This window comes from Aethalodelphis obliquidens, unplaced genomic scaffold (assembly GCF_003676395.1).
Source record: "Aethalodelphis obliquidens isolate GAN/ISIS:26980383/991018 unplaced genomic scaffold, ASM367639v1 scaffold10, whole genome shotgun sequence".
NCBI classification, from domain to species: domain Eukaryota; kingdom Metazoa; phylum Chordata; class Mammalia; order Artiodactyla; family Delphinidae; genus Aethalodelphis; species Aethalodelphis obliquidens.
Window position 1 is genome coordinate 12,760,051 of NW_020837954.1, and position 72,089 is coordinate 12,832,139.

A 72,089-nucleotide genomic window follows, 5' to 3' on the forward strand; every position below is an offset into this window, starting at 1 on the left:
AAAAAGGAATTGTAATGTGCTTCCCATGTTTATGGGCAGAAACTCATTAGCTCTCTCTCTCCAATACTGTGTTACGCTTCTCAACTGGAATACATATGTCTTTCTCTTGAAGCAACTTGAAGCCAAAACATGAAATTTTGAGATCTTTACAGTAAAGAATAATTATATTATGGCGATGATTCAAGTTATGAAAAGATTCATTCTAGGGTTTTTTAAATTAGTGACTTTCTCTAAACGTTTTAAAGCAATTTATTTTGAAAACATTTTGTACTTTTTAGAAATACATATATTGTATGGAGCAACATTTCCCAAATCTTGGTCTTCTGTGTACCACATTTTTTGCCTTATCTGCACATCAAATGTTCATTATTTACTTTACGGTTCTCTTTAAAAGGACGTTAAATTAAATTACATTAGTTATTGTTTTTTATCTTAAGACTCATCCTAAGAAACAATATTCATGTTTAATATATTGATCATTAATTTTTCTGATACAAAATAAAGTTATAGCCTTTGAAATAAATATCTTTATGCACATACCCTCAAAGACCAGTGGTAAATATATCCTAGTTTGGGGATATTGGCATCAAGAAGTTATTACAATATCTCTTTGATAGTTGATTGTATATGTCAACTTGACTGGGCTAAGGGATGCCCAGATTACTAGTAAAACACTATTTCTGAGTATATCTGTGAGAGTGTTTAGGCAAAGTAAAGAAGATCTCGCTTACCAAGGCAGGTAGGCGTCATCCAATCCACTGGGGACCCAAATAGAACAAAAAGATGGAGGAAAGGTAAATTCTCTTTCTTTTCTTGAGCTGGGACAACCGTCTTCTCCTGCTCTCAGACGTTAGACATCAGAGCTCCCAGTTCTAGGCTTTCAGACTAGGACTTATACTAGCAGCCCCCTGCTTCTCAGGTTTTTGGCCTCGGACTGAGTTATACCACCAGCTTTCCTGCTTCTCCAGGGTGGACAGAGATGAAGCTATGAGCAAGTCCTCTCAAGGAATATATTTTTATATAATTTTGATTTTTGAACTATATGACTATACTGTCTACTCAAAATGAATAAAATCCAGCCAGAGATTAAGGGAAAAATAAGAAGATTGTCTCTTTGAGGGGGATGGGGGACAGGAGGCAGGAGGACTTGCAGGTGGCGCAGTATCAGTCGTTTCATCACAAGGTGAGGGAATTATCAGACAGCTAATTTGATGGACAGGATGTGGCCACTTAGGGTCTGGAGGTCAACCTCAAAATTTGATGAGAACCTATTTGGTATCTTACCAGATGCTGACCCTTGTTCCCAGCCAGGCATTTGAGACTAGAGAAGACATTTAGCACCTGGGATACAGTCTACTGATCTGCAGCTCTGGGATGCATAGAACCTGGGGCCTGGCTAAAGCAGAGCATCTGTAGCTGGGCCCAGAGAACAGTTCTATATTAAGTGGCCATGACCTGTGGCTTTCCCTGCTAATTCAACAGCCCCTGGGGGACCTGCTACTACTAATGTGTCTTATGTACTAATGCATTTATAGGCATAACGGGATTGGAAAATACGACTCATATATCTGTAGGTATATGGGTTATGGATACACTCAATTCTTGATTATCCACAGGTGGAACTGTCCGGCTGGCAAGGACGGGCTCAGGCAGAAGGCTGGGGCTGGGTACAGAAAATTTGGATATGTGCACACAAAGGACAAAAAGTGAGCATACAGAGAAAGGAGAGAGGAAGAGTGCCAAAAACAATAGGAAGTGTTCTGCCTCTCTTTTCACTAACCTGGATATGGAGAGGTCAATCAGAGGCCATGAAATTTTAGGGCTCAGAATGACATTAGAAATAAGTTTGTAGAACTGCTTCAATTTACAAACAAGAAAACTGAATATAAAGCCTCTGGGTGGTAGGTGGAGGGAGGTGCATATACTCACACAGACATAACATGCATGTGTTATCTACACACACAAAGATACACCTTGGAATTCTTTTGTACTTCTCGGGCTTAATTTAATTCAGTTTCCTTTAAAATATTATTATTAGCTCATTCTCACTGCTAAAATGAGTCACGAACATCAGGCATCTATGTCCATTTATTATTTTGAAGCAACCACTGTGAAAATGATTTCATTTACCTCCAGAATTTGCCCGAAAAAAAAAAAATCCAATGATGACTGAAACCAGTAATGACTATTTTCTGTTTTCTTTTCCCTAAGTAATTGACCATTAATTATAATATCAATAGGCAGTGGGTAAGGAAAGCAGACCCACGTTAGGGCTATATTTCATTTGTAGCTGTTTTGTATATATCATAAATCTCTAATATTGGGCTATTGTCACCCATGATGAATTATTGTAAGCATGTCAGCACATGGTGGAAGTCAAGTACATTCAAATACTACTCAGTCAGAATTGAATTTGGCATGATAGTCTCATAAAAGGGGGCTCAATTGAGAGTTTCCACTTGCCTGCTCTAAACTTGTCACTTGTAGGTGCTAAAGAGCTTGTTGTGTTGGTTTAATTAGTCAACAAATCGGTCCTTACTTGATTGCGTGGTCGTATCACATATGTTAACACTTCAGTGTTTGATGGAGATATTAACAAGTGACAAGAGTCTCTTGGTCTGTGGACTTTAAAGAAGAGAAGCTCTTCTATATTATTTCATTTGGCCCTGCCAATATTTATTAGATCATGCAGCCCGCAGGCTGCCAGTTAAAGAAAGACAACACAAACATTTTTCAGGGTTATGCTCATCTGTATCCCAAAGAAGGGTCACTGAACAATCGATGGGAGAAGAGCATAAGTAAGATAAGTGTTTTCTTCCACCGCTTAGAAATTCATTATTTGATACAGTTTGCTGCAGACCTCCTTTGAGCTTTTTTCACTTAAAGGTAATTTATGACAAGAACAGAGAGGTTCTTGAAAATGCTATAGCAACTGAAGCTGAATGATACCATGCTGGTGCAAGACGCCGAGTCACCAGAGGCGGGTAAAAAGGATGTTTGCATTTGTATGAAAAACTGTATTAGTAAACATTCATCCATGGTGGATAAAATTCTCATATTAATGGTCAATAAGACATTCAAGGAAAAAGATTCAATAACCAAAATGATTATTCCAAGGAGTGGGGGAAGGAGATAAAAATTTGGTACCCTGAAAGTTTGCAAAAGACCCGTCTATTCACTTTTTCTATAGCAGAACAAACAAAGGGCCGTGCTTGCTTTGAAGGACAGGCTTCATTTGTTCTGTCACCATTCCGTTATGGCTTTTATCTGTGCACTAGCAAGAATCAGGTCTCCATGCCATGTGCAGGAATGATGTAAAGCCTATGAACCAGAGCCATCAGATAGTTCATTTTGGTTGGACATTGCTTTGAAAAAACATTTAAATAACCAGTAACAATTCAAAAATTCCCAGCAGTGACTTAACCAGTGGATATGGCAGGATGTAAAATTATGAGTGAAGGGTTTTCTTTCAAGACTCTCTAGTGGGGACTTCTATATCTAATTGATTTTTATCTTTCTTAGGAAACTGAAAACCCCCAAAATCCTTGTCTCTTTGCCTAACAAAGGATAAAAGTTGCCATTTCTCTTCTTAGAAGAGCTCACATTGATTTATTCAGTATCTAATTATGTGGTGGTCACCATCTTGTTGGTCAGAGACCAACCCTTGTCTCTTCCTTAGCTGCCACTGCCAGCTGAAGCCCTGTGGGCCCGGCCTAAGTATTCACCTACCGGCCAGCTGACAATGGTCTTGAAGTTATGGCAAAGCAAGCAGGGGGCGGTGCACATGAAGAGTTGCAAATTCCGAGAGCATAAATAGCCATGGGTTAAGGAAGATTTAATCTAAATAATTAAAAATACTCTTCAGGTAGTTATAACATCTTCCTTCCCGAGGCCACTCCAGTTTTAGCCAAGTCCTGGGACTGAAGCAGCTGCAGCGTCCATCACAAAGCCTTTGCCACTCTAAGGTCAGCGGAGAGAGTTGAAGAGGAGGAACTACTCTTTCTTGTTTACTTTCACCTCAGCTTTTGCTTAGCCTAAGCACCAAACGAAATCACCTTCGGAAGATGATCCAACCTCATAACTTCCTCATCCCATCCCCCACCATCATAAATGCTTTTCATTAAGAGTTACAAATCAACTCCCAGAACCAGCCAATCAGGTTTGGCTGGGAAGCAGGCCTTCAATGAATGCTCGTTGATTAATTGATTGACTGACTAGAGTAAATTATGAGTGTTAGTCTATCCAACAGAAACAAAAAATAATTTGACTGAATGACAGTGTTAATAGTGCAAGGTTAAAGGGGGCAAGATGGGGTGTCCTGTGGGGTAGCACAAATTTACCTTCAGAATGTGAAAGCTTTGACAGGCTATTTTCTTTTGAGGAGTAGGAGATGGGAAATGGGTTGGTTGGCTTGCAAAAGATATGGGTGCTCTCAGGGCAAGAATTTTCCTGCCTGAACTCTGAAGAAAAAAAAAAAGAAGAAAGCCAAAGGATGCAGAGAATGAAAAGCCATTCGATGTGAGGTGAAGAGGGAGGATAGGAGGAGGGGAGGGGGCTAAAAGCTGTTATAAGGGAAGCAAAGGAAGGATGAAGGGAAGCAGGAACATGTGTGACTTAATTTAAGGCTCAAACTCCCAGAGCTTTCAAGTTTTCGCTACTACCACAATGCTATAAAGAACATCCTTTGGAAAATTATTGGGAGGAATGGAAATACAAGGACCTTCCTTCCTACTTTTTTTTAATTCTGTAATGTTGGAATTTCATATAATCAAAATGGATTGATTTTATAGTCAGAAAAAAATAATTCAGAAACATAAAATGAAAAAACAATTCTTGGAGCTGTGACTATTTTCAAAGAGAAGAAAATATCAGCCTATGAGGTTTAGTGATTTAATAACAAGTTACGACTCTTAAGTTTTTTTCAGTCCATTTAAGAATATTTACCTCAGCTTCCAGAAATGGTTTGATCTCCTTAAGCATATCTACTTTCCAAAAAGTTGTCATCTTATTTTTCAGTTCTCAGAGATTGTTGCTTGCAGTCCCAGTCGTATAAAACCATTTTTTCCTGTACTGGTAGAAAAACCTTATTTCAATTATTTTTCCAGTCCCATACTTCTACAGGACGGGAAACTTTTTAAAAGTGAAATGGGCTGACAGAATGCAGATCCATGTCGCCTGGGGCCAGGGATGAAGGGTGGGGACCTCCTGCAAAAGGGAACCTGGGAACTTATTGGAGTGATAGAAATGCTCTATATCTTTTTTTGGAGGGGGACCTTCGTTGCGGTGCGCGGGCTTCTGTAGTTGCGGCGCATGGGCTCAGTAGTTGTGGCTCGCGGGCTCTAGAGCACAGGCTCAGTAGTTGTGGCGCATGGGCTCAGTTGCTCCGCAGCATGTGGGATCGAACTCGTGTCCCCTGCATTGGCAGGAGGATTCTTAACCATTGCACCACCAGGGAAGTCCCGAAATGTTCTATATCTTGATTGAGGTGGTGGTTACACGACTGTATACATTTGTCAAAATTCATCGAATGTACATTTTAAATGGGTGAATTTTATTGTATGTAAGACATACCTCAATAAAGCTATTTTTAAAATAGCTTTACAAATAAAGTGAACTAGTACTTTTTTATGTGATCATTTACAAGAATATTCCAAATTCTTGGAAGGTTTCAGGAGGTTTCTCTTTTCAAAAGTCCTAGAACTAGTATCAAGTTTTAAGTTGAAAAGCTAAAAAGACTTTACATATTTAAATGTCATTTTTCTCTACTTTAGGCTAGCATAAAAAGAAGAAATACATTTTGTAACCACAAATTCTTATTCAGTAATTCTTGTGGTTCTTTTCTCTTTTAATTGCCCTTGGGGGGAGGTATTGTCATTTTGGTATTGATATTTTGATTAAGACACCACCCATTCATTAAAAGTTTCTGTCATATAAAGGAATTCAATTTTTTTTTTTTTTGATTGGTGCTAGACTCACAGACAGACAGAAGTAAACTGCCCTTCTTCCATTTGATAGCCAGACGCTGCCAGTTGTAGCCAGGGCAGTCATGCTGTTAAATTAGGTCTAATGAAGGAGTAATTGCTTTAGATATAGTGAACCATTTCAAAGAAAACAAGGATTCTAATTGATTTGCAATTTGTTTGGCACATTGCATTGTCTGCCGCTATTGATTAGTCTTCTGGATTTCACACTGCATGTGTTTCCCTTTATTAAGGGAATAACAGGTTGCTGATTACTTTCTTTCTGGGTTTAATGTAGCGGTTAATGTCTACTTTGTTCTTGTGTCATGTCACAGGCTAGGAAGGAATAATAGGCAAGTGGGTGGCCCTTTGCTAAGCAACTTCCCTGCTGCGCTGAGCTGTGTGCTCCGAGACAGGCTGAAAAGCAGATCAAGAGAAAGGGTTAGAATAGCAGGACTCACAAGTTAGGGCCTGAGTCAGGCTAGACCCAGCTCGAAACTTGGCTTTCCCCTTCCAGTCAAAGCATAGCATGGGACGAAGCAGCTGGTGGTAGATTTGTTCTTGTATCATTCGATTATCTGTAGACAGGAGATGAATCTATGCCCATCGTTTTCTTTAATAGGTATGTATACTAAATGGACGCAGAAGAAGAATATTTGAGGTTGAGACCTTTGAGTCCGTTTAACCCTTTGGAGAGTGACATTTAGTTGGCACCTGGGAAGCAACTTGTTGCCGAAGTGTCGATATGATCATCAAAATGGCTCTTATGTTTATACCAACTGCAGGGGAGGGAGAAAAAGTTCTCAGGGCTGCAGTCATTTCATTGCCCTCAAAGCACAGCGGGAATTATTAGCTTACCCTGGCGTGCCCCTTTGTTTTCCTAGGGCTTTGCTCCTCCAGCAGATACTCATTTAAGGCGAATCCACTGCTTTCTGAAACGTGTTTAGCAGTGGTGCACAGAACAGGCTCTCACTTAGCGGATCTAATCCTTTCACAGCTCAGCTTGTTAATGTAGCAAACTGCTGAAAATGGGAAATGGATTCTTTAATGAGACTGGTTCCTTCGTGGCTTTATTCTCCCAGTTCAACCCTCAGGCATTCATTCGTGTCCCCCCACCCCGCCCCGCTGCCCCTCCAAGCCACGATCAGGCACCCCCGCTTCCCACCCAGCAAGCCACCCATTTTCCAGCACGCACTCCCCCATCTCTAGGCCCCTCGCCTCCTCCAGAGCCCTCGGACGGAAGCTCACAAATAACAAAGAGGTGTGGGCAGCAAAGGCTCCCTTTTCTCTGCATTGGTTCCCTCTTTCCTAAGCCGGAGCCCTTCTTTTCCTGAGCTCGCAAGCTCACCAACAAGGAGGTAGAGAGGAGTTGTATTCAAGGGAGCAAATGCCCAGGGATTGCATCTAAATGTAACAAATAAATGCAATTTTGCTCTCCTACCCAACATATTTCTATATTTAACATTTTTATGGACTATAGTTTTTGTGCCATATTGGCTTTTATAGTGATCCTAATTACAACGCGTTTGAAAATGGAGCCAAGAGGTGAAGGCAAACTTAGGTTCTGATCTTAATTCTTTTTCTTTCACCATTTACAATCCCCTGGAAGACTTGGTACTTCTCCTACAGAAATCGCACTCCCTTGAAAACATTCTAAGCAGGTAAAATTCAGGTTAAGAGGAATATTAAAAGCAACTTGGAATTCATAACAGGGCGGTCTTCAGTTGGTAGTATGCACTTGGAAGAGAAAATGAGGAGAGTTTGGCCCATTTTGCTTTGGAGACAATGGATTTGGGAAAGTAAATTATATCTACATGAGCTCAGATCTTCCTTTAGTCCAAATTCATAACTTTTTCTTTTGTGTGTGCCCTCTGGCAGTCTGATGAAGTCTGTGGACCTCTTCTCAGAATGTCTTTATTTTTTTGTTGTTGTTGTTTTTTTTTTTTTGGTTTTGTTTTTGTTTTTTGCGGTACGCGGGCCTCTCACTGTTGTGGCCTCTCCCGTTGCGAAGCACAGGTTCCGGACGCGCAGGCTCAGCGTCCATGGCTCACGGGCCCAGCCACTCCGCAGCATGTGGGATCCTCCCGGACCGGGGCACGAACCCGTGTCCCCTGCATCGGCAGGCGGACTCTCAACCACTGCGCCACCAGGGAAGCCCTCAGAATGTCTTTAAATGCATAAAAGAAAATACTCAGGATGACAAAGAAAACCAACTATACTGAAATAAAGTTATCAAAACATTTAAAAAGCAAATTTATATATACGCAATTTTATGATGATTTATTGTTAGTGAATTTAATACTTTAAATAATAAGATCTATGGACAAATCTGGCAGCTCCTGCAGTTTTGAAGTCTTACAGAGTAATTAAATTTTGACTATCCGTAATAACCTTAATGTGTCATTAAAGACAAAGAACCCTGTGATCTTCCTTGGCGGCACAATCCCAGGTACTGACAGTCATTGTTTTGATTGCCTGCAGCCCTGAAAGGGGTTATAAACATAAAGATGTATTTTTTCCCATCCAAATTCATGGACCCCTATAGGACCCCTGCTTCCTGCAGTAGTGGCCTCCCCAGTGCCCCATCAGGTGCCCAGCAGCCTGGCACTGCAGCCCTAAGCAGGGGAAAGAGAGGAGGAATGGGCCCAGTTGGTGGTGCCCGGATCTGACCCCGCCACACATAGGACCACACTGAACTTCGTGGAGCACAGATGTCCTCCATGCCTTCCTCAATTCTGGCTCCTCCCCATGGCCCATCTACAAAACTCATGTCTGTATCGGTCAAGGCCATACACCTGGGACACATGGAAAGCGGAGAGCCTGGCAAAAGCAAAGCAGAACAAGCATGCAAATGCTCTTTGCGTTATACGAGGCTGATTATAGACAGATACGTTTATGAGACGTACTATTCAAGAAATAAAATCTGGGGATTGGTAAACTGTGAAAGCTACGAAGTCAAGATATTATCGAGGAGAACGTAGCTCACAGTTAGTTAACTAGGGTTGCCAGATTTAGCAAACGAAAATACAAATATTACGTAGAACGAATTTAGACTAAAAACTTATTTCTTGTTTATCTGAAATTCAGATTTAGCTGGTTCTGTATTTTAGCTGGAAATCCTGAATCAAGGTCTTGTCTAAGGCAAATAAATCCAAATGTAGATTATAATTAAGTCATGGGAAAGAACTTCTGCTTTGACTGGCCAAGTAATTTGAACTAAACTCAGATGTGGCAAGTTTGGGGTGATTTGTTTTCAAATCAAAGAGGATTTTCAGGATTGAAAGGGGAGTAAAGAGAAGAGAAGGAAGGAATTCCGTGGCGGTCCAGTGGTTAGGACTTAACCCTTTCACTGCCGGGGCCTGGGTGGGGGAACTAAGATCTCTCGAGCTGAGCGGTGCAGCCAAAAGTAATTTAAAAAAAAAATAAAAGAGAAGAGAAGAAGTTAAGAGGTGACAGGGAGGAGTGGGATGAGTAGAAGGCAGGAGGCAGTGCAGAGTTATCCTGGCTGAGAATCCAGGGCCAGTGGGCTTCTGGCAGGACCTTACTCAGGGACTTCTTCCCCTCTCTGTTCTGACTCCTTTGAAATGGATGAAGCCAACACTGCTTGGGCTCGGGCCTCATCCTCATAAGGCATAAACGAACCAAAGCTCAGGGAGGTCAAGCAGCTTGCTGACAGCTGTGGCTCAAATCCAGGGCTGACACACCAAAGACCTCATGCTTGCCACCAGAGCCCACCACCTCTAGCCATTAATACCCCAGGATTTGCTTCTCCCTGCTCCTTCCATCGCCACCTCTCCTGTTTCCTACAGAGGACTGAAACTGTCAGGGCCAGTAGGTTTGTGTTGTATGTCAAAAACCATGAAAGCCCCACTCTCTGGGGGCCTTTCCATTGTCCAAGCAAGAACAGTTAAATGAACCAGCTAGAAAGCGCACTTCCTGAGAAGGAAAAGACAAGCTCAGTCTAGTTCCTTATTAACAACAGCAACGGCAGCAACAGCAAGCAGAGCCCCAGCATGACAGCATATCCCAGCCTTTCCTTTCCTCCCCGGTCATGGGAATTTAGACTTGGAGTTTTTAAATTGAGGAGGGCACATTCAGACCCCAATAGCTGCCTGGGGACCCAAGTGCTCTGAAATGACTCATCTCTCCCAGGCCGGTCCTACATCCCGGAAATGTCTGGGGTGCCACATTCTAGAGGCCCGAGATAAAGAGCCTTTAAACGACAAGGTGTAACTTTATTAATTCTTTTTATGCTGCAGAGCGCAAGGGCAAAGGCAGCCACAGGCAAACTTCAGACACTCTCTTTGGAAGTCCAGACTTGCTATAAATCACCTGAGATGGGGATGCCATGTCAGCCCAGCCAGGGCCCTGCCACTCTCTCCAGGCAGCATGACTGTGTTTAAAGCTGCTCCGCTTCCCTAAGTCTCAACCATCACCCCCTTGAAACCCAGGATCCCACTATCCCATGTCGATATTCAGATATCCCCCCCTTTCGTAAAGGCGTTTTCTCGTGCTTTATCAAAGTGGTATCAATAGATCATTTATATTTTGAACTCTGCTAAAAAGAGGATTATACCAGGACATTTGATTTTAGTTGAGAAAATATAGAAATGACTCCCATGTATGAAAAGCAGTGCTTTCAAATGAAAGAAAATAGTTCACTTCTCTCTGTCGCAGCAGTAGCACTGCTAAGTACTTCTAAATTGCTCCACTTTGCTATTGTCTGAGGTCCTTGATAAACATTCTGCATTTTAAGCTTTATCTATTTCTCATCATTAAAAAGCTCATTAGTTAGTCAGCGTACTGGTATTTTCTTTACAGTTCATAAATTCAGATTATAACCTTGTGGCCTATACATGGTGCCACTCATTAGATCATCCAAAACACCAGTGTGGAGACATTTAATGGGTAAAATTTTAAATTAGATTTCTACATTTAGAAGTCGCAATAAAATACCCAGACTGCCTAAAGTTTTTAATGAGAAACATAAAATTAATAGCATTTTATTGTATGACAGGACTCTGCTTCTCACTGAGCTATTGCAGTGATTAGGTTAGATAGCCTGCAATCAACGCTGCCCATATAGTACTTAAATTAGGACATATGGACTTAGTGCACCCAAGCGTCAATTTTTGATGCCAAGTTCTTCTTTTCCTGATCTAACATAAGTACCATTTCCTGTTTCCACAGTGGTAAAGTTTTGCAGGGATGTCCCTTCTGATATGGCTTTATTGTGAAGTGAATGCATCTTCCTTTGAACCCGGGATCCTGAACACTATTTGGACAGTCTATACACTAGAAACAGCCCACTAGTCACAGACTGACAAGTCATGGGTCAGATAAGAAACCAATGACCTCCACGCCCTGGTAACCTCAAGATGTGGAGAGCCTTCCTAAGGATACGGCACAATGCTGGATATCTTGATCTGAGAGCAGTAATTGGGAGGAAGAGAAGAAAGTGCCAAAGTGTGTTGGAAAAGTGGAATCCATACACAAGACATTGTTCTGTCATCCCGGCTTCAACAAAGGAGCAAATGCAATCTTACCAAACTCTGTTCTAAACGGAAGCACAGGAAACTAAGCGCCAATAAAAACTGGGAACGACACCAAATGAAAAAGAACCAAGAGCAAGCATTTCCGAGGGTCCCTAGAAAACACAGACACACCTCACTACAGCCTCTTCTGCGTTATTCTTCTTTCCACTTGATATTTTGCCCTGGACTGAATACCGTTGATCTGAATAGACCCATAATACATTCATACTGCCATCTTTCCCCAAGATGACCTACCCAGCTTCCAATGCCTCTCTGGGTGTTGTAATAGTGAACTATCTCCTGGTGCAGAGGGTGAGAGAATGAGGCTGAAAGGTGATAGCAGAGCAGTTTGGAGGTGGGGGGCAAAGGTGGGGTTGGTTCTCGTTGCATATCTGTGAGGCGTGGCATTATCCAGTTAAATGCTCTAGGCTGGGTCTGAAGTCTCTTATGCTGGAGAACTGTAGGAATTATGCTTCCTGTCCTGTGCTGCACTTGACGAGTAGGCACGTTAAGTAAGTTTAGCAAAAACATGCTGGACTCTTTGCTCCACTTACAAAAACTATCTAGATTGAGGAGAGTGGTCTCATTCCTGGCTACTTAGCCCCCTGCTCCTCCATTTTCTTTGTAGTGGCTTTTTACAGTTTCCCTTTCCTCAGCCATCCCTGACCACAACGTAGCATCTGGTTCAGTCATTTTTATTCACTGAAGCCTGTCTTTGAGAATCTTCCGTGATGCCCAACACCTGAGGTTGCATGGGCCCTTGCCCCTGAAGAAGCATATATGACTCATAGTTTTCTCAATGTCATACTCACCCTCTCCCTCGCCGTTCCTGCCTGCCCACCCCCGCACCTTCCATGTCCACACACCCCTACCTTCCGCACTCCACTCTCTCGCCCACACTGTGCACACACAGCCCCAAAACAACAGCATCAACAGCACGATTCAGGGATTCTAGGTTCTATTCCCAACTCTACCAGCCCTGCCTCTAGGAACTTAAACTATTTTCTAACACCGTGTGTCTTGGCATCTGTAAATCAAAAAGATAATGACCTAAATACTAAATACTGTTTTGAGAAGCCAGAAGTGAAGAAAAAGTGCAGGCCATAGACCAAGAAGGCGGTACTCATGCTCTAAGCCAGCATACTTCCTCCATGGAAGCTACAGCTGTTCTTACATGAGATAAAGACAATCCTCTGGTGAGATGCCTCCTTCTTAGAACACGTTTCCCCTTAAACATATTGCCATCATTCTGATGACCTTGCCGCACCACTGAAAACGTCATCCCTACATCTTGACCGGCCTCTTGAGTTGAGGCAAACACCTTGAATTTTTTAGCAAAGCATTTTTATGCTTTGGCTCCAAATTTCCCCTGGTCCACTGTTTTGCAAGAGCCTTAGCTTGTGTGCTTGGCTCACTTTATACAACAGATATACCGTTGGGGGTGGACAGTACATTTTTTTGTGGCTAGGATCCTGTTTTAGATACATGCGAGGAGCTCACTATATCAACAAACCAACTGGATGAATTATTTTGTAAAGCAAAAAATCCAACGCATTTCTATTTGAAGAGCAGAGTTTCTTAAGACAAGGCACACCTCAATACGCCCATCTCTTCTGCTGCCTGACCAGGAACACCTGCGACTATGTAAGGTCTCACCTTAGTTCAACTTGGTAGCAATTTGTTCTCTGGATGTTTGACTCCTGCCTGCTCAACTCTTCTGGGCAGACTCTGCTCATTCCAGTTTCCTCCCACTTAAACAAACAATACGTTGCTAGTTCTACCACCGCCAAGTCTGGCCCCGGCCTCTGCCATGGCTCACCTCCCTGACCTCTCCTTCTAAGCCAGGCTCTCCTCAGCCTCTGCAGCCCACAGCCCGTCCGAAGGCCCAATTCCCCAGGCTTATCCTCATGTCTGCAGAAGCCTTTCTGAGCCCTGACAATCACCTCGCACCCTACACAGACAAGGTCTCAGCACCTCTCAGGAATCTAGCTGCTGGGCTGCACCCCTCAGGCCTACAAGGCCCGTACTTGCCCAGCTCCAAGACCAAAGAAAGAGCACAGAGTCAGCGACAGGGACATCTGGGGTTTAACGGGCAGCAGGGGCTTACATGTCAGAAGCAGGTCCTGGAGCAACACCCCACTATGTGCGTCAGGCGGCAGGCAGGACATGGCGGCCGTGCTTGCTCCCAGGGCAGGGGGAGGCTACCAGTTAGGGGATTGATATCAGGTTGGCTCATCGGTTACCAGGGAAACCAGCAGAGTGGCACGCCCCTCACCACCCCTTGATAAACATAATGGAGAGCTCTGATCTAAAGCTAGAACAATCACTAGCTGGGGCAGGGGCAAGCAGGTAGGAAGGTCAGTCAGGTGAGTAGGTGAAGCAGGTGCTGGTTAAGCCGGGGGGGAGGGGGGCGGGATGTACAGAGAGCAAAGGAACAGCCATCTTGGGTGGCCTGACCATACACCAGCACTTTGCCTCTCCCATCACTGCATTTTATAATTCAGGGCTGCAGTGGGTGGTGTTTCTTGATGTAATTCAGAGTTTCTGCGGACAGCAATCTGTTTCACTCATTCACACGGTAAACCAGCATGCTACAGCCCAACGCCATAATAAAGCACAGGACACGTGATGATAGCTCTTAGCCAGGCCAAGCCTGTACTCTAAGAGGCAGCCCTCTTACTAAGAGGCTGAAAAGGCCCTCCAAACTCAGGAGCCTGGGAGGGAGGGACAGGACGAAGCCTGGCCTACACGGGCTCTGTGCATTAGTTAAGACACCTAGCATGGAAGGGCCAATACAGAGTTACTGTCTATGGAAGCCACAGACATCCACTGCCCCCGGCCCCCAATCTCCACCAGTCCTCAATAGTCCAATTCCCCGACACTAAATGTGTGATGACTCACAACTGTAGAGAAACACAAATTTACCATATGTGCATATGTCATTGGTGTGTGTGATAGGCAGAATAACGGCCCTCCAAAGATGTCCGTGTCCTAACCCCTGGAACCTGTGGATATGTTACCTTACACGGCAAAAGAGATGTTGTGATGAAGTCAAGGATTTGCGACGGGGAGAGGATCCTGGATTATCCAGGTGGGCCCAATGTCATCGCATAGGTCCTTAAAATTGGAGAATCTCTCCCAGCTGTGGTCAAAGGGAGACATGACTAAGGCTGGACAGTGAGAGGAGGAAATATTGCTGGCTCTGAAGGGCCACAAGCCAAGGAGTGTGGGCAGACTCTAGAAGCTGGAAAAGGTAAGGAAAGGAACGCAGCCCTGGTGACACCTTGACTTTAGCCCAGTGAGACCCATTTCAGACGTCTGACCTCCAGAACTGTATGAAAATAAAATTGTAGCGTTTATATCCCTATGTCTGTGGTGATTTGTTGGCCAGCACAGGAAACGAATACAATCTGGAATAGCAGTTTGCTGAAGTTGTTGCCACAGTGTATCTTACTTAAATGCTTTAAGAGCTTTCATCACATCTCTCCCTCCCGGAGGTTTTCTGGAAACAAATTACTCCCTTGCCGTTTAATTTTTCTTTTTCTTTTTTCTTTCACACGTAGGCTGAGGCTTCACCAGGCTTATTCCCCTGGAAGGCTCTAGCGATATTATCCCAGCGTAGAGTCCCTGACCAGAACAATCCACACAGTATGCTGCATTTTCTCCCTCACTAAGGGGAGGGGGGGTGTGGAGGGTATTGTGTGAGGACAGTGAATGCATTAACCAAAGACACACTCCAGGGAAGAAGAATGAAAAGAAGATGTTTTGACCGGCTGGCTGTGTTCAGCCCTGGAGTGTTCCCTCGAGTCTAAATTGCCGCTGACTGGGCAGTTTTCCCTGTAAAAGCTTCGGGATGACCAAGTGAAGGCCCGAGGGGAGAAGACAATAGCCGTGAAAGACTCAGAGATCTTATCCCTATAACCATCCCCTCCCCAACCATGAAAAGTTAAGATTAACCACCAAATGTGGCCTCAGAAAAACGCCTAGTCAAGCAGTTGTTTCGCCCCTGCCTGTTGAACATTTGGGTCGCCCGATGCAAATGTTAAAGCTGTGTTCAAACCAGAAAAAATAAAAATAATAAGCTGTCAGAATAATTACTAAGAACATGCAAGGATTATACAAAGTAAACTGCAGCCTGCAAAAAAGAGAATTGCATGTTAGCTAATTGTTAATTTTAGCAATCGCTGTGGCTAATTACCACGGCTCACATTGACTATTAGCTTGATGCCCCAGCACCTGCTTTCTCCAATGAACAGATTTCTTCATCGCTAGCACAGGAGCAAAATGTGTAATTATTGGCCATCATTGGGGCGATTTTTCAGTGATTCTTTTGTGCGATGTGAATAAAGCATAATGACATATTTTATTAGAGGGCAAATAGCTGTTTGTTAATGGAAATGATTTGAAATCCAAAAAACTAGAAGCTAGGAGCATGTTTTCGGTATCAGCGTGAATTCAAATGTATTTTTCTTTTAACTCTTTATAAAAGGAGCATAGAAATCAAATCTAAACTGAGTATAATATATTTAATGATATGTACAAACACAGCATTGATTAATTACCTCAAATGCTTTCACTGGTACACCATTTATTTTGTTTCAGTCATGTGTTAAATTTTAGTATTTCATATTTAAATTCTTATTTCTTGGTCCGAGAGTCTTGGTGAAGCTGGCCTGCGTCACACCTCATTTCCTGCAGATCTCTCTTTTTATTGGTATACGTGGCACTTTCGGAGAGCGCTCGGAAAATCCAGGCTCATTGCTTTGAGAGCTGGGCACACCAGCGTTCACTGAAGAGACAGGCATGAATTAGGTTATCAACACCCAACTGTCTGTCAGTCACGGGGTGGATTGTACATTGTAAAGAAGGTGCCCTGAGGACAAGACTGGGGCTCTTTCAGGCTTGGAAATGACCTTCTTTTCTCTTTCATGACAAAATTGATAGATCTACTACGGAAACCTATCAAAGAATCAAAGTCATGCCCATCTTCATCTAAGGGATAGAAATGATCATATATGTGTGTGTGCGCGTGTATATGTGCATGTGTGTGTGTGTTTCTCTACTGGAAAACAGTACTTCCATTGGCAATGACGCAACATAGCAAATAGGGTCTTTTCTTTCAACGTTGTCCCTGACAAGGTTCTCAAACCTCTGTCTATAGCCTCCATTTTCTTCTCCCACCCCCGCCCCCGCCCAGTCTTTGTATTCTTATAATGGGATAATAGTTCTAAATATGGTGCTGCGGAGTTGGAGTGTAAAATCCTCTGGAACTCTCAAATGCAAAAAAAATCCATTTAAGAGTGGATTAATGAAGAATTAATACTAACATGATCAACATATCTCTGTTGTTTTGATCCAGCTCAGGGGTAAAAAGCTGGTTTGAAGACAGTGTTTAATTCCACCACACATTTATACCTTACTTGTGTGTCTAACTCTGAACACTCTGTGCTGAAGTCTTCCTAAACCATGACACAAGAAAAGGCACCTCTTGTTCTCCACAGCAAAGATTAAAGGGCTGTGCTTGAGATGTGTGTTTGCTGAGCTTTCGTCACTCCATTCCACTCAGGTTGGGTTATGAAAGTTGTGTATTTTCAAAGGTCACTGGAAGGCAAGCCCCTTCTGTCTTCTGAGTGTGGAGAACTGGCTCCTAATTGCCAGGCTTATTGTTTTATTACTGCTGTTTACAAACAGGGAGAAACTCCCTTTCTTCCCACAAGCCTCCCCACTAGTTTAAGATGTAGATAAGTTCAGTATTCAGGTTCACTGTTTGACCCATTAAACTGGTATTGAGGTATAATTTGTGTGTTTTCCCAGTACCGTTGCACATAGAATGGGGTTCATTTCCACACGTTTGAATAAATTTATCCAGTTCAGTGAACCTGTTGTGAAGCTCAGCAAAACTCAGTAGGTGGCTTTAAAGTCCTGTAATTAGCCCATTACAGAAAATCTGTACTTTGGATTTTTGCACGTTGGTTAATAAGCATAACATGTTTCATATATAAATAACATTACATTAAATGATGCAATATAAAGGAATTAAAGGCCAATGGAGTTAAACAAAATACTTGAAAGAGACCTCAAATTAGCATGTTTAATTCCAACTCACTGCACAGGAAAAGCCTCTGGCTCTTACTGTACCAGTTCCCCAAGAGCTCAGGATACCGCGGGCAGTGCACAAGGGGCCGGGCTCTCCGTTTGCACGTCCTACCTGTCATCTGTCGACTTTGTGAAGCTTGGGATGGGTTTACATTTACCTCATTTCCCTTCGTTTCTCATCATGGACAAGGAGACGAGTTGAAGGGGTAGAAGAAAAAAAGAAAAGAAAAAAAGACTTCAGCCCAGCTGTGACTTCCTGGGATGGGATTTGTGTGAGCACTTCCTCCATGATGAATGGGGGGTGCGGGGTGGGGGGAAGAGGACTGGCTGGCTCTTCCTTCCTCTCTGCTTGCTTTTCTCTCCCTCTCTCTCTCTCTCTTGCATCTGTTTGACAATCACTTCAGAATGAAGTGTTGTGCGAATGTCACGTAGACGGAATTTACCTTTAGAGTTTCAATCATTTTATCAGAAATTTTACTGCCAAACAAGCCTGTGTAATATTGCCTCACTCTGGCCTATTTGAAAAAGTTTTCCACCTTTCTATGGAATGAAGTTCTATTTCCATTTAAATACCAAATGTAGTGTAACGGTACAGTAAACCTGCTCCTATGAATCAAGAACCAGTACAACACGAAGATGAAGTCGCTCTGCGGTTATATAAAGATTGTAACCGAAAAGAGTTGAACTACCACTCAGTAGAGAATGTAAGCTTCACGGAGCCAAGAACCCTGACGGTCTTATTTGCCTTTATATTCCCCTGCCCCAGCACAGTTCATCCATTCATTTATTCATCCACTGTTTATCAAGCATCTTCTGCATACCAGGCACTGCAACAGGTTTTGGAGATGGTAAATAAAAGAAACTCTGAAGAAAGAAACTGGCTAATTGGCCAAAAATCAACCCTGCAAAATGAATGCATCAAATGGTCGATTACTGAATCACTAATTTGTCAGATTTACCAAATGTAACTATCTATCAAAAACAAGTTTAACTATACAATTTACAATTTTTATAGGATGGTCTTAGTTTTTATTTGCTTTTTATAGCAGCATTTTGAAGAACTATAATTTGTCAAAAGCTATCGATAGTCTACTCTTCTTACGGATAAAGAGTAAGTTACCCAAAATTTTAGTTATTTTTCTTAGAAATATACAGTCTGAAACAGATTTCTTTTTTTAAGTCATTTACAGTTTTGTCAACTCTTTAGCACTTAAAGGATTATTTTTGCCATTTTTCTAAGAGGACTAATGGCCTCAGTATATGATGCTGTTGCTTCATTATTTCCTATTATTATATTTCCTTATAATAATTATTACATTTCCTTCATTTTTTATTTTACCTATCTTTTTAGCATTTTTAGAATTTTTAACTAATCTTTTAAATTCTTTTTTGTAAATTTTAGTTTTATGGTAATATGTAAGTCAAATTTAAACTTTTGTCATTCATTTAATCATGCCAACCCCTCATGAGCCTCCTTACTTCCTTTATGTGTCATTGAACACATTTGCCCTTTTATTTCAAAATTTTTGGTGCACTACAATCATGTAAAAGTACCTCAATTTCTCCTTGCTAGAAAATAAAAATTGAATCTTCGGCTACTTCTAATTTCTGTAATTGTCTAATATTTTCAAATTATAACCATGATTAATTAATAATCTTTTTACAATTGCTTGGTGACATGGTGGACTTAACTTTTGTTTCTGGCAATTAAATTTTTAAATTACAGCATTATACATGGAATGAGATTGTTTCAACTGACTTAGTTTCCCCATCTTTCTGAATGCCACTTTGGATTTCTCTTTAAGCATTTTTACATTCTTTCACCAATGCCTCAAATGGCATATCAGCCTTGATTTTATATGACTAGCAGTTAGCGTCTAAAATCCCTGTGTTTCATGTTAATTTAGTTACTCTGAATCCCTCTTTAGCAATTTCACACTTAAGGGAATGAATGTCAGAATTAGGGTATTGGGCTTCCCTGGTGGCGCAGTGGTTGAGAATCTGCCTGCCAATGCAGGGGGACATGGGTTTGAGCCCTGGTCTGGGAAGATCCCACGTGCCGCGGAGCAACTGGGCCCATGAGCCACAACTACTGAGCCTGCGCGTCTGGAGCCTGTGCTCCGCAGCAAGAGAGGCCGCGATAGTGAGAGGCCCGCGCACTGCAATGAAGAGTGGCCCCCGCTCGCCGCAACTAGAGAAAGCCCTCGCACAGAAACGAAGACCCAACACAGCTATAAATAAATAAATTTATATATATATAAAAAAAGAATTAGGGTACTAATCTTTAAGTTTTGGTTACTGGTTACTAAATACCCTTTCCTGAATATTTAATATATACTCTAAAAGGCTAAACCATTCTATGATCCTTAGCTGTTAACAATCAAACTTTCCTTAAAATGCTTTATGAAGACAAAATTAAAACCAATGAACTTCATAGAAATCATCAAAAGCTGTTAAAACATTCTAATACAATTTGCTGGATAATTTATAACAGAAAAATAATCCACTCTGTTAAACTGGAACATTGCTAAATGCAGCAGTCACTCTGAAAAGTGGGTTTCGGCAAATTATTTTTGCTGAAATCCAGTGACTCAGAGATAAAAATATTAAAACATAAAATAACATGGCCCCTGCCCTCATGGAGCTTACAAATGAGAGAGACAGGCATGAATCAAGGAATCCCATTCCCCAGGTTAATGATAACATGAGGGCATATCCTGGGGAACTGGCCTCATTAGGCAGGCCAGGTCTGGAAGGAGAAAATTAACTAGGCGAAGCTGGGGGATATCGGCCTTCCCGGAAGAGAGAAAAGCATGTGCAAGGCCCAGGCCTACCGCGTGGATACGTAAGAGGCCCCTACAACTGTCGAATGAATGAAAGATCTGTTGTTCGGGACTTCAGATTCGCTGAGCCCTCCCTCAGAAAACGATCCTCCCTGAAGCCTAGGGGTCCCTTGACCTGCCTGCTGCAGAGTGCCTGGGAGGCCTGCCCAGCTAAGACCAGCAGAGGCACAGGTGCTTCCTCTCACCCACACAGGGACAGCTCCTCTGCCCCTATCCCACCCTCGGTCCTGTCTCAAAGTTTTCCTAGAACAAGTTTTCCTTGTTGAAGGAGAACAGGAAACTTTCTGGCAGTAGCTGAAGGCATTGTCAGCCGTCACCAGCTCTCCAAAGACAGCATTCCTGGAGAATGTTATTAATAAGCTTCATCCTAAATAAGCCCACAGAACGTCAGCTCTCAGAGCACTTGCCTACATTTCAGACTTGTTTTCTTAGAATTTACTTCTCTGATGAGGAACACGAGAATCTCTTTGGATGTGGTCTAAAATTCAGAGCCCAGGAACTCACCCTAAACCCACAGAATCAGAATTTTAGGGGAAAGGATCTGGGCCTATTCATTTTAACACCACCTCCCACCCACCCAGGTAATTTTACATCCTAAAATTTGCGAACCACTAGTATAAATGCTGAATAAATAAAACTTGAAGAAAATAGTGTGGCAGGGTTTATCAGATGGGTTTTTACCTTTTTCTTTGAGTAAATGTTCAGTTTTTCTCTCACCTTTGTGTTGGAAATTTTGTATTGGATGAAGGGCATCGCTGTTCTTTCTACCCTAACACCAAGCAGAAGGTTTCTCCAGGAGCTCTGTTATCGCTCCATGTATCAGCATGGATTTGCCTTGCAAACACTGGGGCTTGGGGTATCTGGGCCTTGGTGTATCCCAGGCTGACAGCCACAGCTCCCGGGCGGGCTAGGGGATCATCTCTTTCACACCTAAGCCCACCTCCCTGGTGTAAACCCATTTCCATGCTCAGCTGTGTGACAGCACCTTCCCTACAAGTGAAGAGAAACGTTTGTGTCTTTACTCGGCCTCCTTTCGTTTCCTAACTGCGCCCCAAACCGCCCATACCATATAGAATTAGGTAGAAATGGGATTTTCAGTAAATTATTTTCGGTTGAAGATGGGTGTTTTTGCTGGACACACAGAGCATCATTGTCTAGAGTCCCTAGAGTAAGGTTTGCTCTGGGTAAGTTCCCACAAAAGTGTACAAATATCCCCTGAGTTCAACTGTTCCATGGGAAGTTCACTGAGGAGAGGGGGTGAAGAAAACTGTGAAGCTGGAAAAAAGGAAGGAGAAGGGTTAAGACCTCAGATTATGGATGTAAACAGACCTGAGTCCTGCTTCTGCTCTTTCCCAGAATTGTAGTATAACTGGGAAAGACATCTAACCGCTCAGCGCAGTTCCCTCCCAGTGATGTGTGGGTAATAATAGCTTCTCCCTCATGTCTGGTTGTGAGGCTCAAATGAGACAACATTTATAAAATCCTCAGTACATCTCCTGGCATACAACCCTCAAAAAATGTCAGCTTTTATAATTTTTTAAAATAAACTATTTCTGCTTGATAACCTGAATGACAAATAGGCATCTAGGAAAGAGGCCAGGGTTGATTAGAGTTTATCTTTAACCAGACAAGGGGACAAAGTGAGAAATCCCATGATGTCACCCACACTGCACACAACTTTTTTGCCATAGGAGGAGGGGGACTGTTGGAATCTGGTCATTTCTCAAGGAATGAGGCACTGCAGAAGCACAATGGACTTTCTGTGTGTGTACCTGAAAGGTTTTGGACTCTACGTTTGGAACTCTTTGCCGTCACAATGATGGATCAATGACCAGAATCCTCTTGGTAAAAGTTATTCACTCGAGATATTTATTGAATACTCACAATGCGTAAGGCACTAGAATCGGTTCAGACTGGATCCTACTCCCAAGATGCCTACAGTTAAGCAGGGGTGATGAAATGTATATAAACAACTGAGAGGTAGAAAGACAAATTGCTTTCATAGTTCAGTAGAGGGAGAGATTCCTTCTCAGTAGGACAGCAGAGAAAGCTTCATGGAGAAGAGAGCATTCGACCTAGGCCTTGAACGAGGAAAAGGAATTGGACAACCAGATTCGGGAGTGAGGAGAGCCCCAAAGAGAAGGCCCACCCCCAGTAAAAGCGGGATGTAGGAGAACAGATATGGAAAACGGGGAGTCATCTAGTTTGAGTGAACTACAATGAGGCCCTCTTTGTTGAAGTTTCCCAAGGAAACTAGGAGTTTACTTGGGAGTTTCCTTGGGAAACAGGAAAAGAAACTTTCTTTCTTAATGTAGACACTTAAAACAGGAAGCATCCCCTACATAGGTATTCTACTCAATTTTTGAAAGAGAAAGGTTATTTCTTGGTAAATATTCCAGGTGAAAATATTGTCATTAGATTTTTATGGCAATGATATAAAACCTCCAATGATGCAGAGACTAACAGCTCAACGTACAACAGATTTTCACTATTTGTGCCATCCTTTTTTTTTCTTTCTTTTTTAAATTAACTATAAAGACCCTGTTTACCTCTCAGGATGTGGTGAAGATTTGTTAGTTGATCACAATGACAGGAAATAGCTTATGAAAAGAATTATCCAGCAGTGCGCTCAGCGGTCCCCCAGATCTGGCTCTTGCTTTAAGTGTTTGGACAAAACAGACCTAGGTGCGCCCCTTGCTCCAGTCTCTGACCACCCTCCAACCTTTTTTCCAGTTGCAACCTTCGGAATCAGCCATCAGCTATCCTAGGCCACCGGGACCAGACAACACTGTTTTTTGAGTTTAGCTCCTTATTACTGATCAACCATAAGCTCCCAGATCATCAGAATTATTCCACCCATGTGGAGGCGAAAGTCAACCACCCGGTTAACATGCACCTGTGGGGCCTCCCACACCTACCTCTCTCTGGGCACCTACTTCCACCTCGACGATGTGGCCCTGGAGGGCGTGGGCCATTGTTTCCAAGAATTGGCCAAGGAGAAGCGCAAGGGCGCCAAGCGTCTCTTGAAAATGCAAAACCAGGGCTGCGGAGGTGCAGAAGCCACCTCAAGAAGAATGGGGTAAAAACCCAGGACGCTGTGGAAGCCGGCATTCTCAGGGAGAAGAACCTGAACCCGCCCCTTTTGGATCTGCATGCCCTGGGTTCTGTCCACGCAGAGCCCCAACTCTATGACTTCCTGGAGAGCCGCTTCCTAGAAGAGCAGGTGAAACTCATCAAGAAGATGAGCGACCACGTGATCAACCTCCGCAGGCTGGCTGGTGCCCAGGCGGGGCTGGGCGAGTATCTCTTCGAAAGGCTCACCCTCAAGCACGACTAGGAGCCTGCGAAGCCTAGTCGCCTTTGAGGAGCCCCTCTGGTGTCAGGGCTTCTGCCTGAAGCCCCGCTCCTCAGCCACCAGGCAGCTTTTTAACCACCCTGGGGCCCTCGCCCAAGTCTTGGAGCAAATGGAAACAATTAAGCTTTTTGCAGAAAAAAAAAGAAAAATTATCCAGGTGATCCCCATGACCAGAGCATTTTTAATGACAGTTAATATGAAAAAGCAGTTGACATTTCTCTCTCTCTGTTCTAACATACCAATATCTTTACTTACACAGTTATTTATATAACACTTGCCTGTACCACACAAAGATAGGAATGAAATCTTACCCTTAGTCTACCGCATTCTCCTTCTTTGGAAAGTCTCAGGAGGAACATTTCAGGAAGGAATAATTAGAAAAATGTTATAACTCACATTCTTGGGCTTACTATGAATCATTTCAAATGGTAAAACTCTAATTGTGACTTCTTATTTGTTCCATAGGTTAAAAAAAAATCATGAGCTAAAATAGGACAGAAATCACGTACAATTCTTTCTGGGCAGTGGCTATGCAGTTTGTTAAAGTTCTTAGGCATGAGCATTGGGCAAAGGCAGTAATACAATGACCCAGCACCCTCCCTGGGGCTTGTTGTGGGGGAGTGTAGCAAACAAGCCTTGTTTGTAGAGTGACAGAGGACTGCTATCTGCTTGCTATGCGAGAACATCATTTACCCAGATTAGACTAACAGTAACGAATTGGGGCTGTTTCCAACTCCGCAGTGTCACAGGCTGGATTTAACAGATGAGCTGTGTCATTTGCTAATGAGTTGCCTTCATTAGAGCGTTTGGCAGAGGAATTTTGGGTGTCACTCGATGGTCTGAATAAAAAGTTGCATGCACTTAGGTCTTAGGTAAAAAAATAATTAGGATAGACTGTTCTTTCATTTCGCTAAAAAATAATCCTAAAACATGATTTTAAAGCCTAAAAAAAGTTCTTGAGCTAGAAAAGTTGCCTAGGAAAAAATAAAATGCTTGAAACAAGATATTATGTAGAATACGTATAATTAGAGTATGTCAGTAAAATGTGTGAAGGACGGTAATGAGAAGAAAGGACTTAAAAGTGTGGGAAGAGAACATGTAAGAGACCTGCTAAAGTAGTTACCTCTGGTCAGAGAACTTTGTATGGTGGTCAGTGGGTGAAAGGAAATTTCTTTTTTGACTGTTTGAATAGTTAGCCTTTAAAGACTATATAGTACCTTAAAATATTTTTAAAAATAACTTTCAACATGTTAATCAAGCGTTCTTAGTATCTGTAGTGTTTGCTTTATTATTATTATTATTATTCACTCTGAGCTTACCGCAAATCAATTTTTTCACGTTGTTGGATTACAAATAAGCGAAAAAAATAAATACATAAAACCCCATGCGAAAGCAGTTGGGATGGGGAGGGCTGAGGGAGATTAAAACAAAGCACTTCATTGCTCTGACTTTTACTCATTCCTTTCTTATATTCTACATTCTAAACCTCATAGAATCTCTCTGCAGACTTCATAATTTCAGTTTTACCCAACTCATCCACCTTACAATTATGAATATATGGACATAATTAACTGAATCACTTTGAGAGAAGAAAAAAAATACCCTAGTTAAGGCTAATTGGATGAATCATGAATGCCTGGAAGAATGCATTTCAATAAGGTGAAAAACTTTGGATAAAAATTTAATGAAGTTTCCGATTGCATTTGACCACAGAGAACATTGATAAACATTCATTCCATGCAGATTATTAAATTGTATTGATTTAGAAACTCAAAGTCGCAACAACGCCATTGCCTCCAGAGGAGACCTGATTGCACTTATATGTCACATTCATAAAAAACATGATGCACTAATTGGGAGTCTCCCGCCATCTGCACACTGCTTCCAGGCGCACATGAAATGATCAATGGGAAAGCAGGGTCAGTCCAGGCAGACTGTGAGTGAAATTAAAATAATAAAATGTCTAAACATTTAACTGCAAATAGGAAATCTTTATACCCACCCACACCCTATTCTGTAGCATAAAGCTAAGGCACAATTATTCATATACCTCAAGTAATTTGCAGGCTCCATACAAAATCTCATTTAAAATAAGAAATTGCTATTTCTGCACATTTATTCTACCAAATGCCAGCTAATTGCTGCAATGGCCATTATAAAGAATAATTTTCGCTTAGTGAAAAAAAAAAAGGAATGAAGAGAACATTTTCTGGTTTTGTTCCACTGCGAAGGCTCTATTCAGTGAATACTGAATGCACGGCGTTTCACTGCTACATTTATTATGCTGAGAGGTCAAGTATTACACAGCATCTTGTATTACGCTTTGCATGCTAAGTATTTCACTTCACAAATTGACCCTCCGGTGTACTTACTACATAATGCTTTAAAAACCCAGCTAAAACGCAGGACAATTAGCAATACTTTCACTCCCGGTTAACAATGGGAACACCAATGTAGGTGATTGCATTTACAGTGTAGTTTTCTTCACAAAACATTTTTGACACATTAAGGTACTTTGGAATTGTGCAGTACCAGTCCTCTCTTGTGAATGGCTTTCCAGCATTTGCAGAGAGAAACAGTTACTGTATGTTAACGCTTAATTGAAAAGAATTCAGCCACGGCCTATGAAGCACCAATTAGGGTGATATTATATCATAAAAAGCTGTAATATCCATTTTCAGACTTGTGCATCAGCCAATACAAAGTAGGACACAATTAAAAAGGTATACAGTTTAAACTCTTGAAACTGTTAAATTTAATTAGGAGTTCAGCATGGGGGGAAGAAAGTGGGGGCATGGTACAGAGAAAAGGAAGTTTGATGCAGAGCTGGAGGACCCGAACACGCTAGACACACAGGAGGACCACGGAAGATGGTCTTTCCTATTTAAAACACCTTTCGTTTGTAAGTAGAAGGTCTTTGCTTTGCCCCAGCGACCAGTTTCTGAGGTCCGATGAATATTCATGCTGGTCATCAGGAAGTGCTGCTTTCCAGTAATTCTGGTGTCTTGCCGATGCCTGCGAGGGAGAGAGGCAAAACCCGCTCTGGGCCAGGGAAGTGGAAACACGGTATTGATGGTCTCTTGCCCACACAGATCAAACACAATTAAAAGGGAGTTAACCGCATTGCTTTTCACGAAGAAAGTCACAGATAATTGTGAAATAAAACGGACATGGCCGGATTGGTATAAGTGTCTTGGCAGGCTTGGCTCCAAATGTAATGTTTAAATACAGGAACCTGCATGAAATCCCACTTTGAGGTGACAGCCGGCAGGTAATTATCAGTAAAACAACATTATCAAAGTTCTCGTGCATAGCATGTTTGACTGACTGGAGTGCTTCTCCTTACAAATCCCACTAATATCCATTTCAATCTGCTTTAATATGTTCACAAGCTGGGGCTTATTCTGAATTCCACTGGGTAAATGAGGACAGCACACTGAATTTGCATCCTATACATATTTCTTTCCTTTATAGTGGGTTCCAGAGTAATTTTTAAAGGGAACTGCTAACATCCGGAATCCAAAAAAATTCCTCCCCTGTAACTAGAATGAAAATAGAAAGCAGCTCACTTATCTATTTATTCCATTTGAAGCTATACAACAGGTCTATGAAAATGGTCTTTATTATGTCTGAAAAAGAAAAAAGTTATTTTCATAATTTATCAGTGATAATGCAATTTTCTAAGGTTTAAAGGTGTTGAAATGAAAAGTTAATTTATTACTTTTTTAAGTTTGCGTTTGAAAAATACAAGTGAAAAAGTCCTCATCTCTGATTTGAGAGGGTCTCTCTTCAATCCACGAAGTTACTCCAGGCCTTTTTAAAGTTCCACCTCTTTCCCGTCCAACAAATAAGCAGACCTGAAGTGACATTTTATTGATGAGATAAGTTTGGGATGATCTAAAACTAGATATTCCATGTTCTCTTCTTTCTCAACCAGCTCTTCATGACCTTTAAAAAATCAGCAAACAGAAAAGAGGTGTCTCATTAGAAATCCAAGGATACCTCCCCCTCCCAAACCCACTGTCAGTTCCAGATAATTCAGAAGACACAGTATTGGATACTGGAGCAATATCTGGTACTCACCTTGGTTTCTAATGCTTTGAATTAAATTAAGACATTAATAAAATAGTGATAGGTGTTGTGGAAGTCTGCAGTAAGGTGACATTAAATTGTACAAGCTAGTTTTGCTTTATTGGTTGTACATGTAACAAGAGACATATTTTTACCAGAAGATACTGCCTTTGAAAGCTGGGTCAGTCAGCAGATTCTAAGGTAGTACTAGTATGAAGATGTTTTCTCTTTTAATGAAAATGGAACCAAAATGATGAATGTGATTAACATAAGAGGAGTTTTAAGGGATATGATAATGCTCAAGCAATTGCATAGCAATTATACACTGAACAATCTAGATTCTAGACCTTTCTATCCAACCCATCTTCTGTGTTAGATCCCCCTTCCTAAGTGAACAAGACTGGGAGGTTCAGTTTGTTTTACTGACAATTCAGTAGTTTGTTGTATTAAGATTCTTCTGAGATGACAAGAGATTTTACAAATGTTTTCCTAAGCTCATTTCTGACTAACGGTATTTCTGAAATTCTCACCTTCTGAGGGGGCTGAAAGAATTAATCATCCCATGTGGTCTGGAACTGATTTGATGATGAAGATTGCTGCTGAGGTATTGAAGATCTATTTTTATTTTTTTCTTCAGGAAGAGAAATGTCTCTTCCTCCACTAATCAGTTCTATCAAAAAGATACCAAATGGTTTAGGCATCTGTACCTCACTTTTCCTTTCATTGTAGTGTTTTATCTTCTTTGTACCCAGAGTTCACTCCGTCCTACTGCTCAAGAAATAATCAAATTTTCATTCACTATAAATACCCATCGATACTATAGAAGTAGTAGAAGAAGTAGAACTATACCAGTTAACTTGGAGACATCTTCCTGAGGCATTTCCCAGTGAAAGGGGTATATAATATGATCTATTTTTCAAAAAACATGGCCCCCAAAACCCATTCATGGGAATTTATATATATTATTGTGTACATATATATGCTTACACAGGATTATATGAACATAGATTAAAAATATGCAAAGATAGAAGCTAGTTTGATAACAAGGATTGTGGTACAGGTGGGGGTAGAAGGAAAAGAGATGAGGAGGGAGGAAGTTTGCAAAAGGAGACTCGAGGAAGCTGCTGAACCTGGTTGCAGCCTGGAAATTTTAGTAATAATACAGGAGTCTTGCTGTAGCTACTAAGTGACTGCTTTTCTTTAATTGCAGACTTTGTTACCTCTGCAGACCATTTTCAGCCTCTTGTCAACCATATTGGAAACAGAGATACCTTAAAACAGCTATTTTTAAAAATTGTTAAAAAACTATTTTCAAAAATTTGAAGCTTCCATTCTTAAGTGCAGATATTTAGGTGTCTCTCAAGGTTGCCCAACATTTCAAAGTAGTGTAGATGCCAGAAAAGGAACTCAGAGATTTCTGATTTCCATCACTTAGCCCTTACTATTGGCCTAAACTTCCACAGCCCAAGTGGTGAGATGGAGGGAACACATGACTGAGACTAGTATCAGCTCCTCAAGCACAGCTTAGTGACCTGAGGCCACTTTCTCTCCCTACAGCCTGGTGTTCTCATGTATTCTCTAATATATGACCTCAGAAAAGCATATTCTTGTACTTAATAGCACTTCTAAAAATTTGTAGTTATATTCTTACATGTTTGATTATTTGTTTAATTGATTGTGCCCTCCACTAAAACAATCTCTATACAGATAGGACAATATATATTACCCCAACACCCAGCATAGTAGCTGACACATTTCATAAAAGTTTACTGATTTAATTGTTGAGTGAACACATAAAATGAGGAAAGTGATCTCAAGGTATCCCCCCAACTTTTATAGTGTATGATCCTCTAAATGCAAGAGACTTTGATTTTTAATATTAGGCCATAACTCTGTCATTCTGTCCAAACATCACCTAGTAGATTAAGTGCCTAAGTGAGCTTGGCTCTGTCCTGCATAGTTGCTCTGAAAAAAAAGAAAAAATTAGACCTATTCACCATAGACCCAATCTCTGTCGGGGTCTGCAAGATGCCATTTTATCCACAGCTTTGCATCTTAGCAGAACTACAATTCATACAAGATAGATATTTGTTGTGTGTCCTAAAAAATCTTCAGCCTCCCTTGCTATTTTGTTTCTGGATCTTAAAATCCTAACAGTAATCAAAGAATTACTAGAAGGAAGGAATTCATAGAAGGAAGAGGACTTAGAATTGTCTAGTTTGGTGATTTTCAAACTACATTTTAGCAGTGAGACCCTATTTTTCAAAAAGAAATTGTCTACAGAAACTCAGTATTTCTATGTGTTAATTTATATCTATGTAAATAGATATAAATTTTGGAATGAAGGAAGAGAGAGAGAGAGAAAGAAAGAGAGAGAGGGAAAGGAAGGAAGGAAAAGAGGAAGGAAGGGAAAAAAATGCTCTGTCCAGGTTGAAGTGAGAGAGGGAACTGCAGAGCCCTCCCCTGCAGCTTTGCCTCCACCTTCACGTTTGGGCTGCTGTTCCACGACCCTCTCTGCCCTCTCCACCTGCCCTGCTGGTCCATAATGACCCTTAGGTACCATTAAGACCAGACGTTACAAATAGTTTGAAAGTCACCAGTTTGAACGAACATCTCCTTTTAACAAATAAGGAAACTAAGACTTGATGACCAAGTCACATTCCTCTTTAGTGTTCCAGATCCTTCCTTCTAAAAGTAAACCCATTTTTTTGTTTGTTAGTAGGTTACTCTGTATAGTTTTCTCCAAGGTAATTTTATATGACTCCAGATCATCATTGCTCAGCATATTCTTCCTTTACTTAAACCACCATAATTTAATTTTACTCATATAATTTTTAGTTCAATGAAACAATTTTTGAAAATATAAAAACCTCATACACACTGCTTTCCTGTTAGAAAAATATAAAATTTGTTTTAAAATAAAAAATAATATTGACCATTATAATCACAAGTCTAAATTTGTCTCATGTTTATTATGAAGATACAGAGAATGAAAAGAATTAACATTGTCAAATGAAACAAAGATCCCCTTATCCAAATGCAGAGGATGTAGATATGGTTCCTTAACATAAAGCAAAAGCAATGTCTACCCAAGCACAGACGTGAAGTTATTGATCTGGAATTGGCACAATGACAACTACTCTCAAATATTCTCCTTCCCAATTAAGGTGTCTCTCTTGAACTGATTGAAAGCTGTTTGATAAGTATACTTTTTTCAAGATGGTGTGCTCAGTTGGGGGTCTTTTTATTAAACTGAAATTCCATCATTAGCTTCGACTAGCACCAGCTGCTGTATAAATTCTGTATTGATGTAGACCTCCACTGGTATTCCAAATATTGCAGGTGAATCTCTGACTCCAAAATCCTCAGTCATGCAGTATGAATAATTAACATCTGATAAATGCGGAATAGAAAGAGCTCTCATTAGAAGACACAGTAGTAGGTTCATAATCCCATCTCAGCTCCTCCGAACACTGAACCAAACAGGACTTTAGGTGTGGCATTTCAATGTCTCTCCACTTCCTAATATTTCCCTATGCCTGATCAGAACTTAGGACACAAGATGATATGTTTTAATTTTGCAGCAAAGTTAAAGACAGAATCCAAGATTTAGAACGGTCCAACTAATGTTTACTTGAGCATTCTAATTGCAGACAAATTCCCAAGGATTTGGGGCTCATACCAGCTATAATTGTTCACCCTTCTAAATAGTTTACAATTCATCATTACTTTAACGCAAAAGAGAAACTTTTGTATTCATGAATCTAATATTATATCTATGAGATAGATGGTAATTAAGCAGCACAAAAGAGTTTTAGGAAAAGTTCCTTGTAATGTTGAATTTTTAAAAATATCTACTTTATATACCAGCTGTGCCTAGTAAGACTTTTCCTAAAAATAGTTGGTATGTTCAGGAGATAAGTTTTAGATCATGATAAACTTGAATCCATGAAATAATAAAATATATTAAAATGAAACATGCCATCACAGTACAGTGGCTGAGAGCAGAATGTTCTGGAGTTCAATTTCTGAGCCTCAGTTTCCTCATCAATAAAATGGGAATAATATTAATATCAGCCTCATGGGGTTACTTCAAGCACTGAGAGAGTACATGCATGGTAGTTAGCATCACAGTATATTCATGACTATGGGATTCATGCACAGGAAACATAATTAGTAAAATAAAGTTGAAAAAAGTTTAGATCTAATATGGATGGACAGAGGACTTACAAACCAAATAATTTTAAGTACCAATCCATAACTTGTGGGGGTTTTTGATGTCTAATTTCTTTTTTCTTTTTACTGAAATATACTTCATTTACAATATTAGTTTCAGATGTACTGCATAGTGATTCAGTATTTTTATAGATTATACTCTATTAAAAGTTATTACAAGATAATGGCTATAATTCCCTGCACTGTACAATATATCCTTGTTGCTATAATTTGTGTTTTACTAGCTGATCATTCTGAGAGTAAACAGTAAAATAAATTGCATTACTATTATTCACCGAACACCTGCCATAACTTGTAACTCCCCCTCAGCGGATGAATATTTGGTGATAATTACCTCTTAGTTAGTCAGTGGTAAGGATGACTGCATACCCAGATAATCAAAAAACTTATTTTCAGACCATAAGTTCATATTAGCATGAAGCCAACATGGCGGGGGGAAAGCTTTTTAAAGTTCTTTCTAATTTACTTCTACTATACTCGTAGCTGAAACACAATAAAAACAGATTAGACTCAGGAAGAACAAGAAAACTAGGTAAAGGGATCAGTTGCTTCACAGGAAGAGCATCTGCCCAAGAATGAAGTCAGTGCCTTTCTTTTAGTGAATCTTCTTCCTAACAGCACCTTGGCTTCTGACGACCTCCTTCGTTGTGACTAGTCACTGGAAGCAGCAGGCAAGCACCATTCCTGGACTTGGCACAGAAGCAGCGGACAGGTAGGGATTTTGTCCACATGTGTCACCAGATCTCTTCAGGAGTAACTTATATCATGTCTCTTGTCATGGCCAGGAATGGAAGGACCAACACAATTAAAGGAATAATAATAGCACTCACTAAATGTTTTTTGTTGCTATTAGTGTTATTTTTATCTTCGGTGGGAATGAGGCAGACAAGGGAGGATTTGTTCCTAGAATCTAGAATGGGCTCTCTCGTGTCAGGGAGGGCGGCACTCATAGGACACCTGCAGCAGAGGGTGGTAAGAGGAGGCCCAGACCCATGAGCACAGTACCTGAAGCTGATGATGACAGACAGGCAGCAGATGGTGTCTGGGAGGGCTGACAGCCACGGTCGGGGCCTGTGCTTTCCAAACACAACTCCAGGCTGACAGGAGAACCGGTGAGCTCTTCAAACCAGTGCCAACGGTCACCCCTGCTAATAAAGGGCAGGAGTAGTCTGGGACCTGAGGCTGGGAGACAGAAAGGTGACATGGGAAAGGTAGGTCAAGAGAGAAAGGGGAGAGGAAGTTAAAGGTCAAGCAGGTGGTGGTTACAGTACATTTCTGACAGCAGCCACTTGGTATTATGCACTGGAAGAGAGAAGTAGGTTACAACAGAGACTTTTAGAGGGAATGAGCAGGCTACACATGTGGTCCAGGTGAGCGCTGGGTGTCCCAGCCAGTCCCCACTGATCTCTTCCCCCTAAGTCTATGTAATAAATGTCCTTTGGTCCTGATCCTTTACATGTGATTGCCCTAGACACACTTGGAGGTCCATCCATGATGTAGTTTTAACAGTTTCTGTCTGATTCTGGTGAATCTTAAGAATGCCTGCCTGCATGGGTATTTCTCGCTCAGACTGTAAACTTTTAGAATGTAGGGATCAAATCTATACAATCCCCTCTGAACAGTGTGTAACACTATAGACAAATAGATGATTAATATTTTTAAGATGAAGGAAGATGATGCTACTAACAAAATATAAAAGATAAATGAGATTCATAAAGCCCCCTTTTTCTGGTGATAATATCAACAGGACTTGAAAAGATAGTACTTTTCAAGTACTAAAAAGATAGTCCCGTGAGAAAACAGCAGTATCACTTCCAATCCTTAATATGAAACTAGCTTTCTATTCCCCTTAAAATGTTCACTGTTGTAATCCCACTTCTAGAAGCCTAGTGTAGAGAAATAGTCAGCAATATGAACAAAGATTTGTTTGTAAACACATGAGCACCTAGATGCTAACTACAGAAAAATGGCCAAGTGAAGCTTGGTACATCTGTAAGATGGGAATATCTAGCAGTCATCAAAAATCATAGTTAGTAATAATAACAGAAAAATGCTCACATTAAAATAGCGAGTAAAAAGAGTACATACAGTATGTTTTCAACTGTGTTTTTCTAAAGCATAGAAATATTGGAGAGAAATACACCAAAATGCTAAAAAAAAGAAAAGAAAAGAAAAAGTAGAGAATTCCCTGGTAGTCCAGTAGTTAGGACATGGCACGTTCACTGCCGGGACCTGGCTTCAATCTCTGGTTGGGGGTCTAAGATCCCACAAGCCACCTGGCGCAGCCAAAAAAAAAAAAGTAGGAGACTGAGAGGAGAGGAGGTGACAGCAGAGGAATGGCTTGAAGGCAAGCAGTGAGGAAACAGATACTAGGTAAAGGGAAACTAAATTTTTTAACACCTACTCTGTGCTGATCCAGCTTTAGAGTCACATGTCTTGCCACTCAATGGACATCCCACAGCTTCTTTGAACCTCAAATTCAATATGTTCAAAGACGTACTCATCTTCCCCCCAAACTACTCTAGTTTCATGTGCTCTATGTTGGTAAACGGCACCACCACCAAAGCCAGAAACATCTGAACCAGGTCTTTCCTCTCTCCCTCACCCCCAAAGCGCTCTCCCTTGCCCCCTATAGCACTACATTCAGTTGAGATGCTACCATCGCTCACCTCTATCCCCATCCCTCTGCTGCCCCACCACCATCTCTAATCTATCCTTTGGAATGCAGTCCAAGGAATCTTTCCAATATGCAAGTCTAGTTATGTCAGTCCTCCTTAAGACTTTTCCATGGATTTCTACTGTCCCTAAAATAAGGTCTAAACTTCTTAATGTGCTTGCAAGATCCTCTTCAAGCTTCATTTTCAACACGTCCCCTTCTGCACACCACAGCCTAGCCATACTTCCTGCTCTTCCTCTACTGTAGGTGCTCTCTTTTCTCTCTGGGTGTTTGCAGTGCTTGAAACACCATCTCCTAGCTTTCTGGTTAGATCATTCCAAACCTTTAGATCTCAGCTTATAATCACTTCCCCAAGTTCATTAACATCCTTCTTACGGGCATCCATGTATTGTAAATGCTCTCAGAACTGACCTCCACGTAACCAACTCACTTGATACACATCGTTTCCCCTGTAAAACATAGTGACTATAGCCCCGGCCTCACCACTGATCAAACATGGTAAACTACTCTCTAGTACACCCGTCTAACTCCGCTGCCACTAGTTGAATTGAATTGTATGCCTAACAAGAGCCAGATGTGTTTGTTCCAAACTTATATCTGTTTTATTTGTTGTTATATTATTCAACAAAATATTATGTAAATTCATAAAATATGAGTACAGAAGGAAAGTTGTTTTTCTATGAAAAATAATGTAGAAAGACACAAATGTGAGATGCTAAAAACTGCTGTCACTTTATATGTGCATGTAAAAGCTGTAAATGAGAAAAATCATAAATCTAAACAGACTCTCAGATAGATTTTCAGATATTTAAGTTCTTTTTTTATTTTTATTTTATATTGGAGTATAGTTGGTTAACAATGTTGTCAGGTATTTAAGTTCTTGTCCCAATTTAAAGAAACTAAAACTGGAAATCAAAATATATATGTTATGGGAGTAGTTTATGCCAGGAAGATGAGCTGGGACTTCAGTTATTGGACATATACCTAAAGAAAAGTCCTTAGCCCTATTTCAAAAGGTTGGCAAAAATAAGGTACATTTACGTGCTTTTTTAAAATTGAGGTGAAATCCACATAATGTACGATTAACCATTTTAAAGTGTGCAATTCAGTGACAGTGCATTCACAATGCTGTACAACCACCACCTCTCTCTCGTTTCAAAACTTTCTCATCACCCCAGAAAAACCCTGTACCCTTTCAGTAATCACTCCCTGATCCCCCTCTCCTGTCCCCTGGCAACCTCTAATCTGCTTAAGTTGAAATAGAACATTTAATGCACGTAGATAATATTTTTTATAATTCTCTACTTTACTGATTTGTTGGATTCATCTATTAACTATTGATCCAACTCAAGGTGGACAAATGTGCTTTCCTTACAGTTCTGTATTAGTATTTATTTAGCCGCCTGTCCCCACTCCCCAGGCACTGAGTGCTTGGCAGGCGGTATCCACGTTTGAGCTGTTCTCCATGGGTCTGCAGCACCTGACACAATGTCTGGCACAATACGTACTCCAGATGTGTGGGGCTAATTCACATTACCAAGAAGTTACTTAATTTGTCCAAGAACATATAGCTGGTACATGGTGAGTCACAATTTAAGCCTAAGTCTCTCACAGAGCACCAAGCAGAAAATGGGGCCTGTTTGGGAGGCGAATTTAGACAGCAATCATGCTAGAGCTGATACTGAGGAGGGCTTACCATGTGCCCAGTGTTGTTCTAAACCCTTTCCAGGTATTACATTGTCTAACTCTCCAACAACCCTACAAGATAAATAGTACCATTAGCCCAGAAATTCTGGAGTGGGAGACAGAGAGGCCTAAGCCCAATCCAAGAGTCACAGAAAACTAGAGGACGCTTGTGAGTACAGGAGTAGTTTAGTCAAAGGCTAGGAAAGGACCATCATTTTATCACTTTAGTAACAAGTTTTAGGACTAGTTTTAGGGAAGAAGAAGTTAGGTAAGACGGCTGAGATGGAGCCTTCTCTAGAGTTTGCCCTCACACACACATATACACTCACACACACACACACACACATGCACAGGTCTTGGGTTGTGTCTCACATGTGCTTGGTTAAATAATTCTTGTGGAAGATGCCACTTTTATGCTTTTTGCTCTGTTGAGCACCACTGCATCTTGCTGGTACAGTCACATCTACTGTACACTGGAGGATAGAATTAGGGATGATTGTCTCCTTTTTGCTTATGCATATTCTCTAGTTTTCTGTAACACATATATATTGGTCATGTAGTTAAAAATGAAGTAAAATTAAGCAAGGATAAATATTCTTCAATCAGAGTTGGTACCCAGTGCCCTGATGGCTCAGTCCTCCTGAAACGTTCACCCTTCTTGAGCATAGGATGGAAGTGCTAAAAGGGAACCAGGAAACCTCTGGTCCCATCTGTTCTTTTGCTCTCCCTGCTTTATCTCTCAGCAGATGGATACACTCAACACCTCATGAAAGATTCCTCTGTGCATCAAAGACTCCAACCTGTAATGTTAAATAGTAATAACAATAACAACAGCAACAACAACAATAATAATGCGTCTGAGGCTTGTACAAAATAAATAGGTTGGTTGTTGAATGAGTATTGACACAAAATAGAAGGCTTTAAACAAAATGTTTCCATTATCCATTTTTCAATGTGATGCCACATAAATAAATTATACTCTAAAAATCCCACTTGTCACCATATACAAAAATAAACTAAAAATGGATTAAATACCTAAATGTAAGACCTGAAACCATAAAGCTCCTAGAAGAGAACATAAGTGGAACACTCTTTGACATAAATCGTAGCAATATTTTTTTGGCTCTGTCTCCTCAGTCAAGGGACAGAAAAGCAAAAATAAACAAATGGGACCTAATGAAACCTAAAAGCTTTTGCACAGCAAAGGGAATCATTGACAGAACAAAAAGACAGCCTACAGAATGGGAGAAAACATTTGTAAATGATATGACTAACAAGGGGTTAATATACAAAATACATAAACGGCTCATAGAACTCAGTGTTAAAAAAAAAATTTTTAAATGGGCAGAAGACCTGAATAAACATTTTTCAGGTTTTTTCATTTTTTGAAACATTTTTCATTTTTCTTGAAACATTTTTCAAGAAGACATACAGATGGCCAATAGGCACATGAAAAGATGCTCAACATTGCTAATTATTAGAGAAATGCAAATCAGAACAAAAATATCACCTAACACCTGTAAGAACGGCTATCATCAAAAAATCTACAGATAACAAATGTCAGAGAGGATGTGAAGAAAAGGGAACCCTCCTACACTGTTGGTGGGAATGTAAATTGGCGCAGCTACTATGGAGAACAGTACGGAGGTTCCTCAAAACACAAAAAAGAGCTACCATATGATCCAGCAATTCTACTCCTGGGTATATATCTGGAAAAAATGAAAACTCTAATTTGAAAAGATACATGCACCCCAATATTCATAGCAGCACTATTTACAATAGCCAAGATATAGAAGCAACCCAAATTCTCATCAACAGATGAATGGATAAAGAAGATGTGGTATATGTACTTGCAATAGACTATTACTCTGCCATAAAAAAAAATGAAATTCTGCCATTTGCAACAACATGGAGGGACCTAGAGAATATTATGCTTAGTGAAATAAGTTAGATAGAGAAAAACAAATATTGTTTGATATCACATCTATGTGGAATCTAAAAAATAATACAAACGAATGTATATGCAAAACAGAAACAGACACACAGATATAGAAAACAAGCTAATGTTTACCAAAGAGGAGAGGGAAGGGGGAGGGACAAATTAGAGGTATGGGATTAAGATATACAAACTAGTATGTATAAAATAGATAAGCAACAAGGATATATTGTATAGCACAGGGGATTACACCTATTATCTTGTAATAACTTTTAATGGAGTATAATTTTAAAATACTGAATCACTATGCTATACATCTGAAACTAACATATATTTTAAATCAACTATACTTCAATTTTTTTAAATCCCATTTTTAGACACAAAAGATTTTAGTAAGCTTTCTTCTAAAAGCACATGGAGTTGGGTTTGTTTTTTTTCTTTCTTTCCCAAACCATATAAGAACAATACTCTTGTGCATATAAATCCTGTGAACCGAGTAGGTATTAACATTTTTAGGGTCTGAATTAAAATATCTCTATAATAAATGACTTCCTGTAATGTCTCTTTATGTCTTGGCCGTCATCTTCATCATCATCGCTACAAACATCTAGACTGGACTTGAAGTTTACAAATCATTGCTATACACAGTATCTCTCTCCATAGTTCACCATCTCTCCTTCCATTCATCGGTGTATTTAATTGCTCCCCCGCCCCCGGCCCCGACCCATATCATTTAATCTCTCAGTTGGTCTCAGATCAGTCCTGTGGTAAAGGATCTGAAAAATCCTGGTGACTTGGGAACAATGATTATGGTCACTTCATCTCTCCACTATCCCCATTTTTATTGAGAAGGAAACTGAGGTTCATGGAGGCTGAAAGGACTTGCTTAGGATCTCACAGCTGGCTCAGGTGCAGAGCCAGGCCTCAATCTCAGATCTGACAGCTCTACATCCGTTGTTCTTTATTCTACCACACTGCTGTTCATCTCCTTGGTTGCTGGATTTTAATAGTGGTGGAATTTGGCTTGACCTAGAAATTTTAAAATTAAGCCTTTGAGTAGCTACCTTTACCACAACCCCTGGAAACCAACCCAGGTGTACAAACTTAGTCTGAAAGGAACCCTCCTATCTTATTCCATATCTGCCCACCCTTTTAAATCTAGCACTAAACCTTAAGGACTTGCCTTTGAAAAATCAAAATTGGCAGAGAGAGAGAGAAAAGAAAGTAGGTTTTAGTGTTCTCTCTGTATTACAGTTGGTGGGAAGGCAACGATGTCTCTCTCCAATCACTAATGTTTAAAAACTTCTTTGAAAATATGCAGTATGAACAAAATGTTCTATAAGGAAGATGCAAGGTTAGGCCATAGAGGGTGAGGGCAGTACACAATAAAAGAACAAAGACTATGGTGCTAGACTGAAGTTCTGGATTTGGGGGTTTCAAACCTGTGAGGCATCTTGCCTCCGAGAGTAAGCACATCAGAACTACAGCATATGTCTGCCTAAGTATGTTGCGTGCAATGTTTGGGACATATTTATACTAAAAATTATTCATTGTTTACCTGAAATTAAATGTAACTGGGCATCTTGTATTTATCTAGCCACCCTACCCAGGCGCTGATCCCTAGGGCAGCCTTGGGCCAGGTGCAGAGAATGCTTGTTTGGAGACATTCCTGATACGCCAAGAGCTAGAGCTGAGCTGATATGAGACACCTGAATTAAGTCCTTGGTTGTATATATACATCTATTTTGTGTGTTTCATCATCCTTTTGGGCCCTTTGTCTTTGATTGGAAGTCTCTGCAAACTGTGCCTGAATACCATGGCGTTAATCACAAACCTCCTGAAGTATTTTCATATTGTGTGTAATAAATGCCCATATACTTAGGATTTCAAGTAAGAAATACTCACCACAATATTTAGTGAAAATTACAAAGGGAGTACAAATTAAGCATCGTTTTGTTAAAACGTATATTGTAAGTCTTATTTAATTTCCCCATGTTCTTACACGTGTGTTTGTATAACTGTCATGTCAAGACTTTCACTGATAAAGTATTTCAATTAGCTGCTAAAAGAAATACATTTACGGAGTTACAACTGATGTACATTTGGGCTAAATACCTATAATCAAAGTTGTTTCTCACCTGAGTCCCTCTTACTGATGCTATGTAACAAGTAGCCCTGATTGCTGGCAATAGCTGCTTCACGTGTTCACATTTGTGTGGGAATCGCATAAAAATGGTGAGTCACTAGTACTTTGAAAAAGAACCTGATACTAGGTTTAGGCTGAATACGTTATTATGGTCACCTTATCATATCTGGAAGCCTTGTTCCCAAGTCACCAGGATTATTCAGATCCTTTACCACAGGACTGATTTGAGACCAGCTGAGAGACTAAATGATATGGGTCGGGGCAGGGGGCGGGGGAGCGATTAAATAAACTGGTGAATGGAAGGTGCTGAGTCACCTACCTTCATGCTCACCTGCCTCCATGTTTCCAGCCTTGCCACTAGCTCCCTGGGTAACCAGGGCTTATCACTTGGGTGTAGTCTTATGGACAAAAATGGCTAAAATGAGCCGAAAATGTAGGAGCACAGCAGCAGTAGCAGCTGTAGTAGTAGTAGAAGTAATAGTGAGGAGATTCGGTGCAGAAACGTACAAGGAAGTGAAATCCCCTCACCCACCAGCAGTCTTTTCTGTCCCTGTGTGGTTTGTGTGATGCTTATATCACTCTTCAACAATCTCCTAACACTATCTTTTATTATGATGAAATTATCATCAACTTTTTTTTCTCACAAGCTATTTATTCTCTACCTCCCTTTTTCATAACCTCATAATCTCAGTTCATGGAAGTGACCAAAGAATTCTCAAGATCTAATTCTATCCTATTATTTTTTCCCCAAATCACCTTAATGTGGTGTTCTGGGAAATTTAGGGAACGCATCCTTGTCAAAGAAAAGTAGCATTTCTGCATAAGACCTTTATTTAAAAGTTAAAGAAGAACATTTCCACATTGCTCAATTTCATGACTTAAGCAGGTCAACTCAAGATATGGGCAAATCATGCCTTTCCTACAAAGCCATCACGGGAAACCTGAGGTGGCCACTCTGAACCGCCTGGCCTATAGGATGTTTAAAGAATGAAATCTACTCCATGTCTTACATATGTCCTGTTTATAAGAAATTTCATCTCTGAGAACTTTGCAGAGAACCTTCCTCCTAGCTCTCCTGAAAATAATTTCAGTAAGATAGTGGGTCTAAGAATACGGTATGAAAAACTCCGTGGTCTCTAAAAAGCCTTCTTTCTCTTGTTCAGTCTCCTTGTCCAATCCCATGTAATGATCTTTATCCCAAATTGATGCAGCTAAGCACTCCCAAATACCTCAGAGAATACAGAGCTTTGAGAAGGGGGAGTTTTATCTTACAGTGTAAATTTACTTAATATAATTTTTGAATAGACAATACATTCACATTGTTCAAAAACTAAAATGACATAAAAAGGCATGCATTGAGAAGCTGTGCTTCACCCTCTTTTCCCAGCCACCCCACTAATCCCTGATGCCCCCTAGAGGTGAGCACTTGCATTCGTTTCTCTTTGGGTCTTACAATGTTTTCATGCATATACAAGCAAACATTAATTTCCCTATGTTTCCTATCTCATTTTCCTATATTTCATATACAAAAGGCAACATATGCTATACATGTTCTGCAGCTTGCTTCTTTCATAGAGAAATATATCCTGGAGATCACTTCCTATCAATACATAGAGAGCGTTTATTAAAACCACGTAAAGTGTCCTTGTCGACAGACACTCAAAATGTTCCTTAACATCACAAACAACACTGCAGTGAACAATTGGTCTACGTGTCCTTTTGTACATATACAGATATATCTGTAGGATACATTTCCAGAAGTGGGACTTCATAGAACTTTTCTTAAATACCTCAGTCTTAACACTTATCAAAGAGTAGCCTGTACTTTAGTTTGTGCTGTCTCTTCACTATTTTATGAGCTTCTGGAAGGCATGAACTCTGTTTCATTCATCTTTGCATCCACAGCCCCTACATAGCACCTAGCATGTTAATGCTGAATACAAACTAAACTTCCTTGTGTGACTATAACCTTGAGAAGATTAAAGTAACCCTCAACTTAAAAGGCTGAAATCTAGGGTGGAAATTAAGAGGCACTTCCAAGTTTCTATTTAAGGTTAAAAATGGGACTCATAAGATACCAGGCCAAATGAAAATATTGAATAAGGAGTAGAAGTTTCAAGGATGAGGATGTCTCTTCAAATCCGGTGACTGGGACATGTCATGTAAATGTTCTGGGTTTTTTGAACACAGAGAAGCTGAATAGTAAAATGGAGAGGAAGCCTGGAGGACTCCTACCTGATGAAGATAGCCGCGAGTGACTGAGAACAGCACTTCCTTAGAAGCCTGGCCCAAGTTGGGTAAAAAAGGTTAACCACACACCTGGATAAGAATCTAAGCAGATAGGGCTTCCCTGGTGGCGCAGTGGTTGCGATTCCGCCTGCCGATGCAGGGAACACGGGTTCGTGCCCCAGTCCGGGAAGATCCCACATGCCGTGGAGCGGCTGGGCCCGTGAGCCATGGCCGCTGAGCCTGCGCGTACGGAGCCTGTGCTCCGCAAAGGGAGGGGCCACAGCAGTGAGAGGCCTGCGTACCGCAAAAGAAAAAAAATAATAATTTAAAAAATAAAATAAAATATATGAGTGGGAGTTCCCTAGTGGTCCAGTGGTTAGGAATCAGCGCTTTCACTCCTGGGGCCGGGTTCAATCCCTGGTCGCGGAATTAAGATCCCACAAGATGCCAGCTTGGCCAAAAAAAATGTACATATATATATATATATATATATGGGATTGAGGGGGCTAGGGGAAAAGAAAAGAAGTTTTTTTAACTTTATATCCTGTTTGTATTGCTTTTATAATTAAAAAGTTCACTCACAGCCAATCTATTATTTCTTAGGTTTCTATGGTATAGATTATATGGGGTTTAGTGATTATTTTTGACAGTTTGGTTATAGTGAATAACCACCACTTTAAAGATCCTCCAGAAGAGTTCGTTATGGCTGAGGGAAGAACTATGGTTGATCTCGTGGATCACAAACCCTACTGCAACTTTATGGACATGCACTCAAAACCCACCTCACGCAGAGAGGTTAACAAAATTTCCTGTGATTACAAAAATCAGTGTGTTGAGCCTTCAGACTGTTGATGAGGTTATCGATCATTTTAATATCACTCTTGACCACCCCCAAACTTACACTTGACACTTACCTGCACACATCTTTCAAGGAATGCGTTTTAGTTTTTATACTGTATTTGCAGCAAGATTTCCCATGAAGTAGACTTTAAAAATTATGAAAAAAAATTTATCACATTTTACAGGATCAGGGAGAAGTGAAGAAGAAAAGATGCTCCCATGTTACCCAAGTGTCCTGTTGCTAAAGAATAGATTGCTCAGGGCAGACTTAAACTAAGTGGTAGATTCTGATTTTAGGTTTTCGAATCCTGATCAGCAGAGCCACTCAGTTACTGTGTCTGATCCTGAAGAAAGAAAACTTGAGACAAGAAGCAAGAAAAAGAGAAAATGTCAAAGCAAGAAAAAAAAAATTGGCAATACAATTGGCAGTAGACCCAAGTACAGGTTCCCTTGAGGCAAGGCTTTAATCAAGAAGTTTGAAAGTAGCAAAATTTCATTTGGAACATCAATTTCAGAGTCACCTACCTTTTCCGAGATTTCCTGTTGCTAAAATGATGATATCTTTGGTTACTAATCTAACCAAGTTTTCCAGTGTCAAAAGTTTTAGCAATGCCTTTGTCTCTGCAACACAGAAAAAAAAAAAGTTGTGGGGTGTACAACATTAATTTTAATGCCTTATATGATTCCTCTTCTCTCTGGAATACTATTTTGTGTTTGCAAATGTAGAGAAACCTACATTCTCTTGGTACTAAGATGGTAGGTCTATACTAGAAGCTAATAGACAAACATACCAAGCAAATAGACAATTCATCTTGCTGTAATTATAACCGGGTCTTGTTTATGGAAGTAATCCAAGCCTGAAATTCATAAACAATCTTAAGAGATCTTCAGAACCAAAGCATACTTTTGAGGTTAGCCCCCAAACTTTCGAGAACTTCCATTTTACGACTGAATGCTAAAGCACAATAACCGTTGAGATAAGGAAAAGAGAGGTTAAAAGATCAGCAATTGAGGAAGAAATAACAGAAATTAAGAGAAAAATAAAGAAAGCAGTAAATGTATGAATAATCGTACCTTTATTTGCCTAATTCACTTATTACCAAGCAATTAATCCTCAATTACAAAAATGAGTGTAACTGTTTAAGAAATGTTTGCTTCCACAAAGTAAATAGGTTCTAAGCATGTTTGGTAATTTTAAATATATGTTGTTGTATTTTGTGGTTTTAAGGCACTGGCCTCCAATATTTAGACCCAGGAATCTAGAAATGAATTATCTTGTCAACTAATATTAAGTCCAAATGCACATTGCCCCAGTTTTTGAAATGATATGGGTAAAAGTATATTTTTGAGCTCAGTTAGCCAGATAACTTCCACATAAATATCCAACCAAGGTCCACAGAGTTGGGAATACCTCTCCAAATTCGTTTTGGTATACAGTGTTTTCTCCTTTGAACCACTAATCACGTTTATTATGTGCAGTTTCTATAATACAAGTCTATTTGCCCCAAAGTCTTAGCATCATAGAGCCCTCTCATCAGAATATTGGTTAGATTCCCTAGTGTGAATCACTTATCCAGTTGCTTGCCTGATTATTCCTATGTTTTTGAGATTTGTGAAATGTGGCAGATAAACAGGTTTATGCTGTGTGCAGCTTGGAGGGCAGCCAATGTCTGTCTGACTATACAGTGTGTTGACTCTCCTGTCTCAAATCTCTCTCCCATACAGAGAAGCTGTATTTTAAGACTAAAATCAATGTAAAATGCAATCCAGTAATGTCACTGCAGAAAACAGCAGGTGCTCATCCACTCATTTGTGGTGATTCTTGCAGTGAAGAAAGTTAATCAATGATTCACCCAATGGACAAAGAAACGTCACAGCGAATATTTGAAAGAGTCAAATGCGGGAAAGGAATATTCTCATCTAAAAATGTGCTCTTATTTTCGAAAGGAAAACCTTCCACAAGAAAATCAGGAATTTTGTTGAAGTGCTCTGATTGTACCTGCAGTAAGCAATAGCATGTTCCCTTCTCCCTGCTTTTCCTGTTTTATTGCTTTTGTGTTGTACTTCTAAAATAAATATCAATAAATCATTGCAGTTAGATACTCTAATATAGAGAGAAATGTACTTGACACCCTACAGTCATTACAATTGGAGGGGACTCTGATTAGGATGCTTTACTTAATTAAGTGATATCGTCTAAAGAGAGTTCTTCCCTCCATTTTCTGTTTAACAGTCTTATAAAACACCAACACAGGAAATTCATTCTGTTGTTTGCTTTCCTTATTGTAAATGGTTTCTTCTCATTCATAGTTTACAGAAGATGTTGTGTTAATGAAATGGCTAATAAGCCAAAGACTGTGGTTCAGCTATACACAGAGCCTTGTTCAAATCAGCCCAAACCACACTAGACTTGAGAACATTTTCTCTCTCAGCCCTAGAAATGTATTTTAAAATTTATTTTTACAACATCTGTAACCTAAAATTAAGATGATCCAAAGGAAATTTTTTTTCTGAGAAATCGTGCTTCATCTAGTTTATGTATGGTTCAGCAGAGACCTTAAAAATCTGTTTCTTTGGAAAAATAGAGAAAAATGGGCAAAGAATAAGCAATCCTTATGCATAAGATGCTATTTGTGAGGCACTTTAATTTTACTGAAAGAAGTCATTAAATTTGGATTGCCAATACAAATATGATTATATATGTTTTCTAAATAAAATGTTATTATGTTGCAACTGAACTCATCCATTTATTGTTTGTTTACCTAATGCTCAAACACATGTTTTATTCATAGATGTCTGGGAGAAAAAAATTTTGCTTGATAATCACACCAAGCATATTTAACAAAAGCGATTCTCCTTTTATTCGTGAACAAGTTTAAGCAGAATGATTTCATTTTTTTTTCCATTTGGTTAATTCAGACTTGCAGAATCCTCGGTATACAGCTTTTGTTTCTCCCCCTGCTGCCTTTTATGCCTTTAATGTATGCATGCCTATCCACTGATGGGAAAATATCATTTCCTGCAAGTCTTCCTTTTTCCTTCTTGACTATCCTCTCAGTTGATCGCTGGTTTTGGTTAGTTAGTTTTCACTAGTTAGTTCTGTCAAATCATGTACATGACAGACAAACTGAAGCCAAGTAAACAGTTCACTATCCTGTTGGAGATTTTAAACTCTCTTTCATTAAAGTGAATTTGAACTCTAAATATATTTACTCATTCCTTTGAAGATAAATATTTTTATTTTAAAATAAATTAAAAATTGATAGAAAGTCAAGAAAGGGAAGATTTGTTAATATCTATGGAATTGTTTTCATTAACAAATAAAACATTTTAACAAATGTTTTTACATTTAACAACTTTCCATTAAAAAGCAACATAAGTGCAAACATTCTCTTAAATGAACTCAATCAGTTTACAATAGATTTTTTTTGCCTTAACACAACATGCAGCTAAAATCATTTAATGATCTTAAATTTTTAAATTCATTTGAGTCTCAAAATATAAATAGGAATATTAATGAAGCATATGTAAGGGGCTTTTCATTAACTGCTAACCTATCAAAAGAACTTTAAACCATTGCTAGGAACGTGAAATTCCTGGCTTGTATAGCTTGGTCATTTTTCAAGCAAAATAATAATAGCAGTAATAATAATCCATAATTGATAAATGAGTTAATTAATGTTATATGACTCTAAGGTTTTTGTTTTTGTTAACTGCATAAAACTAGTCCTTCATAAAACCAGTCCAGCATAAAACGACTACCTGAAAACATTCTGAAGTTACATAGGTTTTCTTAACTCCCAAATTAAATCAGCTCTACCATAGAAAACCATAGAAAAACAGTAAATGTGCCCCCTGGACATGTTACCCAAAATGAACTCCAGAAGTTGCTTGTAATTGCTTTTATTTTTTTTAAGAATGTTCTCTATTAAAGATTAACTTTATATTAGTTCTAAAGTTCATTAGATGTTAGTTATTTTCTAATCTGTAACGTAGATAATTTTTATAACCAAAAGCTTAGTTAGCCTACTTTCTATTAAATGAACTTCTTTATAGATTTTCTTTAAGCTCTTCGTTTAAAAAGGTGTCTTTGTCCTGAAACTAAACATATGACATTCCTGTCCCCTAGGAAAATGTTTAAAGAATTGAATAACAGCAAGTAAAGAGATTTTATTCTATTCTCCTGCATTTGTTTACTTCTTTAAAAATAATTTTTAAAAATAAAGAACGTGGCTTTTTTCTTAAGACTTCAAGATGAATGAGAATTGCATCTAATGAAGTACCAGTGAAGTTAGAGTAGCTGCTGAATCATTATCTGGCAGAAGAATGTGAGTCCCATTTTACGCGAACCAATTATTTTTATCAAATGACTTTTCTATTTAAATTGTTTGCTTTAAAAAATAGTGATGTTAGAGATACACAGAGTTATTTTAATATGAATTTTAGAGCATTATTACTCTAATTCCTATAAACCAAACTAACTGCAACACAGCCCATTTCAGGCTGTTATTTATTGAAACTGCTTTTCATGGAGCAGTGAACATTTGTAGCAACTCCTCCAATCCTGACAGGCAAATGGATCAGACTCTTTAAATGTTACAAATATTACTATGCATTTAACAGGCTCTATAGTCAGAAAAAAAGCTTACATCCTAACATAGTCTTTTCTGTACTTGTAAGATGAGTGTTCTAAAGTATTTGCCATCAAAGCTATTTGTCTCCGTAAAGCAATAGAAAGAGTAAATTTACTAGAGAGAACCCAGCTAAGAGACACCCTCCTGCAATGAAGTAGATCAAATCTGTGACAAGAAGAGTACAAAGAAAAAAGTTTGGTTCTGAAGAGAAGATAGTTCTTTGAAACTATGATTTTTTTCTTTCTACAGAAATATACAATGAGTGCTCAACAAAGAAAATATTCAGCAGAAACCTCCTTTTGGGAGCGGAGAGAGAAAAAAACATCTTGTGTGACGCGATAGGAGAAAACATAGAGATTAAAACAAAACAAACAAACAAAACCCAAAAATGGTCAAAAGCGGGCTGTATTTGTTTTCTTCTAAAGCACGTCTCCTTTCTGCAAGAGGTGACTGCAGTCTGAAGAGTAAATTACTGCCGTCAGCGAGTTGTACTTTATAAATATAGGAGACCGGATCATCTACTCGTTTGGAAGACAATTCTCTTATTAATAGCACCAGTTTCAAAGCTATTTTTGCCTCTAAAAAAGGCACCTGCTAGACATTCACAAATTAACTTTTATAAGGGAGAAAAACTTATAAGTTATTGTCGAGATGTATATATTTCTGATTCAAGTTAAACATTTTTAACAAGCCGTCTTATGAATCTGTTTTGAAGCACCTCAGTGGCCCAGAGGGAGCTCTACCTTTAATGTGAGAAGACAACAAAGCATCTGTCACACACACACACACTAAAATTATAAAATAAAATAAAATATAGGATGCAGGGGGCAAAGAAAAGGAAAACAAATGCTGTTTATAATGAACAAACTATGAACTTCATGAAAATATGGCAAAAGCCATATTTTTGTCCTCGTAGAACAATTCCTGATGTATAATAAAGGAAACTAAAGTAAAACTTCTGAGTAGAACCAAGCATTGAATAAACTGTAGAAATATAATAGTGTTAAGTATTGTGTATTCTTTTAAGACATATATGATATAAATGTTAATGCAATTAACTTAGTTCAGTATCCTGTTAATGATGTAGTACTTCATTATTTGTAATTAATCACTCAAAATATAATGGCTCAACAGTCCAGGAAAAGCCCGGTTATCTTTCAAAAGTACAGTAATCATACGTAAATCATATAAAAACTCAAATTCATGCTTTAAGTTTTATTTTCAAAATTTGATATTTTTTTCTCATGTTCAAACACGTATAAAATTAAAACCAAAAAAATGTAACTAAGATTATCCCCCTAAAACACATATAGAAAAACATGTGGGGATTTTCAAAATCTTATTTTCATAACAATGACTTAAAAATAACTATTGAAAAAAGCAATTGAAATACATCATATATTTTAATGACTCAAATATTTATTTCTAGTCCTTTTGCATCAAGGCTGTGGGAAATTTGTATTATGAAGATCAGATGGTGCACTGATGTGAGAAATGTTGCAAAGCATCCTGTTGATTGGTTCTAATTAACTGCAATGCTCTTGTGTTCTCAGTTTTAGCCAGCACGCACTACACAATGCCTTTTATTTTGCTTTGAATGGATTTTTACTTAAAAACAGCTGATCTCAATATCAAAAGCATTTTGGATTTTTTTTATCTCTTAAAATTTTCTTGCAATATTTTCTTTTCAATTTTAAAAGATAAATTTGAAAATATTTCTAAAGCATAAAGTATAATCAGTTAAATTAACAGCACTCGTGTGGTCTTTCACATGTATTTTGCATGTTCTATAGTACGTGATTACATTCTCAAACCACATTTCAATTCCTCTTTAAAAGTTATACATCTGAGTGATGGTTTAAGCAGGAAATTCTGAAAACCGATTTAGAGCATGCTGCTAATTTTTAATTTTTTTTTTATTTTCGTAATCAGTCTACTAAATAGAACAGAACTAAAACGTGGAATCACAAGGAATGGGAACGATTCCAGAATTAAAAGTATTAAATAAAATTCTTTATACTCACCTTTCTCTGATGACTTAAGCTCAAGCAGCCCTGACAGAGAGAAGTCATGAATTTTCATCAACTTCACACATGTCATACATTTAAAAACATTTTGATTTGCCCTGGGACCCCTGCACGTCTCTGAAGCACAGAAACAGTGCTGTGCTGTTTTGTAGGTACAAACCCTATGAACTCCCAGAGCTCTGGAAGATGTATTACTAACGTAAACAGGCCCTTAAGTGAAAAGAAAGAGCATTAAATAACAGAAAGTTTCCAAGGAAATGAGGAATTTAAAATAAGGAAAGTATTATTAGAAGCAGTACATTTTCTATAATTTTCAGGGCCACGATTTTATCCATACGTTAGCTTTCTGAGAATGAATATACAATTATCTGACCCGAGAAACAAATAATTTTGGAAAGGAAAATCCACAACCTAAAAATCAGAGCTAAATTATCAACTTAACCTAGTAGACTTTGAAAGTGATCAAACAGTCATCTTTTTGTTCATATGAGGATAAAAAGTGACTCATTTGAGCAGAAAGGCCACAGTTTCGAAACGGCTACCAATATCCTGCTACTTCCAGGAGGAAGGCTAATTGTGTTAAAAGTAGTGCAATAAAAACAGAATTTTGGGGCTTCCCTGGTGGCGCAGTGGTTGAGAGTCCGCCTGCCGATGCAGGGGACATGAGTTCATGCCCCGGTCCGGGAGGATCCCACATGCCGCGGAGCGGCTGGGCCCGTGAGCCATGGTCGCTGAGCCTGTGCTCCGCAACAGGAGAGGCCACAACAGTGAGAGGCCCGCGTACGGCAAAAAAAACCCCAAAAAACAGAATTTTGCCCTAAATAACACATCTGGAATTATCTTCCAAACATTTCTGTCCCTCTTAAAATTGTGAAAAATCATTCAGATGAAGTAAGAAATCAACATTAGGAGAGGTTAGTAAGTGCAAACAGAGTCACAAGTCATAGAACAATATAAATACAGTGGCATTACAAACAACTTAGGCTGTGCCCGTCACTTTATGACTAAGAAAACTGAAGCCCAAAGAGGTAATGTGACACCCCCAAGGTCTTACAAAGACTAGGAGGTAAAGCTAAACTAGAGACACAATTGGTAGCACAATTTCTACAACCCCACCCTGTCTTCCAACACAGTAACAGAAACGGCAGCTCAGGTGAATGCCAATCATACAATTAAGTAAAACAATGAGCAACGTATCCTTGACCCTAAAAGGTATACACAGGGCATACAAAATTAACCAACGACCTTTACCCAGTGTCAATAGTCATTTTTCTTTAAAAGATGCCTCTTTGGAAGCTATCTTTATGCCTTTACTCTTGCCAGGGTTTGAGGATTTGTATCTATTTAGTGAAAGGTAGTTCTCTTTAGCACTCTTATACCAAGCAGGCAGGTAAAAACAACCACCATATAGTCTCACTGTCGCTAATTTGTCCCCACTTCCAATCCATTGCCCAGTCTGCTGACAACATGGTCTTTCTAAAATGTACATCTGATTATGTTTGAATTTCTTCTACGGCTTTCCATGTGCTACAAGATAAATCTATAGTTCTTAGTCTGGCCTTCAAGGGTCTTCAAAACATTTCGCCAGTACCACCCCTTCAGTTTTACTCCTAACCCTCTCTTCACACTTTCTGCTTCGAGAATACAAACTGAGCATGACTCCCTCAACACAGTATGCTCCTCCTCGCCTCCAGACCTTTGCACATGCTGTTTCCTCCACCTGGAATGCCTGACAAGCTCTGCTCTTCCTTCAGAAGTCAGCGCATTACCTTTTCTCCTCCTGCCAAATATACATGCTTCTTCCCATGGAATACTGCTGCATTTTGCACAGAGCTCACCTTACTCCACTCATTGCATTGAACTCTGCCTATATACATGACTGTTTCCCCAAACACATTGTTTTTGAGGTCAGAGGCACCGCTCTTTCTCCATGCCTAGTACTTTGCCTGGTGTAAGCACTCAGTGAATGTTTACTGACTGAATGAAAAAAATCAATAAATAGGCCACCATATTCTTTTTCTTATCACAAAATCTTTAAGTCTTAGGGTGATATCCCCTAGTTCTTCTATATAATGTCTAAACTGGATGTACACTGACAACAGGATATTTGTGTCAACCTCTGTTTTTGGTTTCTATCAACTGTTTGCTCTAAGCACAATTTTATAATCACCCTCTCACCGTAGAAAGTTGACTTTGGTATGAAGGTGGTGACGAAATTCCAACTCCTATCTAACTGGGAATCAAGAGGAGAATTCTTGGGTCAAGAGTGGGTCACCATTATTCCAGACATGGCATAGAACAGTTGGTAAAGAACGGTTCCTTTTGTGACTCCATTTCTCATTAGAAACACAAGTTGAAGGATAACCTGTAACCCACTAAAAATGTAAATGCTTGTTTGGATATAAACTGGAAGTAATATCAGTATCTTCGTGCCAAGTGAGTGCTTTAAAAGATTTTTAGTCTGAAACAAATGGAATTTAGATTTAAGGGTCAGCTTATTTGGGGTTCTATTATGGTTTAACTCCTTCCAGTTTTCCTCATCTTGCTGAGAAAATGCTGCCGACATGCAAATGTCTTCTAGGACAGCTCAGCTGAAGCGGGGCATGTCCTTGGTACATAAACACACGTTTTCCTCTTGAAATAATACCCTCACAGTCATTGATGAAGGGCTCCATATTCAAAATAGAGAAGAATTTGCCAGTACAGTGTTCCCTTAACATGTATATCATCTTGAGCAGGCCCCAAATCAATGAAGAGAAGCTCTAGTAGCTGTTCGGGCCAATAAAAGTCACAGGGCCTCCCAACTCTGAAGCTACTTCCAATCTTTTGATTATCCCTCCCCCAATGACATCACTCCAAGGTTCCATTTTGCCCCAAAGCTACAGTCCCTACACAAATGTGAGGGGTGCTCACTAAAGAAAGAAGTGGGGAATACAGCAATAGTAGCCATTGCACCTGCATCATGGATTCCCCTTGGCCATCAGCGACCTTCCATAGAGCAGCCCTCTGCGGCATTATCATTAACAATCAACACGATTTCTAGTAGGTGAGACCACGCTGGCAATTTCCTATCCCCACCCTTTAACGAATGATAGGATTTGTGACCTCCTGGTCCCCTCACCACTTCAGAAGATGGCTACCCTTTAGAATTTTAAAGGTCTTGAATGGTGGGTGTGCCATAGAAAGTTTAAATCTGGAACGTAAAAAAGAGATGAACTCTGTGGATTTTCCAAGTCATTAATTTTTAGGGTTCATTTTGTGCTACATCTAAGCTTTGGGGGTTTTTTGTTTGTTTTAAACATTACAGCATTACCTAAAACAGTTTTCATTTGAATAGGCAGAGGAATGTGAGTCAGAGATTCCTCTCTTGCTAACTGACATAGAATGGGGACACTCTTCTGTCATTCTGAGTCAAACCCACATAGAATCTTAACAATATTTTGTTCACATTTTTTAAAAGAAAAGAAACATGTTAATAATACTCCTTTATCTTTACATTTTCATATATCAGAAAAAGATTACAGTCAGGGAAATAGTGAGTTTCATAAATTTATTCATTCAGCAAACTTACTAAACAACTATTATGTGCCAGTCAGTACCCAGGTATTGACTAACAGCAGATATACAAAAGGAAAAAAACCAATATGGCTGTTTACAGCTCTAAATTTAAGAATGTGAAATGTGACTACTATCAAATCACAGAGGCTTGAAATCGCCTCTTGTCCACTTGATATCTGTTTTCTTGAGAGAAAAACTTCTCTGGCAGCAAGTGTTAGTCAAGATGGAAAATGTTCATCAGCATAAATTCCAACTTTTAACTTAAAAAGCAAGAAAAAAATATACCTATGTCTTCAACTTGGGTGGGACCAGTTGAAAGTTCCTCATAAACTTACAAAAAGACATAGTCTTTGGTTTTCTTGAGGGTCTGAAATGAATCCATTACATTAAAATGGCTCTTAGTAGCGAGAGCAAGTAATGATTTGCATTATAAGCTAATAAAATGGGGGATTAGGCATATCGGTACAATAAGATCTTTTTTATTCACTTTTATAGAGATTCTCTCCCTATTCCTGCTTAAATGAACTTGGAAGATTGTTCACCATTCAGTATTGTTTAAATTATAAGGCTGGTCTGTCATCTGGTTTTTAAATATTTTTCCCCTTTGGTAATGTAGATGAGTAATGTCTATCTCCATTCTTTAAGAATACGCTAATGTAATGATAGTCTAATTTTGAAAAAAATTAGTTTTTTAAATATCTTACATCTAGAGACCACCTGACATATTAGAAATATAATATTCTTCCAAAAATACACTTTTCTAGCCATCCTGAACACTCATACTTCAGTGAATTGTACTTTTCTTTCCTGTTCAAAAAGTGCTATAAGTCCTCTCACACAAACAAATCCCCTGGAGAAGACTTCATCGATGAAGTCAGTTTACTTCTCATGGTACCCACTGGCAAAAGTGATGGCTTTATCGTCAGTCATGATAGTTCATTCTAGATCCCAGAGCCACTTCCGATGTAAGAGTATGAGAAAAGGGCCTTATCCTGCTGACAAAGGGAACTTAGAAAGTCTTGTTTCACGCTTATGATTCTCTCATGTTATATACGCCTAGATTTTACATCTCCAAGGAAAGAATGCTAACACTAGCGAGAGATGTATTTTGCTTTTGCAATGTTCTTGTATGCCCAATACCTGCTTGTTTCAGTTTAAGATAGGAAAAACTTATTTTTATATATTTCAATCCCACATTTCCCTGAAAGTTGAGTACCTAAATCTTAACAAATTAGCACCAATCTCTCTATTAAAGCAAATGTGAAAGGCCAGAGGTTTGTTCTATGGACAGGAAGTGATCATCCTCCAAATTTCACTAAAAGCTCTTCATTTTTCCCTACTCCTATCTGATAAGGGACATTTTTCCTGATTGTTGCTCCCTGTTAGCAATGAAAATCGTATTTCTGTTTGTGGCAGTTTTCAAAACTGGAGCTGTCAAGTAATGCACTTACAACTTACTATCCAAAGAAACTGCTTGAGAGTTCCCCTACCTAAGTCACTTCTTATCATTCCCCTCCCTGACCTTCCTATGAGTGAATTCCCCAGAGTAATGTATTACATATATGAAGTGAAGAATTTAGAAACAGGGCTGATAGGTGGATCCGCCTGCTGCCACTGAAGTTTTCCTGGTACCTTCTAGCTACTGCAGGCTTACAGGACTGATTCACCCCTCTCCTTGTCTCCTGGCAGCTAAATGGGAATATTGGAGAGCTGCCAGAAGGGTAGGTAGCCAACCTGCTTGCCCTTGATTGAGCCTGCCAGCTTTTTAATAACAGAAGTAGGGTCAAGTAAGTGAAATCACAAACTGAGGAGCGTATTCTGAGAGTGCAAAGGCAGTTAACGTCCTTCCTAAGCCTCAGATGGCGGGCAACCCTTGGCAGAGTAATCTATGATTTGTGGCACCTGACCCTTCCACTGTGACTGTTATCTGTGTATTCACTAGAAACATATTTACAGAATCTCTCCATTAGCAAAGATGCCTTGTGTGTGATTACCCAATTGTCATGGTTGCACTAGGATTTTGATACAGTCCCTATTCACAAATGAAAAACTGCACTAAACTGCACACAGGACTCATTTAGAGCAGCGATCCTCAATCAATAGATCAAGACTTCTGGTAGATCTCAAAGAGATTATCACAGTGTTGCCCCCCCTTCCTCCCCACCCCCAAGACCACATTCCCACCTCCCCCCATCCAAGACAGAACCTCCTTTATTCCTTTGAACCCTTAAGAATTCTTAATAAAGTTAAGAATAATTAGCTATAAGAATTATCCAAAGAGATGAGCCTCTTTAAAATAGACTCCACCGCAGAAAATACTGGAAGAGAACACCACTTGCTTAAAGCACTGCTCACACTTATATAAGTAGTGTCAGCAAAGTACTTTCTCTTCATTTAAAATGTTTTAGTTACAAAGGCAGAATTAGGTTGTAGGCTGGCTTTCCTTCCTTGCTGTGGAATCAAGTACAAAGAACATTTTAATTTTTTTTTTCTGAGACAAGTGACAACGAGAGCACTTGCTATTAAAAAGTTTATTGGGAAGTTTCAAAAGTGGTATCTCCCTCTTCCCCCCCGCAAATATACGGCATTGAGGTCCTCCAGGCTAGAAAATTTTTGTTTACATCGTTGGCTCGCTCGATAGTGCTAAGAAAGGTGAAGCCGTCAGGGAACCGAATCAGACTCACTGGGAGCAAATAAGTGGTTGTGAACCAAAGTAGAAAAATCCCGATAACCCGGAGTCATTGTCATGTGTCTCCCAAATGAGATGTTCTGAGGAAATAAAGTGACAAAGTCGCATTGGATAAATAAACGAAGGCGATAAAGTCACCACAGATCAAGAAATGCTACGAAGGTGACCTGATTTGACAGTCAGTAACAGCAGGTGACCCTTTGGGAACCGCGGCGGGGTGAAATGCCCTGAGAATCGCTGAGAGCCTGACGGCCCGGCAGGGGGACGCCCGGAGCCCCGCGCTCTGGGCCGGGGCCCGGCGAGGAGAGGCTGGAGGCCGCCCCGGGCGCTTCGGGCCTAGACGTTGGCCGCAGCCAGGCCGCGAGGCCCCACGCCCGCCGGGCCGGTAGAGGCGCGGAGGAGACCACCCTCCCTCCCCCCACGTCCTGGCGCCAAGGGGCCGCAGTGGGTCCCGGGGGCAGCTCCGGACCCAGGCGGCGGTCGCAGTACGCGCGCCGCCTCGCAGTCGCCGTGCGGCCGAGCGGGCGCCGGGCTCCTTAGAAGCGTCTGCTCAGCCGCGCGAAGCCGGACCCCCGACCCGACCAGCGCCCGCTGCACGGAGCTCACTCGGGGACTAGCCCGCCAGCCAGCGAGGGTGGGCAAGCTCCGCGCTCCAGCGGGACGGCGGAGCCCAGTCGGGGACTTGGGGACGCCGGAGTTTGGGCGCCCCTGGAAGCAGGGAGTCATCTCCAAGCGTTTCTTCCCAGGAGACCTGAATTCAGCCCCTGAGAAGATACTCCGGGCATGAGCGTGGCCACAGGGGAAGAAAGAAGAGTTATTTAAATGGGGGAGGGGCGGGCGGGAAGACTGGGAGGAAACCGTACCGAAAAGAAATCCCCATCTCCACCAAAACCGTTTCTAAGAAGTCCTGAGGTTTTACGCCTGGAGATTTCACTTTAAAAGCTGGAGAAAAAAAAAAAATATATATATATATATATATTCCACTACTTTTAACTGAAGTAAACAATGTGCAACAAATCCTAACTCAAATATGATTGCAGTGAGATTAGGGTCTAATTGCTTAGAGTTCAGGTGGAATCTGCGGGCTAAATCCTACAGGGCCAATCTGAATTTCACAATCATTCTGTCAAAAGGAGAGCGATGAGAGCCCACACGCTTCCTAACAAGTCATTTTTAACAGTTACAAGCTTCGCACAAAGACCACACAGGGCGTCTAAGAGATGCAAATCTAATCCCTGGTCATTCTACAGGCCTTCAACAAAGATGTGCTAAACCCTAATAGAAAAGAAATCAGTTCTCTGTCACCAGCCCCTGGTAAAAATCTATTAGAGAATGGATAGAGCCGCATCTACAGCAGTTGCTGCAAAGGTTAAGGACAAGTACAAATAAGAGGGACCCAGTTTTGTTTTCCGTGTGAAATATCGGGAGAAGCTAACCCCAAATGAGTGACGGGATTCGATCCGTGGCTTCGCATTCATCTGAATGCTAGAAAAAAACTAAACACGTACATTAAGACTTTTGAAGACTCCGTTTCTGAATTTAGGAGAGATGAAACGAATTCCCCCCAAACTTGGACATCTTTGCCTCCGAAATTAATGAAGCACATTAACGGGGGAGGGAGGCCGAGCGCGCGGGTCCAGGAGGGAGGACCTGGGAGTCTGGAGCCGGCTTGCCTGCCTTTGCTCTGCGGTGCCTCATCCTTTCCGGAAAAAGCCCCGACGGCGGAGTCGCCGAGGGGACCGAGATGCGGGACGCCTCTGGCCGCTGGGGCCGAGCGGTGGGTGCCGACGGCGGGAAGGCTGGGCGGCCGCCCTCCGCCCCGACGGGCCGCCGTTCGGCCTGGGTCCCTCTCCTCGGCCTCACGGGTGGGGAGGAGAGCCTATGCCTCAGTGGCGGGGAAGAGTCTCAAATGTGCCCTTCCGCGGTCACCAACCACATGAGGTCCTCACTAACAGTGTCATGCTAGGGTATTAAAAGGGTTAATATGTTGCAGCTAAAATATATCACAGTGTGCGCGAGACCCTTCAAAAAGGAAGGGCCCCGAGGATTCAGACCCCTGGGAGAAGGCTGCAAGCAGGCTGGGCGAGGGTAGGAGGGGATGACTGGTCGGTCGTTTAAAGTTGGGGGGTGGGGATTTCCTCCCCCTCCTCCCAGGGGCAGAGACCTCGGCGGCGGGGCAAGCCCTGGCCTCCTCCCGGGCCGCGGCTCAGAGGCTGCGGGCGCCCCGCAGAGCCGGGCGGGCCCGGGGAGGGCGTGGGGAGCGCGCCCGGCTCTGCGAAGGGATCTCCAGCACCGACGCGGTTCTGTCCGCAGCGCGTCCTCCAGGGTCGCGGGGAACCGGTCGCCCCCTGGGGACCCGCCTTCCACCAGAGGAAGCGGCTCAGGACCCGAAGGTGAGGGCTGCGGGGCGGGCTCGGCTCCGAGTCGCAGCGGAATCGCCCTGCCTTTTTCCCAGGCGGCTGGGACTCCCTCCACGTGGCGCCTCCTTCGAGGCCGCGCCGACAGGGACGAAAGGGGGCGCTGTCCAACAGTCAGGGTCGGCAAAGACCAATTTTTCTAAAGTCCCTTCTCCAACTGCAGAGAGGAGGGTTGGGGCACTTGTGTGAAGGAACGGGTTTTTGTATGTTTCCACGGAAGTTTCCAGAAGCCACTATTTCCTCACCGGGTGGTTCCGCCCTCTACCACCGTCCTCCCCCCCGCCGCCATCAGGTTCCCAGGAATTCGCTCCTCCCCGGGGTAAAGAGCCCGGAGCTGGCCAGGCTGGAATTTGGGAGGTGAACTCCAGTCCCTGGTCCCTCCGCTCCATAGCCCTTTAATTGGCTCTAGCATAAAGTCCCTTTTCTTAAGGTCTGGCAGGAGGGAAGGAAGGGGTGGCTAGATTCGCCCCTCAGCTCAAAGACGGCCCAGCACACACAGACATGTTTCCTCTTCAGCCCGTTCTCTGCCTGCCCAGGCCAGGCGTACGCCTTAGGTCGGGGCTGTATTCCTTCCTTCCCATCTACTGACATTAATTGAATTTCTCTGCGCTGCTGCCTCTCTTTGCTTTCCTCATTTTTCTCACTAGTCCTCTGATAGGCTGACCTTGGCGGTTCTCTGGTCTTCTTACCCCCCAACTGGCCTCGCATATGGGCCTTGCTGGCTTTCATTCTCTATGGCTTAGCGCATCCACTTTATCTGCTTTTCCTTTTAGTTCTGACATTAGGAAAATGATACCGAATTGCCTACGAAGTAATACTGCAGCTATGAGGCTGGAATTGGACAAGTAAGCAAGTAAAATGTAGGCATTGAAATGAAAAAACAGAAAACGAGGAGGATGAGGAAACAAATGAAAAGTAGACAGTGAAGTCACTTTGGGCTATAAATACAAGAATATGATGCTTCTGCAGGTGATCTTTGGGTCCTAATGAGGGTCTCCCACATCAGCCTTGGGAGTCAGGGACAGAACTTCCTGAGTAAGGCAGGTTGAAGTTTCTTCCACCAGACTAGGATTGCTGCTGAAGGCGGGCCAGCAATCCTAAGCCTGTGTATGCTTGGTCCCCAGGGAGGTCCACGAGGGTGGGAAGGAATCAACACAATTCAACCGGCACTCCTAGAAATGGTTATGTAGTCACCATATCGCTATGGGGCTGTTAGGTGGCTGAAACTTCCTTCCGGGGGAGCCTGCTCTGGCTCTCTGATTCTTTGCGGGACACATTCCTGTGCACCCCCTCTGACCACCCAGACGAGCCTAGCCTGGGGCCCCGCCCTCAGGTGGACGAGCTAGCTCCCCTACACCCTAGCAGATTGGGTCCTACTGGTCCAGCCTCACCCTCACCTCCTGTCAGTTGTTGGAGTTCTGTCCTCCCGCTTTGCAGAAATAGGGAGTGTGGAGGCACCCCTTGTAGGAGGCCTGACCTGCTCCCACCCCTGGCTGAAGGTGGACCTGTGCCTCAGGACCACTCTAGCTTATCCACAAAATGGGTCCTAGAGAGGAAAACAAACAAACAAACTAGAGAGGTTACAGCTGGTGTGTGTATGTGTGAAGGATGTCTTTAGATCTTTGTGGTCCCTGTAATTTGACATCTGTTAAAAAGAACACCAGGGCTTTTAGGATGAGTTTTGCAGAAAACTGAGCAAGCCAGCAGGACCTGTGCAGAATCTCCCCACTTGCCCCCGCTCCGTCTATTGGTTCTCCTGAGATCGTCCCAGAGGTGAAAATGCTTTGCAAGGACGTCTAAAACCACAACACCTGCCTAAGAGGCACCCCAGCTTGAGGAGGTTCATAAATTATCTCCTTTCGAAATAAAAATGGAATCGACATTACGCACGTGCTATTATTAGATTGAGTTTCAGCCTACTAGAAAGTTCGTTAGATGTTGGTATCTGGGCAGAGACGGAATCTCTCTTTTCCTTAGGAACACCCATCAGGGAAAACAGCGGCAGTTCGCTGGCTTTGTTTGATTTTATTTGTTCAAAGAAAGGTGGTGTTTTAAGATCGTTTAAAAAATCCCTTCAGATTAGGGTTTGGATCATCGTCGTGACCCGGTGAACTAATATATTCACTATATAATCTGGGGTCAAAATTCAGGGGAAATTTCTACTCAGCCACACACCAGACTTCTTGGGGAGGTTTCCAGAAGGGGCTGGGGGCCGGGTGGGCAGGCAGCGCGGAGCGGAGGTTGCTCCTCTCCCCAGCTAGGAACCGGGTGGAGAGTCACCGCTGGTTTGGGGGTGGTGGGGGACGAGGCTGGGTGGGAGGAGAAACTGAGGCCTCGGGCTGGGCGCTGGGGGATGGGGGGGCCGCAGGTGGGCGGGGGGAGGCTTCGGACCCGGGTTGGAGGGGAGGCCGAGGGGGTGGGGAGAGCTGAGGCCGCCGGCGGGAATGGGGAGGTCGCGGACAGTAGCTTCTCTTGATCCTGGAAACCAAAACTTTCTACGAGAGACCTTAAAATAGATCGAGATTTTAAGTGCCCACACTTCTAGCTGAGACCCCTGGCAGCCAATATGAAACCGCGAGGCCGGGAGAGGGTCTCAGGCCTCTGGCGGTGAGGCTGGAGGCCGCAGAGCAGCCCCCTGGGCTTCGGTGGCAGCTCACCGCCCCCGCCCCGCAGACGCCCCGCTGGCCCCCGCCGCACCCGCGCAGGGCTTCGCGGCTCTAACCCTCGAATTTTAGCCCCAGACAACCTCTTCTGGCAGCCCTAACTTTAAAAACAAGCTTGAATTTTTCATCAAATCTTTTATCCGTGTACTCTTCACTAAATAACTGTTAACCAGCACCTGGGAAAAGAACTAACACGGTTTCTCTCACCTTTCTTGCCGGCTTTTTCCCCCTCCAATCATTGAGTCTCGATTTTCTAAGCAATTAAGTTATATATTCAACGGGAATATTCGATTTAAAATACATCGGGACTGAAGGCTGATGCGTAAGGTCTGAGGCTAGAAGAAAATATTTAGTGCTTGCCTGCCGATTCTGTCACCCATCATCTGCTCGGAAAGCGCTCTGGATCTTTCAGCGTGTCCAGCTCTTATGATTGCAAATGGCCCTGTTTTCAAATGGAAATAAGACTTGCAAACTGATTATGTGTATTGAATCGGAATCACTTGCTAGATCCTCTTGTTTAAAATGTATTGAAAAAAGGATGATGGCTGCAGACCTCTGTAACCAGCTCCCTCTCTTCTCAGGGAGGTCATCTATTTTGCAACTTTTTGCCATTTGAGCATGTTTAAGCTGGATAATTACGTTGCCACTGTGTTACTGGCCCAACGAAAAGACATGGTACACACGCTTCCTCCCATTCTGCCCCCCCCTCCAGCCCTCCTTACTAGCATCACCCCTAAACACCAGAAACCATACACTCACTCATCCGCCCGGCCCCAACGCTTCGACCTAAAGACCAGCTAGCTCTAGCCGGGGAGACTCAGCTGTCACAAACAACAACAGAACCTCACACACTTCCACTGGGCACAGTTGTTCCTCTCCCCTCCCCTCTCCTCTTTTCCACTCTCCTCTCTTTTCCTCTCTTGTCTTACCAGTGAACGGAACCACAAACACACAAACCCCCAGCTTCCACAGACACCCAACCAACAGAATCTAAGTATTTAGCCATGCCGAGAATTTTCAACAACTAATTTTGGGTTGGCGTGGCATTGTAGTTGCTAGAAAACAGTTCACACCGGAAGGTCAATGTCAGCTCTTACGGATGCATATGATGGTCCTTGTATGGCACCATCTTTGTCCAAGATTTGCTCTTTACCCCCCATCCTGTGCTACATTATGGCTGTGGGTGAGTTGCTCTTTACCCCCCATCCTGTGCTACATTATGGCTGTGGGTGAGTTGGCTTTTGTTAAATATTTCCAACGGCTCTCCCATTTGATTTCAACATGAAGCCAAAGTGACATGCAGACAGCTATCTGAGTTTTACCAACTGCGTGAGTTGTAGGTATGATACACTGCAGCACTTCCAAAATTTACAACACTCTGGCGCCAGCCTCAGCAGTCCTGCCAGGGAGCAGTAACCAACATTTCGGTGACTATTGCAGGTTGGCGAGTAGTAATGAACTGCCTACAACTTCTGTTTGCCCTGGCCAGAGGCAGGGATGTGTGCTCTGTGCACACCCGTGGTGCAAGAGTTGCAATTCTATCTGAAGCACACTCACAAGGGAAGGAAGACGCCATCACTGGCCAGAACCACCGACCCCCTTAGACTCCACCCAGAAAACAGTGCCTTGCAGACCTCAAGGCACCATTGAGTGGCCAGGAGGGGAGAGAGAGGTTTAATCCTCTAGGCTTCAGAGTCTCCTCCGAAAAAGCCTGTCTGAAAAAGTCTGTTTAGAAGCCTGGTGCTCTGCGGGCACCTGAAGGGACCCTAACTTGCGGTGTTCCCTCTATACACATAGCCAGATTTGTTAAACCGTTGACCTGGTCTCCTAGGTTAGAGGAGCCAGCTCTTAGTCGTCTTCGCGTCATTAAGGTAATTCCCAGGTTTACATCTGTGAGGCCCGCACTCAGCCTTGTGTGTGCCTGAGAGATCAGGTAAATCGGTCACACTCAGACCAAATAAACCCTTGTTTTCCTAGAGCTTTGGACACCTTCACAGAGCAACATTGGGAGGGAGAATGCTAGGGAAGGTGGAGGCCAGGCCGTTCTGGGTGATTTTCCACAGAATTGCTCCAGGACATAGCAACTGGAAAAGGGTATCCAAGTACACTTTTCAGGCCCCGACATCTTTTGTAGAAATGACATTGTCAACAATCACCAGAAACCCTAGAAATGCAATGTTTAACACTCCACCAACAGCCTGGCGTTACTGACAATTTCATGTAGCAATCAAAGACAGGATTCCGGGAAATGTACAAAATGGGGGGAAGGAAGAGGGAAAGTTTGTCTTTTTCTTCTTGTCAGACTACACTCAGACCTGCCCTTTTATTTCCACTACTCTGTGAAGGCCAGAAGAGGGGGGACACTTACTACAAACAAGGGGCAGCAACACTTCCGTTTGTTTTTGTTAGCTGGAAACGGTGTTCATACTAACGAGTTCTACTAGTGGGTAATGTAGGTGCAGCACATGACCACAATTTTTGTTGTAGATTGCTTCAAGAAGTCTCATGTACAGCTGTGTGTCTCAGGCAACAAGTTCATTTTCTTTAAGGACAAATTTTAATATTTTCCCCAAACATAATTAGTTCTCTAGAGTTTCATATGAAAATAAATTAATATTCCAATTTAAAGTGGGAAAAACTAAAGGTTTTCGTTTACTTGATTTTCTTAAGGAAAACTCAGTTTCATGTGACAGCTTACTTGCGGTAGTAACTGCATTCAACTTTCTTGCATCTAACAGGTTCTGTAAGATCCCCTACTAAGAGAATCCTATATTAATTTTTTCTTTTTGAATATCTTAATGAAATAGATATATTAGATACAAATGTGTATATATTTCTATAATACACACACAGACAGGTGTCAGTATGCAACCTCTTACACCTACATACAGAGTGGGCAGAATCAGATGTGAATATTGTATTGGAAAAAAGAGCCCTCTATAACAAAGCCTGTTATTGCCTGTGATTTTTTTTATGTTGGTTCTCATTTCAAGCAGAACATTAACGGTGACTAATTTACACTGCAGTGTCCTGCAAATAACTAAAAAAGAAATAAAACGGGAAAGTCAATTTAAATCTCACCCTTTCCGAAACTTTGTTACAACTCAGCTAATAACAAACACCATACATGTTGAGGAAGCGGAGACAAAATGGGAAACATTATCAAATGAGGATCCTGGGGCTGTGCCTAGATGCCCTCCAAGTAGGGCATTAGGTCACTATCAGAGAGAAGTACAGCCAGCCACTTCAGCTGTGGCTTCAGATGAGGCAGAAGCTGTGCTCTCGAGATGCTGAGCCTCTTCCTCCTCCGTTTCTTTGAGAACCATCAAGGCAAGTTTAGAAATACAACTACATGGAGGGGAGGTCACATTCAGACCTTGGCTCTCCCCTTCAATAAAAAATTCTTTCCTCTGCTCCCAACAACACCCAATTCCTTCAGCCACTTGGATGGACAAGCTTGCCGCAGACAGTGATTGGGGGATAGCACGCTTTTTCCTGAAGTTACTGGCCAAAGAGGCACCAGGAAACTTTCTGTGCTCCAAGTTGAGGCATAAGCCCAAATTGGGCCCCACAGAGGGTGGCCTGAAGCCACAGAACACAACTGCACAATCACAAGCACACCAGTCAGGAAGGCAGGGAGGGCCAGAGGAAGGTGGTACCCAGCATCTCCTAATGGGGAACCGATCAAGGAACACATTCAGGCTCATCCTTCCCAATACTCAAGTCTGTTGCTTTCCATCCATTCTAAGAGACAGCAGCATTTGAAACAAACAAGCCAGCAAACCATGCCTAAGAGCCATAGCATCTTAGATTCACATTTCCCAACCGGCTTTCTAGTTCTCTGCAAACAATATCCTCGATCACCTGGCTCCCCACTCCACACACACACCAATAATTGGGGGGTGGGGGAGGGAAAGCGATGTCTAGAGAGACTGGGGACGTTAGATCAGAAGTCAAGGCAGCTTCTCACAGCTCTCTTGTTTAAAGAAAATGAATGTCTGCCTGGCTTGCTTTTAGTTCAGGAAAGGGGTCAGTCTTTATCAGCATGGTTCACACAGATCCTGGATTTCCGCCCCCCCCCGCTTATCTCAAATTGACCCGCTTTTAAGATAAAGCCATAATAGAGAAAGCATTGACCTTACCTGGTCCCTAATGAGTTGGAAGTCAGAAAACCCCGCTCTCCTTTCCTCTTATCCCGGGTCGCCTGAGAAGAGACTCGCGCTACCTTTTGTGCACTCGCGCCAGGAGAAAACCCCTCACTGGCGCCCAAACGCCCGCGAGCGCGCTCGGAGAGTGTGCGGCCTCGAAAGTATGAGAATTCTTCCCTGAGGTCTCAAAATCGGGGACCTCAAGCCCAGACCTAGGCCTACCCCTGCCCCAGGACGATTAAAATCCCCTGGAAGGCTCCCGAGACAGTCTTGCCCTTAGAAAGGCCAAGCCCTAAGCCGTGGGAAGAGCTGCCTCCTGCGAGGCCCTTGGACTGGAGCGCGCGGGGACGCCCCCGACTCCAGGAGTAAGTGCCCTGAGCGCTTCTCGCCGAGCCGGCTCCGGCCTGCCTCTGATTTCGCTCGTGGGCCCCGAGCTACTTCCCACCGTGCCGGCCCAGTCCCAGAGCCGGTGCCCTGGCTGGTGACGCATCCCCTGCCCCCACCCACCTCCTGGGCTTGAGGACTCCAGCTGTACCCGCTTCTGTTCCTGCTGGGGGCGGCGGCAGCCCGGGCTCCCTTCTTTCCGGCTCGGAGCATCTCTTTCCCGATCTTGTCGCCTCCCCTAAGCCCGGCCCAGTCCCTGGCCCGGCCAGCTGAGAGGGCAGCTTTCCTGCCTCTCCGACCCACAGCTCCGGGTTCCCAGGTTGGGGCGGGGGTGGGGAGCCGCTTTGGGATGCTAAACATCAAACAAGCCAAGCCTGGGGTTTCAGGCCCTGAAGCCACTAGAGCCGCTCTCCAAGGCTCTCGAGAAAGTCCTCGTGTTTACATGGCGGGGTTGGAGGTGGGGAAGAGGAGGAAGGGGGGGGATGCTGTCTGCAAAATCTCCCCCACTTCCCGAAGCCATCGGGGCCTAGGGATGGATGGGGTGCTTAGGTGGTGGCGTTCAGCTGCTCCTGGACCTCGGGGCGAACTGCGCTGCCCCCGCGCGTGGAGAAGCTTCTGGCTCTTCCAGGCACTTCAGCGTCAGACACATCACCAGAAGTCATTCTCCATCAGAGGAGACCAGAACCTCCCTGGGCCAGAGATGCTGGAGACTTAGGGGAGGTCCACTGCTGGAGAAGACAAAGATCGCAGAGGCTGACCGGAATGTGGGGATGAAGTGTGTCTCCGTCTTTGGTCTTTCGCTGCACCCAGCACGCACCCTTTTCCCTACCAGGACGCTTCAGGTTGCCTTCCAGGGCCGCTTCCTGCAGCTACAGCGATGCGCGGCCAGGGACCGGAGCTGGTGGACCCCGTGTGATGGATGGAGAGAAGGGGCCAAGGCCCTGTTTGTCTCGGTTCCATCTGCAGACCCGGCTGAATTCACCTCTTCTCGGGACCAGTAAACAGACTTCAAAATTAAGCCAACTCTAGACGGCAGGGAGAAGAATGTATTTGGTAGAAACACCAACCAGTGCAAGGGTGATAAGACTGAGGGTACCACAGCTCACTAAAATTGTTACTCTCCGGGGCCGGGGCGCTCTGGGCGAGATGGGTTGGGGGGACAGCCCCCCTTGTGTCGGGCATGGGGGCAGGTGGAGCGGTAGCTCCCACCCCACAGAATTCAGACCTTAGCATTAACATCTCCCCTGCCAAGCCGGGCCTGAGCTGGGCGACTCAACTACCTACACACACTGTCCCAGGACCACTGCTGCCCATTCCAATACAAGTGTTCAGACTTCCCGGGTTTTTTCTTGTTTTCCAAAACGTGAGGCCTGCTGAGACTTCCCCCAGCTAGCACACACTCTAGCTCTAACCAACTGCCCTCTCGAAATCTCCGAGTCTCTTTTAGATACTGAAAACTGTATCTCAGCAGCCAAACCCGAGGGAGGAAGTCCGTCCTAGTCCCCAGTCAGGGCGCCATGGAGAAGAGCCCCCAGGAAGTCAACAGAGAGGACCGCTGGTGCCAGCACACCCCCCCTCCGCGCCCCCCTCATTTTCCTTACACATTTCTGGGGGGTGAGGGTGGGGGTCTGGGAAGAGAGAGATGGAGTCAGAATGAGCTGCAAAGAAGAGGAAGAAAAGGTGGTGACAGGCAAAAAGGGAAAAAAGAAAGTTGAAATTCCAGGCGATAAATGAGTACATGCCAAATATGAATCAATCCTCCACAATCAAACACTTTCAGGCCTAGAGAAAAGTGCTGGGAGGGGCATCTGTCCACAGCCCACCCGGCCACTTTTCCTGTAGGTTTGTCAGAGGTGACACGCAAGGGGCAACAGCCCATCAAGGGACGACAATTTCTCTCTGTCCACAACCACTCCTTCCTCCTCTCCTCCCCGGGGCAATTAAGACTTCCCCAACAGCTATATCTGGGTACCAAAGAGACCAAGAAATTAAAGGTAGCGAGAGAGGTCAAAGTTTTTTGTTTGTTTGTTTGTTTTGTTTTCTGTTTTTGCTGGGATGGGGGCGGGGGAGCGCGGGGAGAGGTGGAGAGTTGGAGACAGGAGAAAGATTCCTTACTACAAAGATTTAGGAGACCAGGAGCCCAGAGACGGAAACCTTGGAACAAAGAGCAGAAAGGCCAGCTCCCAAAGTCCTGCCAGGGGTGTCCCCAAGGCCAGCAGCCCAGTCGGACACCTCCCAAGGCCGGAGAGGCCACGAGAAGCCGTCGGCCAGCCTGTGCGGGGATAACTGTTTTAGAGCAGAAACGAAACCCCTAACAACTTCCTCGCTTTCGAAAACAGCCTCCCACCGAATTCTAGTCCCGAGGAGGCTCCGCCGAGGATTCAAAATGAAGAATTAATGTTGAAATCTACAGGCATGATCCGTCTAGTAAAAATAATCGTTCATTCAGGGTTATTGAAAACGAACATCCGAGGCCGGCTGCTTTAAAACACTGGCTCAGCTGCATAAGATCACGGTAGGTACTTCTGAGGTTTTAAGAAACAGAAGCCTGGCTTTGAAAACTAGTCCTTTGGTCTCTTTCTCTTCTTTTCTCCCTTTTCCTCCTGGTGGAAGGAGTTTAGCTTTTCTACTCTCTATTGCCAAGTCCCAGGACTGCTCAAGGTTTGGTTCTACTTAATTCAGAGGCAGAACAAAACTCCCTCTTCCCGTGGGGCAAAGACTCTGCGCCCGGCCTCCTTAGCTGGTTCAGGATCCTTTGAGCCCCCAAACAATTCGAATCTCATCAGGCCAATGTTGAGCCACACCCCCTACCCCCAAAAAAGCCAAATCAAAACCAAACAAAAGATGGGGTTTTTAATCAGAAAAAGAATCTTTTTAATTTGTATAATTTATTAGAAGCTTCTTAGGAACTATACTTAAGCCAGATATCTACATAAGTTACAACAGAAAAAGACTGACGCTGCAAATACCAAACTGGCAAATAATATACACAGATTTGTCGAGGCCCATAAAAAATATGATGGGCTGGGGACGGGGACTGGTTTTTTGTTTTTGTTTTTTACAACAAAATGTACAGATTACTAAAACTAAGCATTTAGTCCAACTTTTGACAGCGTTTTACAGCTACAAGTTCACATCAAACATAAAACAATTTTAACCAGGGCCGGTCTCAGCTGAGCCTGGGTGGCCAGAGGGGGCCAGGAGGGGGCATTTCCTTTGTGTCAGTGGCAAGCGGGATCTGTCGAGGAGTCTTTTCCTCTCCCCAGCTCCCCCCCGTCGCCCCTTCAAAGAAATCCTGGTATTTACAGGCAAGTCCACTTTGCTGGCACAGTGTACCCAGAGTGAAGTTTTCCATCTTTAGAGTCCAGAGGCATGTCAGCGTAGAGCCCTCTCCAAACTGCGCCCCACCCGAGCGTGGGAAACCCATCGGAATCACCCAACAGACACCCCCAAAGCGGTTCTTGTTATGTCCTTCTCTGTTTAAGACTCCTTAAAGAACTGGATCGCTTGGTTGTTTTATTTTCTTTTTTTAAAAAAAAATCCTGCAAATTTTAGAAAAAGAAAAGAAAAGAAAAGAAATACGTCCAGCAGTTTGGTCGTTGTGTTTTTCCCCTTGGTCTTATCGGGACAGGTTCTTTAGAAAAGTCGAAGCGCACGGTGTAGTGGGTGGTTGGTGGTGTGTGGCGGGCAGTAGGGGAAGCGATGAGGCAGAGCGCTGGGCTAGGCCCGGCCCGGCGTCCTCTCACCAGGTCCGACCATATAGCAAGGTGGAGCAGGACATGGTGCCGTAGTCCGAGCCCGAGGAGTTCAGGTGGGACAGGCTGGAGACCTGGCCCTGCAGCGCCGCGGGGCTGGTGGCGTGGTGCGCCAGGTCCGGAGACTGGCCCGCGCTGCCCGGCTGGTGGCCCGGGTGCGCGCCGAGGCCGGGGCCGCCGCTGCCCACTGAGATAGCTGCTGCCGCCGCCTGAGCGGCCTGCGCCTGCTGCTGCGCCTGCTGCTGCGCGTGGCCTTGCAGGCTGGCGGCGCCCGGCGCAGGGGCGCCCGCCTGGCAGGGTTTGCCGTCTTTCACCAGGACCGGCACAGCCACGCGGCGCGGTGACTGCTGCTGCGCTTGCTGCTGCTGGCACCCGGCGCCCCCGCCGCCGCTATCCTGCTGCAGTTGCTGCTGTGCCGCCTTGTCCTTGGCTTGGCGCTTCATCTTGTAGCGGTGGTTCTGGAACCAGATCTTGACCTGCGTGGGCGTCAGGTGGATCATGCTGGCCAGGTGCTCGCGCTCGGGCGCGGACAGGTACTTCTGTTGTTTGAAGCGTCGCTCCAGCTCGTACACCTGCGCCTGGGAGAAGAGCACCCGGCGCTTCCGGCGCGGTGCGCTTGGGAGTGGGGCCATGTTCTTGCTCACGTCCCCCAGAGAGCCCAGGCCGCCCATGCCGCTCATGTTCATGCCGCTCGCCGGGCCCATGAAGCGGGAGACTGTAAGCGACAAACGCACAGCGTCGGCAGGGGCCGGGCCGGGCCAAACCACCTCTGCCTTCTGCGCGTTTGGCCGGCCCGGCCCCTGCCCCGACGGCGCACTCCTCACCTAGGTCGCCTCCACCCTGAGAGGCCCAGCCGCGGGATCGCCAGCGCCTGCCCCAGGCCGTGCCGTCGAGGAGTTTACTGCAGAGCTCCCCGCCTCAACCCCGGCTACCTCCCTCAGTCTCGGTGCTTCACCCAAAAAGCAGAGTGGAGAAAGACTGTTCCTCCTGTTCCTTTCGTGCCCAGCCCACCAGATTCGTGCGGTTAGTGGGCCACGGGCAGCAAACTGGGCCCAGGCCAGGAACTGGGGTCTAGCTGTAGGCTCCAGCTTTGGGAGCTTAGGAGAGGGAGGTGTTCGCTTTCGAAAAGCTAGAGACCCCGAGACCCCAGACTCTTTGCCTCTTGGCCGCTCTCTCCGGTCAGCCCCAATGAGGGCATTTGTTCGGCCCATTTAGAACCCCCTCTGGAGCCACAAGCCCTCCCTCAAGCCTAGACTGGAGAGTGGGCCAGGCCAGGGGCCTGAGCGCATCATCCCAGCAGGGTAACCTCCCTCCCGGCCAGGCCGCGCCTCTCCGCGCCCTGCTCGTCTCGGCTCTCTTAGTTAGGGGGCCACCTCCCTCCGCATTCCGAGGTCTCCCGCGCGGAGCAGAGCGGCCACTTGGCCGCATCTGGCAGACGCCAAATACCAGCTCCTGCCCTCAGGACCCCAGAGCTACCAAGTGCCTCTTCTTGGACCCCTCAGCTCAACAAGGGAAGACTCCCGAGATCCTGCGCCCGACTCGTTGGCGCCACTGCCCGGCCGCCCACCCTGATGATGCCCAGCACGCAGCCGGCAGGCGCCGCGCCTTCCCGGCGGCTCTCCCCGCGCCTCCGGCGCTCAACCCGCGGCCCTGCAGTGGGGCGGCCTCACTTACTGGCGGGGAAGCGCGGGTCCGGGTTGGCGCCGTACCATCCGGGGCCCGAGGTGCTGTTCCGCATGGTGTCCTGGTACGGCGGCAGCTCGCTCATGTTGCCCAGGTTGCCGTTGCAGTAGCCCCCCACGGCGGAGTGCGAGAGCTGGGGCACCCCCGCAGCCGTCATGTGGTAGGCGGCGGTGACGGCACCGTGGTGCCCCACGGCGTGCTGCTGCATGGCGGCGGCCGGCGGTGCCGCCTGGCCCTGCCTGTAAGCCGCCAGCGGAGCCCCGAGGCCGCCGCCCTCCATGCCCACTTTCTTGTAGCTTTCCTCCAGGGGACTCAAGATGTCAGACACTGAGAACGGAGTCGTGTGCTTTGGACTCATCGACATGATTCGGCGGCGGCTGGAGGAGGAAGGAAGAGGAGGAAAAAAAAGGGAGAGGGGGAAGGCGAAGCCTAGCTGCTTTTTTTTTTCTCCCTTTGCCAAATATTCTGGTGTTACCTTAACGCCGATCTTGTTGGATGTACACGTAACCGAGTGGACCGAGT

The 72,089-nt window shown here is 42.8% G+C and overlaps 1 protein-coding gene and 1 pseudogene across 1 annotated transcript in view; one reads left to right on the forward strand and one right to left on the reverse strand.

Annotated features, from left to right (window-relative positions):
* Positions 1 to 18,198: 18,198 nt before the first annotated feature.
* Positions 18,199 to 23,779, forward strand: LOC113622967 (ferritin light chain pseudogene; annotated as a pseudogene).
* Positions 23,780 to 69,417: 45,638 nt separating this feature from the next.
* The window catches only part of NKX2-1 (NK2 homeobox 1), a 3,488-nt gene continuing 816 nt past the window's right edge, over positions 69,418 to 72,089 (reverse strand). Inside the window, exons 2-3 of the mRNA XM_027111744.1 lie at positions 71,559 to 71,944; positions 69,418 to 70,599 (exon numbers count right to left, since the gene is read on the reverse strand). Coding sequence (XP_026967545.1) covers positions 69,872 to 70,599; positions 71,559 to 71,944 — 1,114 coding nt within the window. The 3' untranslated portion in view covers positions 69,418 to 69,871. The remainder of the gene's footprint in view (positions 70,600 to 71,558; positions 71,945 to 72,089) is intronic.